This window comes from Esox lucius, chromosome 1 (assembly GCF_011004845.1).
Source record: "Esox lucius isolate fEsoLuc1 chromosome 1, fEsoLuc1.pri, whole genome shotgun sequence".
Lineage (NCBI taxonomy): Eukaryota > Metazoa > Chordata > Actinopteri > Esociformes > Esocidae > Esox > Esox lucius.
This window is the reverse complement of record NC_047569.1, coordinates 14,782,158-14,842,569: the sequence shown is the minus strand read 5'-3', so window position 1 is coordinate 14,842,569 and position 60,412 is coordinate 14,782,158. Positions and strand designations below refer to the sequence as shown.

Genomic DNA, 60,412 nt, shown 5'->3' with positions numbered 1-60,412 from the left:
ACATTGAGAAATGGAGATGGAGTGAATCATTGTTGAAAATATACTTTATATTTTGAAAATGAAATAATGAATCATTATGATATAATTATTGGTAATTTGCTGGTGTACATTAGTTTGAGATGAGCTCTGTGTGTAAAATTCAGTAACACAAAATGTTCCACCTCCTCCTTAGCCCCCAATGCAATCCACTGTAATACAGTGGGGAGAACAAGTATTTGATACACTACCGATTTAGCAGGTTTTCCCTCTTACAAAGCATTTAGAAGTCTGTAATTGTTATCATAGGTACTCTTCAACTGTGAGTGACGGAATCTAAAACAAAAATCCAAAAAATCACATTGTATGATTTTAAAGTAATTAATTTGCATTGTATTGCTTGACATAAGTATTTGATACATCAGAAAAGCAGAACTTAATATTTGGTACAGAAACCTTTGTTTGCAATTACAGAGATCATACGTTTCCTGTAGTTCTTGACCAGGTTTGCACACACTGCAGCAGGGATTTTGGCCCACTCCTCCATACAGACCTTCTCCAGATCCTTCAGGTTTCGGGGCTGTCGCTGGGCAATACAGACTTTCAGCTCCCTCCAAAGATTTTCTATTGGGTTCAGGTCTGGAGACTGGCTAGGCCACTACAGGATCTTGAGATGCTTCTTACAGAGCCACTCCTTAGTTGCCCTGGCTGTGTGTTTCGGGTTGTTGTCATGCTGGAAGACCCAGCCATGACCCATCTTCAATGCTCTTACTTGTTGGCCAAGAGGATGTTTCCACCTCCATGCTTCACGGTTGGGATGGTGTTCTTGGGGTTGTACTCATCCTTCTTCTTCCTCCAAACACGGCGAGTGGAGTTTAGACCAAAAAGCTAAATTTTTGTCTCATCAGACCACATGACCTTCTCCCATTCCTCCTCTGGATCATCCAGATGGTCATTGGCAAACTTCAGACGGGCCTGGACATGCGCTGGCTTGAGCAGGGGGACCTTGCATGCGCTGCAGGATTTTAATCCATGACGGCGTAGAGTGTTACTAATGGTTTTCTTTGAGACTGTGGTCCCAGCTTTCTTTAGGTCATTGACCAGGTCCTGCCGTGTAGATCTGGGCAGATCCCTCACCTTCCTCATGATCATTGATGCCTCATGAGGTGAGAGACCTCTACATGCTTTGTATGTACGAAAACCTGCAAAATCAGCAGTGTATCAAATACTTGTTCTCCCCACTGTAAATTTTTCTTAAGGATATATATTGCATCATAGTGCAGAAATTATTCAACACACCGCATGTAATGTAAGAAATGCTCAGGAGAGTGCTTAGAGTCAGAATATGTGTTATGGAGGGGCACTGTGTGTTATATCCAGCAACACAATATTTTCCACACCCTCTTTAGCCCCCAGTGCAATACACAAAATAAATAATCCATCCATCCATCTTCTACCGCTTATCCGGGGCCGGGTCGCGGGGGCAGCAGTCTAAGCAGGGATGCCCAGACTTCCCTCTCCCCAGACACTTCCTCTAGCTCTTCCGGGGGGACACCGAGGCGTTCCCAGGCCAGCCGGGAGACATAGTCCCTCCAGCGTGTCCTAGGTCTTCCCCGGGGTCTCCTCCCGGTGGGATGGGACCGGAACACCTTCCCAGGAAGGCGTTCCGGAGGCATCCGAAAAAGATGCCCAAGCCACCTCAGCTGACCCCTCTCGATGTGGAGGAGCAACGGCTCTACTCTGAGCTCCTCCCGGGTGACCGAGCTTCTCACCCTATCTCTAAGGGATCGCCCAGCCACCCTGCGGAGAAAACTCATTTCGGCCGCCTGTATCCGGGATCTTGTCCTTTCGGTCATGACCCAAAGCTCATGACCATAGGTGAGAGTAGGAACGTAGATTGACTGGTAAATCGAGAGCTTCGCCTTGCGGCTCAGCTCTTTCTTCACCACGACAGACCGATACATCGACTGCATTACTGCAGAAGCTGCACCGATCCGTCTGTCAATCTCCCGTTCCATCCTTCCCTCACTCGTGAACAAGACCCCTAGATACTTAAACTCCTCCACTTGAGGCAGGCACTCTCCACCAACCTGAAGTGGGCAAGCCACCCTTTTCTGACTGAGGACCATGGCCTCGGATTTGGAGGTACTGATTTTCATCCCCACCGCTTCACACTCGGCTGCAAACCGTCCCAGTGCATGCTGAAGGTCCTGGTTAGAAGGGGCCAACACGACAACATCATCTGCAAAGAGCAGAGACGAAATCGTGTGGTCCCCAAACCTGACACCCTCCGGCCCCTGGCTGCGCCTAGAAATTCTGTCCATAAAAATTACAAACAGAACCGGTGACAAAGGGCAGCCCTGCCGGAGTCCAACATGCACTGGGAACAAGTCTGACTTACTGCCGGCAATGCGGACCAAGCTCCTGCTTCGGTTGTATAGGGATCTGACAGCCCTTAGCAAAGGACCCAGGACCCCATATTCCCCAAGCACCCTCCACAAGATGCTGCGAGGGACACAGTCGAATGCCTTCTCCAAATCCACAAAACACATGTGGATTGGTTGGGCAAACTCCCATGAACCCTCCAACACCCTGTAGAGGGTATAGAGCTGGTCCAGAATAAATAAATGTATCCCAATTATATTGAAAAAACAGATCCAAGTCTAAGCAAGGTACAACATAATATTTCTTCTGTGCCCCTTAAACTTGGAATGATCTACAGCGGTGGCGTTGTTAGGCCTGGGCGTCCGTGGCTATAGCCCTGGATCTTTTAAGAATACTCAGATCGACCAAATACATACTCTCCTGAACATTTCCTAGATTTAATTCACAGTGGCACAAAGAATAGTTTTTGGGCTATGAGGCAATATTTATTCCATATTCATTCATTCGCATTGTCTAAATGTTGACCTTGGAACATGTTTTAATACCCAATTTTTATTGAAATGACACTTAAATATGAACAAATATTATTAATGTTGGCCTCTTTTCTTTTGGTGGTTTGCATACTTTTGTGACCCAGAAGTGATTAGACAGGTTTGTCTTACTCTACACACTCTCCTGAACATTTCCTACATTGCTTTCTCTGTGGAATATTCAATAGTTTATGAGCTTTCAGGCAATATGTATTCCATATTAAGTCATTGGCATTGTCTGAATTTTGCCCTTGGAATGTGTTTTAATACCCACTTTTTATTGAAATTACTCTTAAACATGATCATATATGAATTGTTGTTAATGTTTTGAGGTACATTTTGTTAAACAATAAACTCAATTTATGTCCGTTTTGAAGTAATATGTTGGTCTCTTTTATTTTGAAAAGTTCCTGATTTTGGTGACCCGGAAGTGTTTCTTTAATGTTGCTCACAAGACGCTGATTGTTTTGAATCAACTCTGTCTTTCGTTGAAGGATATCGGCATTATAGATGGCAAAATTACGCTGGAGTCTCAGAGGAGAGTAAGAGAATACTCAGAATAGGATATAATATTCATTTGGAGCACACGGTGGGTTTTATACTGTTTTTTAAAATGAACATTTAATTAAAAAAAGAAGTTGCATAACCAATAATGTTGCACATGCGCGGATATCTGTTCTATTGCTTTTCAAGTTCTTTTACCTGTTCTAGTTCATTATTTCAAATCGAGTTAAATGTATGGTAAATGTATGATCTGAATTGAATGTGCTCATTGTATTGTTAATGTTTTTGCAGAGTTAACGGTTCGTGATTTATATTTTGACTATCGCGCGGAATTGACACTTTTACATAACTGTGTTAGTATATCGTGCAGGCAATTGCAGGAGAACGTGTTTTGATAAAAAAAAAAAAAAGACCAGGTCATTGGGAGTTACACCTTGCGTTAACACGCTTGTCATTTTTTCCGTTATCCGTGTTAACTGAAATGTGTATTCTACGTTTGTAGGCTTATTACATTATATGTACAGCATAAAAAGACCTCATACAACCTACATACCTAGAGTATTTATTCTGCAACTAATGTATCATTCGTGTTCATTAATTACAATCATTAAGGTGCAACATCAAAGCTAAATAATTCTGAACATGTAGTCTTAAAAGTCATGTTTCATGACTGACGTATTCAGTTAGAGCAACATCCATGTTGCTTCGTGAAACAAGTCAACTGTGTAGAGGGACCCTCTCACTGGGAACCAATGACTGAACTGGAAGCCATGTGACTCAGTTGTGTAATCCCTCAGATCTGTGCTAGCGTGTTTTGGGGATCAGCTTTGCTGCTGAGGAAACTTGAGCTAGGCCAAGGGGAAGCTTGTGTAATGTGTTCACTTAAGTATTTTTCTGTTATTATTTTTGGAAAGTTTACAGTTTGCCTACAACAGCTGCTCTATAAGCAGTGGGCATGTGTGTCTTATGTGGTTGTGTCTTATGTGGGTGTGTCTTATGTGGGTGTGTCTTATGTGGGTGGGCGTGTGTGTCTTATGTGAGCGGCGTGTGTGTCTTATGTGAGCGGGCGTGTGTGTCTTATGTGAGCGGGCGTGTGTGTCTTATGTGAGCGGGCGTGTGTGTCTTATGTGAGCGGGCGTGTGTGTCTTATGTGAGCGGGCGTGTGTGTCTTATGTGAGTGGGCGTGTGTGTCTTATGTGGGTGGGCGGCGTGTGTCTTATGTGAGTCTGTCTTATGTGGGTGGGCGTGTGTGTCTTATGTGGGTGGGCGTGTGTGTCTTATGTGGATGGGCGTGTGTGTCTTATGTGGGTGGGCGGCGTGTGTCTTATGTGAGTCTGTCTTATGTGGGTGGGCATGTGTGTCTTATGTGGGTGGGCGGCGTGTGTGTCTTATGTGGGTGGGCGGTGTGTGTCTTATGTGAGTCTGTCTTATGTGGGTGGGCATGTGTGTCTTATGTGGGTGGGCGGTGTGTGTCTTATGTGAGTCTGTCTTATGTGGGTGGGCATGTGTGTCTTATGTGGGTGGGCGGCGTGTGTGTCTTATGTGGGTGGGCGGCGTGTGTCTTATGTGAGTCTGTCTTATGTGGGTGGGCGTGTGTGTCTTATGTGAGTCTGTCTTATGTGGGTGGGCGTGTGTGTCTTATGTGGGTGGGCATGTGTGTCTTATGTGGGTGGGCGGCGTGTGTCTTATGTGAGTCTGTCTTATGTGGGTGGGCGTGTGTGTCTTATGTGGGTGGGCGGCGTGTGTCTTATGTGAGTCTGTCTTATGTGGGTGGGCATGTGTGTCTTATGTGGGTGGGCGGCGTGTGTGTCTTATGTGAGTCTGTCTTATGTGGGTGGGCGTGTGTGTCTTATGTGGGTGGGCGGCGTGTGTGTCTTATGTGAGTCTGTCTTATGTGGGTGGGCGTGTGTGTCTCATGTGAGTCTGTCTTATGTGGGCGGCGTGTGTGTCTTATGTGAGTCTGTCTTATGTGGGTGGGCGTGTGTGTCTTATGTGGGTGGGCGGCGTGTGTCTTATGTTGGTGTGTCTTATGTGGGTGGGCGTGTGTGTCTTATGTGGGTGGGCGTGTGTGTCTTATGTGGGTGGGCGTGTGTGTCTTATGTGGGTGTGTCTTATGTGGGTGGGCGTGTGTGTCTTATGTGGGTGGGCGTGTGTGTCTTATGTGGGTGGGCGGCGTGTGTCTTATGTGGGTGGGCGGCGTGGGTCTTATGTTGGTGTGTCTTATGTGGGTGGGCGTGTGTGTCTTATTTTTCCTGATCAGAGATTGGGTCATACAATGTCTGTTTTGTATTTTTTTGTCAGATTCTCTGTTTATTATTCTGAAGTTGGCTGTTTCTTCTTAAGTTGGCTGGTTTATTCACTGCTGAGATAGAGAGACAGTCCGTAATTGGCTAGTAAGGGATTAGGTTCTTGAACCTGTCTCTACTTCTAGTGGATTCAGATACATTCTTTCAACTCAACAATTTTCTTTCTCTTTCCTCTTCCAGACCACAACACTATATGAAATTTAAATTAGCCTGACTTTCCTGTCCCAATGTCTGAAGCCAGTGCCAAGCAGTACTTCACTGTAGAGGGGAGCGAGATGGATCGGGAGAGGAACCTATTCCAGATAGAAGAGAACGGTGGTTCCCCATGTGAACCAGTGTCCCAACTGCACTGCATGTCTGGTTTCGGGGAAGACGGTGGGGCTGAAGTAGAACCTGAGCTGGGATTGGCTTCTGAGGGGAGTGACAGCAGCCAAGACCAACCAGCCTCTCCCAGCCTGCCCCATGATGACAGGAAGCGACCACACCCAGCGCTGCACGAGGATGTCGAGATGACTGGCTGTGGGTCTGGGAGCGGGACAGAATCCCACGGAAATGAGTCCCATGGCAACGAGTCCCATGGAAACGTGTCGCTGGGTAGCTTCAACGGCAACAGCTGCTCTGCCAAAGATTCTGCCCTGCTGGAGTCATCTGGGAGCAACAAGAGGTGAGTCCTCACTGTCCCAATGCATTGTGGTTACCAGTGTCTTCCAACCATATCCACAGTGGAAAGACGCTGGCAGAGTTTCTAAACATTATATTATTATTATTATTATTCAGAACGGGTATTGTGTATCTGTGTTTGGGAGATGTTGAGAATGAATGGTGAGTCTTTGGGGAAGAGTGGGAATGGTTTCTTTTAATTCAGTTATATTTCCTTTTATAATAACCATTTTAACAATTCACAAAATGTATCAAGATATAAAAAGGATGAAGAAGTCAATCCCTTTACTCAGGAAGATTGGGTACTATCTTTTTCCGCCTTTCACACACTGCTTGATTTCTGTATGATTTTGTGTGTATTGTTTGTAAATTCAATATTTCATTATTCAATAAATAGCCAGTTGAGGGAGTCACTGAGGTTTTGGTTCCAGAGCTGCTGATTCTTGTTTAAATAATTAAGTGATGCGCAGACCAGTTGATCGGACAACTCACAAATGCACACAACATTTAAAATTAGGACAGTCAATATCTTTAGCATTTTAATGGAAGTGTTTAAATGAAAGCCAATATGATTATTAATCACTCATATATGCGTTGGCCTATTTGCGACCCGGTAGCAAGTTTGCTTCAGAGCATTTGTTGCTAAAATTTTGGCAATCTTCTCAATGTCTGGTTTGACATAGCCCGCTAGGTTTCTAATCCAGCATTCTGGAATAGCCTTGTGGTCATGGGCAACATCCCACAGGGGCCTAACACTGGTCCAGATGCATTGTCCTTTTAATCATCTGTTCAGTACTGCTGGACTAAGTAAAAAGCTTGACCAAGCTTTACAAGCATGTGTCCCTGTGTTGGTTGTAACATTCACATTCGTCATGCCAGCCAATGTGTGGCGGATAGAACAAGGAATGCTCTGCCTTTGCTTCGTCAATAGCATTTGTGGAGATGGTCTTAGTGTCTATGCTAGAACTGTCTGCTGTCTCATCTCTATTCTCCACAGGATTAATTAAAAGATATTGTGCTGTTCTGCAGTACATGGTTCTGCAGTTGCATGGCCACCACCCTCTCCAATGTTTTCAAGAGGAATGGAAGATAGGTGATGGGATGGTAGTTGTTCATGATGTCCGGGGAAGTATTTGTTTTTTTAAGGATGACCAGTACCAGATGATGCGAACGACCAACGAGGCATGTATATAAAACACTTCAGACAAGTATTTAGGTGCAAGGCCATGTAGTGCTTTAAAAATCAATAGGGCAATTTAGTAATGAATTCTAAAATTCACAGGCAGCCTTTAAAATAAAGTCTTTAAAACAGGTGTTATTTGTTCTGTCTTTCTGGTATTGGTAAGAACACGTGCAGCTGCATTTAAAATTAATTGCCGTTTGCCAAAAGTTTTTGGGTACGGTCAGACAGTAGAGAGTTGCAATAGTCGGGTCTGCTGGTAATCAATCAGTCAATCAGATTTATTTATAAAACCCTTTCTACATCAGCAGTTGTCACAAAGCGCTTTCACAAAACACTGACAATATTATGATAATCAGAGATTAATTTTGAGAGATTATTTCTTAAGCCTTCTTAATTGCCTTTTTATATATTTTCTTTGAAAATGTCAAGGTGGACTTGTAATATTGAGTTTCTCCATGTTCGTTCAGACCTTCTACAGTTTGTTTTTAATTTTTAATTTAATTTCATCCCTAAGAAGATTTCAGTTTTTTAATTAACCCCATTTTCAATGGAGCCACAGCATCAATTGTTGTGCTGATTCTTGTGAAAGGGTTGTTTGCCAGGTCATCAGAGGATGGATGGTAGAAAAGGCAAAGGGTATTAACAATGTGGTTTTTAAAATTCTCTGCTATTTCAGTGGAAACTGTATGTTCTGCAGTGCTTTGTATGGTGGGGGTCAGAGAAGTAAATAATATACAAAAGTGGTTGGACAAAGCTACTCCAACAACAGACAATATTTCAATGTATATAGATTGAATTTAAAAGCTCTACAAGCTATCCCTTTGGTGGCTGTCCAGTTATCAACATGTAAATTAAAATCACCTGCTATATTAACATTCTCATAATTTGTATGAATAATAGAAAAACATTTTGAAAAATCTGATTTAAAAAAGTTGGGTTTGACCGTGGAGGTCTATAAGGTGTCACAACAAGTATAAGTGGCTGACATTTTAATAATACAGCCTGGTGTTCAAAAGAGCTAAAATCACCAACAGATATACACTCACCTAAAGGATTATTAAGAACACCATACTAATACTGTGTTTGACCCCCTTTCGCCTTCAGAACTGCCTTAATTCTACGTGGCATTGATTCAACAAGGTGCTGAAAGCATTCTTTAGAAATGTTGGCCCATATTGATAGGATAGCATCTTGCAGTTGTGTCATGTTCAAGAAACCAATTTGAAATGATTCGAGCTTTGTGACATGGTGCATTATCCTGCTGGAAGTAGCCATCAGAGGATGGGTACATGGTGGTCATAAAGGGATGGACATGGTCAGAAACAATGCTCAGGTAGGCCGTGGCATTTGAACGATGCCCAATTGGCACTAAGGGGCCTAAAGGGTGCCAAGAAAACATCCCCCACACCATTACACCACCACCACCAGCCTGCACAGTGGTAACAAGGCATGATGGATCCATGTTCTCATTCTGTTTACGCCAAATTCTGACTCTACCATCTGAATGTCTCAACAGAAATCGAGACTCATCAGACCAGGCAACATTCTTCCAGTCTTCAACTGTCCAATTTTGGTGAGCTCGTGCAAATTGTAGCCTCTTTTTCCTATTTGTAGTGGAGATGAGTGGTACCCGGTGGGGTCTTGTGCTGTTGTAGCCCATCCGCCTCAAGGTTGTGCATGTTGTGGCTTCACAAATGCTTTGCTGCATACCTCGGTTGTAACGAGTGGTTATTTCAGTCAAAGTTGCTCTTCTATCAGCTTGAATCAGTCGGCCCATTCTCCTCTGACCTCTAGCATCAACAAGGCATTTTCGCCCACAGGACTGCCGCATACTGGATGTTTTTCCCTTTTCACACCATTTTTTGTAAACCCTAGAAATGGTTGTGCGTGAAAATCCCAGTAACTGAGCAGATTGTGAAATACTCAGACCGGCCCGTCTGGCACCAACAACTTTCTTTCTCATTCTGACATTCAGTTTGGAGTTCAGGAGATTGTCTTGACCAGGACCACACCCCTAAATGCATTGTAGCAACTGCCATGTGATTGGTTGATTAGATAATTGCATTAATGAGAAATTGAACAGGTCTTCCTAATAATCCTTTAGGTGAGTGTATAGTTGCCATTTAAGGTACTTACTCCTCTTTATCCTTATTGACTGAAAGAAGGTATAGCTAAGAGGAGTGGCTTTAGGGTGACTGTTGACTCTAGCCATGTTTCAGTTAGAAACAGACAGTCTAGATTGTTATCTAAAATAAAATCATTGAAAATAAATGATTTATTGTTCAGTGATCTGATGTTCATTAGTCCTAGCTGTATTTTCACAGCTACATAGTCTTTGAGGATTTTGTCTTAAAACATTTAATCTGATGGGCACATGATTACTCACATTTGCTCCTTGTTGTCTATATTTTCATTGTTGCTGGGGCTTGTAGGCTATGGATTTAATGGTTTGCTACAAGTTTCTTTGCTATTATCCCATGGCACATTCAGTCAGTTTTTATATCAGCTGGCAATGTTTTCTGACAATAGGTTTGCATCTTGTGCGATTTGGGTGCAGACCATCTCTATTAAAGAATGCAGGTTTTTCCCAAAACAGGTCAAAATTGTCGCAAAAACAAATACCTTCCTGGGTGCAATGCGCCTTTAACCATGTGTTAAAGTTTTAAATCCTACTAAAGTGATCCAGACCCCTCAGGGATGAGGTCAAAAACCCTTGGGGATGAGGCCAAAGATGATTATCTTTTTTCTAGTGTTTTTCACAGTTTTTAGTAGTGTTTTGTAGTCATCCTGTAGCATTGTTGACTGTCTGCACTGACGTTACAGCTGGCAGTTTTATCTACATGGATATAATATAGTGAAGATAGTTCTATAAGAAACAAGACAGTGGGTTTTGGTGGTCTATAAGTAGTTAAGATAGTTTAACAGCAATGAAGTGAGATGAGGTGTACTAACAGATTTCATTTTGAGCTTGTCGTGGAACAGTATAGCAACTACACCCCTTTACCCGTAGAGAGAGGTTGGCTAAGTAACCGGGCGTATTGCTTGAATGAGATGATTGAACTCGTTATGATGTTGCTAAGTTTCCGTGACAAACATTATGTCCAACCTTTTGTCTGTGATAAACTTATGTAAGAGTAGTGCTTTGTTAGAGAGACCAGCTATTGAGCAGTGCAAATTGAAAACATTTGCTGAGACTCTTTGACAGACGATTTCATAAGATATATTATGTTAGGTGAGGTAATGTTAGAGTAATAATCCAGAAAAAAACAATAGTGAGAGGCCGTGTTTTGAACACTGGTCCTTTCACTCCACAGATTGGTGCTCTACCCACGGCTCCAAATGGGAACTTGCTAACAGAGGCGGCGAGTATTGGTATTATAATGTCAATATGTTTCAAGGGATTTTATTTGTAACCCTAACCCACTCCTTAACCCAAACCTTAACGCCAGTTCTGTGATACCTAACCTTAACCCCAGTGCTGTGATACCTAACCTTAACCCCAGTGCTGTGATATGTAACCTTACCCTGACCTTAACCCCAGTGCTGTGATACCAAACATTAACCAAGCTGTAATGTTAAAATGCATTTATTACATATTGTAGTGACCTTGGTAAGGCCACTACTCATCCCCTGAAATCCAGTGGGTAGTGCGAAATCCTTCAGAGATGAACGTTGCCGGTTAAAAACACGGCTTGTTTATTTAGTGCAAATTTGTGATGAATAATACATTTTTGTACTGTTCGTAAAATATGATACAAACACCAGACAAGCGTATCATATTATACATTTTATTAGCATTCATAACATATTATACGTTGTAGTAGTGATTGTAACATATGTTACATTTTAGCAAATTCGTAATATATTATACGTTATTGTAGCGCATTGTATTGTAATGTAACCTAATGTAACATAACATACGAAATCAGTGCCATGGATTTACTTAAAATATTCTAGATAGTCCCATGAAACCATGTTGCAACATCTTAGTCTGCGTAGAATGTCGCTGTGAGCAAACAGGTCTGGTGGGGCCCAGTAATGTGGCGAATGCCGTAGTAGTAGCTTGGTTACAGAGCATTTCATTGCTATGGTAGAACTAGCGGCCAGAAGCAGCAAAGAGCCACTCCAGCATCTACGGGAGACATCAGTCTACACACCATTCTGGAACTTTTTTTCTTTCATTTGACGTGTATTCTTCACATCAGTAATTTTATTTCTCCTGTAGTAACAGTATGTATACTTCGTTGGCCCATTTCCATCCCATTCCTTGTGACATATTTCTCATCCTTGTCGGCTTCTCGTTGCAGTTCAAACACTCACAGCCCCTCACCTCCAAGCAGCTCTATTGCCTTCAGCCTGGTGAGCTCAGAGCAGGACAACCCATCTACCAGCGGCTGCAGGTTAGTACTGTCAGGTTATCTCTTCAACCCTACTCTAAACGCAAGCCCCAAACACTACCCCTGTAACAACTCTCATGCATTGTTAAAAGCCTTGAGTTCAAATTAAACACTCTCCTTAATGTGCATCGCACCTAAACTCTGTCTTCAGGTTGCATTGCAGCCCTCCTGCAAGATGTCACATACAAAATGGGGAGTGTTGTGGAAAAACAGGTCCCATCTTTCCAAAAAACTTATGAATCCAATTAAACTTTAATGAATGTCACAAAAGCCCGGCCCATCTGCAGATACACCCATTGTTTAAGAATAATGAATGTCCACATAAGAATAATGAATGTCCATTGCTTGGTTATGTATCAGAAGTACCAGTACTGAGTCAATGTGCAGGGGTACCAGGTAATCAGGGTTAATATAAAAATAGGTCAGAGTTGGGTGACTAGACATTAGGAAAGATGAAAAGTAGCTGTCCTCATGTCTCTATGTCCTCATGTCTCTATGTCTTCATGTGTTTCTGTCTTCATGTGTCTCTGTCCTCATGTGTCCTCATGTGTCTGTGTCTTCGTGCGCCTGTCTTCGTGCGCCTGTCTTCGTGCGCCTGTCTTCGTGCGTCTGTCTTCGTGCGTCTGTCTTCGTGCGTCTGTCCTCGTGTTTCTGTGTCTTCATGCGCCCTGCAGTAGCGAACAGTCGGCCAAAGCCAAGACACAGAAAGAACTCTGCAAAACATTGAAGGAGTTGAAGATGCACCCGCCGTCAGACAAGAGGTGCAAGGGCAAGGCCAGCACACTCCACACACTGACGTATGCCCTGCGCTGCGTCAAACAGGTCCAAGGTGAGGCGCCCACCCATCACTGTTCAGTTGTGTTAACATTCACTCACAGTCCCCCTAACCCACAAGCCCACCAGCACACTTCTACGGACACCCATCAGAGAGGAAGTATCCATTTGAGTTGATGATATTGAAGAGTACAGTTATTGTGAGACAATGTAAAAGGCATTATCTACATTAACTGTACATTACATTAGTTTATTCAGCAGACTTATCTATTGTGACTTACAGGAGCAATTAGGTTTTAAGTTACTTGCTCAGGGTCACAGGGATAGATTTGTCACCTTTTTTACTTGTGTGTATGTGCGTGTGCGTGCGCGTGTGTGAGCAGCCAGTGAAGAGTACTACCGGATGTTGATGATCAAAGACCGTCAGCCACCAGGCCTGGAAATGTCCTCATACACTGTAGAAGAGATCAGCAGCATCACTTCAGAGTACACCAACAAGAACACAGTGGGTACCTCCTCACTAATGTTAATGGAAACAACAACTAGCGCATCAAACTGCCAAAACTAACAAACTAGTTCAAAAATAAAAAACATAGTTCTGAGATATTTTACTAATCAGATCCCAGAACAGTTTTATTTTGGATTATTTTACAACACAAGATGGTCCTCACCTTAATGGAACCTAAAGTGTTTAGTATAAATATCTGGTGTAAATTCTTTTGAAGGAGAGTGCAATCACATATTTTATTTTGTTATATTCTGCTCCATAATAATCTATGTGAGGTTTTCATTGATAGCAACTTCTCTCAGGGCAATGTGCCTTGTTGTTGGCCCAGTCTGAATTGACACCTACCTGTTCTGGTTCTATAGTAGGGTTAAAAAAAAAAAAAGATTTGTTTTAAAATAGAATTTTCAAACATGTTATATTAAATGATGTTGCCCTATAGACAACATGCATAGTATAATATTTCATTTTTATATGAATAAATTCATAGCTTGCAAAGCTCCTCAAGTGTCATTAGTTTTCATTATAACTGTTTTATGTCCCTCTGTCAACCTTGCACTTCTTGAAAGGTTTCAATTCACCCTCCTTTTAAGGCCCTAGTTATTTCATTTCTTTGACAAAATTATTTGCCATGATTGTTATTTATTGTATCTTTCTTTATACTTTTCCCCCAAAATGTTCCTCTCCCAATATGGGGACATCCAATTTACTCATTGCTGCAACCCCCAGTCGGTTCAGGAGAGTGAGAAGATCAAGACGTTTTCCAATGCCATACTTCTTCTCATCACGCTACTCGCTTAACAAGAAGTATTCGCCTGAACCTACTCACTCTCCAACCTAAAATCATGATAGAGCTTACAAAGAGACACTAGAATGTCACGAGATGTGCCCTCATCCAAGATGGCGCTGAGCAAGTTAGCACGTCCTCTGCCGGACCCTAGGGCACTGTTAGTATGCTGCGACCAGAATTTGAACATCTGGCCGAGATAACACAGAGCCACTGCAAAGCAGTGTCTTAGAGATTATTATTATTTAATTTGATTAGTGCTTCATTGGTGTCTTTGCATTTCAGGATGAGCCCTGTAATGTAAACTGAATTCCACTTTTGATGTGGTGAATTTATTTTGTTTTTGAACATAAACATTGAACATAGAGTATGATAGTACAGAAAGTGCATACAAACAGAAGAGTCATATTCAAGGCGGAGACCATTTTGTTTGTACATGTTATCGCCAATAGTAACTTTTTTACAGTAGTGTGAACACAATGTTTAACCAGAAGGTTTTTTGCTCTGCCCAACAGGACATGTTTGCCGTGACTGTGTCTCTCATCACGGGGAGGATTGTTTACATCTCGGACCAGGCGACGACCATCTTGCACTGCCATCGGGATCGCTTCAGCAATGCGAAGTTCGTAGAGTTCCTGACCCCCCAGGATGTCAGTGTGTTCTACAGCTTCACAGCGCCCTACCGCCTGCCCTCTTGGAGCATGTGCACTGGATCTGGTACTTACAACAGCCAACAACAGCCTACTGGATGTCCCTGACCTGTAGAGACACAAGGCTGGCAGATGTATTTCTTTCCTGCCAAGCATGGCCTGATACAAGCTGTTTATATAGTACACATGCCCACGCACGCATACGCATATGCATATTATCACGTCCGGTAAAACATTGATGAACAGTAGGTGGGCTGCTGGAAATTGACTCTGCCAATCTCTCTTTCTCAGAATCGTCTCCCTCAGAGTGCATGCAGGAGAAATCATTCTTCTGCCGCATCAGGTGAGCTAATCAGTGGTTTCCTGCTCTTACTGTCTGACCCACAGGCGGTGGAGTGGTCAAGCGAAAGGGTGGGTGTACTCTGGACGTCTATCACCCCTTAGTAGTGAGTGACTGTACTGGGGATCTCTTCGCTATGTAAACGTTATTCTTTTCACATGGAGGTATCGTTAGCAGGTAGGGGAATCGTTAGCAGGTAGGGGAATCGTTAGCAGGTAGGGGAATCGTTAGCAGGTAGGGGAATCGTTAGCAGGTAGGGGAATCGTTAGCAGGTAGGGGAATCGTTAGCAGGTAGGGGAATCATTGGAATATGCACCTACATAAACAGAATGGTGCTTCCGAAACAGTTGAGGACAGACACCTTAAGATATAGACACCCGAAGACACAGACCCATGAAGACACAGTCTCTGTAGGGTTTTGAGAGATGCATACTAAATCAGTTCTGTTGCGATGCTCAATAATGTGTCGTTCCCCTGTTGTGACTGTGCGGTGTGTGTTGTATAGCGGTGGAAAGGAGAGAGAGGGGAGCCTGCAGTACTACCCGTTCCGTATGACCCCCTACCTGATGAAGGTCCAGGGCGCTGAGCTGTCTGAGGAACAATTCTGCTGCCTCCTACTGGCTGAAAGGGTACACTCTGGCTACGATGGTAAGACGCAGATATTGCATGGAGTCTCCAATACTTACTCTCATAAACATCCATTCAGCCCTTTCCCCCTTCACGCCCTTACAGATTAGGCCCGGGTTCAAATAATGTTTAAAAAATGACTTTCGTGTACAGTTTGAAATTAAGTGTTACGATTTTTGTTTGAAAAGAGAGTTTTATATTTTAACGTTTTTGGAAAACACTGAAAAAGGCTGACTGCGATGCATTTCCATCTACTAAACCCAGACATTAAACAATCATCTATAACATAAGTATTTAAAAATACTTTTGAAATGCAATTTGATTGACAATTTGGCTTTTACCAATGACCATTAAAATACTCAAACAAAAATACATTTATGTGATGTGCACTTGAATGTAATTCCAGATACCCAGAGAGACGTGTATGAGAACCCTGATCTGACCCTCAATGCAACCAGTCTTTTCTTTTTCTGATCTCTGAACGGTTTGTCTCCCAACAGCCCCTAGGATCCCTTCTGACAAACGCATCTTTACCACGACACACACTCCCAGCTGTCTGTTTCAGGAGGTGGACGAGAGGTGAGCGTCATAACACTTACGCACGCACGCACACCTGTGTGTGTGTGTGTGTGTGTGTGCGCGCTTGCGTGTACGTGTGTGTGTGTGCGTGCGACCATGTAACTATAACATCTGGCGTCTCCCTCAGGGCTGTTCCATTGTTGGGATACCTCCCCCAGGATTTAAAGGGAACCCCGGTTCTGTTGCACCTGCATCCCAGTGACCGGCCTCTCATGTTGGCTGTCCACCGCAAGAGTGAGACTCTTTGATTCAGACTGATCTGGCTGGTTGATTGGTATTACTTTCAAAACAGATATACTACACTATGACCAACGTAAGTCTAGATAACTGTAGGTCAATATGTAGTCATTTGTAAATACATGAGCAGCACATTTCAGAGGAGAACTGGAGTCTGTTCCATTTCAGCTCTTCAGTACAGTTGAAATTGAAATCAACCCCAAACCTGCCAAAGGAGCCAAAAACATACAATGACAGAAATGCTTTTACTCTCTCTGTCTCTCTCTCTCTGTCTGTCTCTCTGTCTCTGTCAATCTGTCTTACAGTTCTTCAGAGCGTAGGCCAGCCGTTTGACCACTCAATACGCTTCTGTGCACGAAACGGAGAATACATCACAATAGATACCAGCTGGTCCAGTTTCGTCAACCCCTGGAGCCGAAAGGTCTCCTTCGTTATCGGCAGGCACAAAGTCCGCATGTGAGTCACAAACACACCAAGAAATGGTTGCAACAAAAAAAAAAAAAATCCTTATGCTAAAGCTAATTGGCCTTATTGCCTATGTTGTTTCAGGGGTCCGGTAAATGAAGACGTGTTTGCAGTTCCTGCCTTTACAAATGAGAAGCTTGTGGACCCTGACACCCGGGAGATCACAGAGCAGATCCACAGAACGTTGCTGCAGGTGAACGCCCCCACACACACCATATAGTCCACATCATCACCCACGATGCCGCCGTCCTCTGTGTGTCTCTACAACAACCGTCTCCTTTCCTGCAGCCGGTCCACAACATGGGCTCCAGTGGTTACGGTAGCCATGGCAGCAATGCTTCCCATGAGCCTCTGCGCAGTGTGGCGTCGCCGAGCGAGAGCAACAGCAACGGAAATGTGGCTGAAGAGTCGGGGAAATCCAAGCCGGTGAGCTGAGCGTTTCGCTGATCTTCTCCTTTTCGGATTCAGCGTTGGAGAACATTGTTTATTTTTATTTATGAATTGTCTTAGCTGGGTTGCTCGATCTCCCTTAACTGAAACCCTCTCTGTTCCAGAGGACATTCCAGGAGATCTGTAAAGGGGTCCACATGTTAAAGAATCAGGAGCAGCAGGTCTACCAGCTCCCTTCTTCCAAACTTGAATCGACGAGGACCACTGAGAGTGAGTCTGTGGGAGAAAAGTGTCCTTTTTTGAGTGTGTGTGTATATTCACAAGACATTGAGATTGCGTTCGTTAACAGACGTGTGTTTGTGTGTCTCCAGCAGGAGCTCAGCAGCAGGAGAGTCTAGCAGTGCGTGTGAAGGAGTCTGCTGTACCTCCTCTGTCGGTCAAGGACAGCGCAGCTCCTGGTGATGTCATAGAGGAGCTCATCTGTAAAGACCAGACTGTCTATTCATATCAGCAGATCAGCTGTCTGGACGGTGTCGTCCGATATCTGGAGAGCTGTAACGTTCCAATCACGGTAAAGAGGAGATACCAGTTGTCCTCCAACACCACATCGTCCAACTCCGATGAGGACAAGAAGGGCTCTGAGAGGAGCTTGCAAGTCTCACAAGGTAAAACCAGTCACACGGCTGATGCCATGTAGACACTCTGATGCTTGAATTCATGAGGCTAATGGAAGTGTCCCCTCATCCTCCAGATCCAGGTCTGCCTACGAAGGCTCTTAAGAAGCGTCCCTCTGGCGCCGCCCCGGTGGTGGGAGGGCACATGTCACCACTGGCACCGCCCAACAAAGCAGACAGTGTGGTGTCCATCACCAGCCAGTGTAGCTACAGCAGCACCATTGTCCACGTAGGAGACAAGAAACCCCAGCCAGATTCTGGTGAGCATGCACACACACACACACACATTTACATATATATATATACACACACAAACACACACACTGGCATGTTAACTAAGGATGTAGTAGTAAACCGTCATAACGCTTGGCTTATGGATCGTTATGCTATTAGCTTAATTCTGATTGGCATCTCCAGAGATCACTGAGGACGTAGCTGAGAGTCCCGCCCCCCCAATGCTGCCTGTCTGCGTGGTCTCCCCGCCCAGCCAAGAGAAGGAAGCTTATAAGAGGCTGGGTCTGACCAAGCATGTACTGGCAGCACACACCCAGAAGGAAGAGCAAGCCTTTCTCACCCGCTGCAAGGACCTCAAAAATGCTAGAACCTTCCAGAAACACTGCAGCAACTATCTGCACAGACAGAGAGTTTCGTCAAACACTCTCGGTCAGTCCCAGTCAGTCCCATTCATGAAATGTCTTCAACTGGCTTTATGAAAGCATGAGGTGGACTGCAGGATATACTGTTTCACTTGACTGATTTTGTGTGTTCTTCTTTTAGATGTGGCAGATACCCTGGGCGTTACTGAACAGAACGTGGCCCGGCCTGAAATCTCCACCGCTGCAGCCAAGAAGGGCAGCCGCAACAAGAAGTCCAAGAAGCCCCGCATGAAGCGGCCCGATTCGTCAGACAGCGCTGTCTCTCACCGCATGCCCCTCCCTCCCCTGCAGGGACTAAACCAGACTTCCTGGTCCCCCTCTGAAGCCTCCCAGTCCCAGGCCTTTCCTATACCCTACCCAGCCATAGTGCCAGGGTACCCCCTTCCAGTTTACCCTGCTGGCCCTGCCACCCCTGATCAGCCCACTTGCCCTGACCCCTCCCTCTCCGCTGGCTTTGGGGAGGGCCAGAGCAGCTTGGCTCCGCCCACTGCGGCGCCATACCCTGCCTCCCTCATGACCCCTGTGGTGGCTTTGGTTGTACCCAACTACCTGTTCCCTCAGATTGGACCCATTGGTCAAATTGCTACAGCACCCGGACCTTCCTTCTTCCCTGAGCAGCCTGCCTACCAACCCCAAACCAGCTACCCTGCCCAGCAGCCCTTTCAAACAGCCTACACCTCCCAGCAGCCATTCTCAAGAACGCCTTCTCAGACAACCTTCAACCCGCAGCAGGCCTTCCAAGTCCCCCAGCCTTCCTATGCTACCCAGCAGCCCTCCCAAACCACCTACACTACCCAGCAGCCCTCCCAAACCACCTACACTACCCAGCAGCCCTCCCAAACCACCTACACTACCCAGCAGCCCTCCCAAGCCACCTACACTACCCAGCAGCCCTCCCAAACCACCTACACTACCCAGCAGCCCTCCCAAGCCACCTACACTACCCAGCAGCCCTCCCAAGCCACCTACACTACCCAGCAGCCCTCCCAAACCACCTACACTACCCAGCAGCCCTCCCAAACCACCTACACTACCCAGCAGCCTTTCCCAGCACAGATGGCTTACACTGCCCAACCGGTCTTTCCCTCCCAGCCCTCGTTCCCGGTGCAAGCTCAGTTTGTGCCCCAGGTTTCCTACCCCACACAGGCCTTCCCCTTTGGCCTTCCTTCTGAGTCCCCCAAGTCTCCGGCCCCAAGTCCAGCGTCTCACTGCTCCACCCCTGCCTCCACGGCCCGGGAACCGGCTTCATCCCCGCCGCTGTTTGAGTCACGCTGCAGCTCCCCCCTGCAACTCAACCTGCTGCAGTTGGATGACAGCCGCTCTGCAGTCGGGCAGGACAGCGTGGCGCCCCCTAGTGGAGCTCCAGGGAGCAGTACAGCGGCAGATAAGAGTCTAGCTGCTCAGTCTGAGGAGGACCTACTGCAGGTGAAACAGCTGTTCTACAAGAGGATGGTTAATATCCTGTTTGGTGCACCTGTTAGTTTATGTGAAAGCTCTTCTTCGCCTCTATCTCTGACCTCTACTGGTTGGTGTTGGACCGTAGGTGGAGCGTCCAGGTGATGCGCACAGTGACGGTCACTCCTCATCCAGTGACTTACTGGACATGGTTCTGCATGATGAGACCGACTCCACCTTCGGTTCTGGCTCCGGATCTGGGTGTAAATCTGGATCCGGGTCCAATGACACAGGGACATCCAGTGGTGCTTCTGGCAGCAGGAATGGTCAGTTCAAACAGCTGTCTAAATCTATACCTCACCTTTCCAAACAAACACAACTGTCTAAATCTATACCTCACCTTTCCAAACAAACACAACTGTCTAAATCTATACCTCACCTTTCCAAACAAACACAACTGTCTAAATCTATACCTCACCTTTCCAAACAAACACAACTGTCTAAATCTATACCTCACCTTTCCAAACAAACACAACTGTCTAAATCTATACCTCACCTTTCCAAACAAACACAACTGTCTAAATCTATACCTCACCTTTCCAAACAAACACAACTGTCTAAATCTATACCTCACCTTTCCAAACAAACACAACTGTCTAAATCTATACCTCACCTTTCCAAACAAACACAACTGTCTAAATCTATACCTCACCTTTCCAAACAAACACAACTGTCTGAATCTATTCCACACACATAGCCCCATAATGATCAAGCAAGAACAGGTTTTAAATTTGTTTTGCAATTGTTTCCACTGAAAAAAACACCCCCACAGCATTATGCTGCCACCAATGACAGTAACTTCCTTTTGACCACTGACCAATACCTCATATTCCTGATTTACAAAATGGTACATAAACATTTTATTCTGTGATATTTAACACTCTATGGATTATTATAAGGTGAATTGCCATAATAAAAACATTGATAAAATGGTAGAAGACCGTTTTTAAAACAATTCTTAGTTTTTTAAACACCAATGTTGATTATGCCAAAGTGATGTGCTGTGCCTGGCTTCACTAATTATAAGCAAAAGCAAAGAAGTGCTGTTCTGTGTTTAGTTTTCCCAGGAGAATTTGTTGGTACAATGCTAATTCCCAAACTGTTTTAGCCAGTTATATGCAAAACACTGACATCTCTCAAAATATTCTCCTGGGTGAAATGCAGCTTTAAGTGTTCTTGGCAGAGTTGTACCAATTTGTTCAGGTTTGCTTCTGGATTACAGTTTTCAAGTGGTGCCACAGTGTCTCAGTGGGACTGAGATCATGATTGGACCATTATAGCACATTGACCTGTTTGTTCTTTGGCCATTCCAATATTGCTTTAGCCTTGTGATTGGAATGATTTCCTCCCAAGCTTTAGTTTTTTAGCAGACTGAAGCAGGTTGCATTGCAGTATTTCCCTGCATTGCTGCATCCATTCTTCCTTCAGTTTTTAGTAGATTCCCAGTCCCTGCTGGTGAGAAGCATCCCCACAGAATCTTCCAGGTTTATGCCAAGCTCTTGATATGATTGATCAGTGCACCTTTATTTCACTTCCAGCCACTGAACTCGGAAGCTCCGACTGCACTGTTGGTGTTATTTGTGCACTGGTTTTGAGGCATTTTCTTGACAGAGACTTTTCTTGACAGAGCCTGTTTGATGCAGCTTTCACTTCATGCTTATTTGTTTCAGCTGTGCTTACTGGGATATCCGAAACACTAGGATGACCCTTTTCCTAATATATGCATTTAATTTACATTGTCTTTCAGTCTTCATTTTCCTTCAGATTCCTAGCCTGACCAATGACCATTCAACTTGTTTTTTCCAGAGAAAGTGACAACTTTTATTGTTCACAGTTTGAGGCCAAAGCCAGGGTAATTGTTTCCTCACTAGGGCAATTAATTTTTTCTGTGTAAACTGGAAGTTTCCACAACGAAGAGATTGAATATTTATACAGTCAACATATATCATGCAAATATTTCCAGTTATGAAACCTTACCCAGACAAAACATTGGTGCTGTAACTGTTTGTCACTGGTGTTACCAGCAGAAACAGTCACACCAAGGAAGATAACACCAGAGACAAATCTTCAGACAAGATGGCATATCTAGTAGTTCTAATCACACTTCTTAATCATGTGATTTGATCAATTATTTGAAAAGCATTTTCTTTATTCTTACTATAAACTAAATGAAACCAGTGACAAATCTTAAGTGCTTGCAGGAAATTACTAAATGAAACATTAAATGTATAACATGATGAAAGAGCACACACTCAACTTGCCTTTTGAAAACAGCCCGGCCTCCAATGAACCCAACAAAAATTTGAAAATGATATTGCATTGACATGAAATTGAGGGGCAGCTGTTCTCTGTAAACTATTTCTATCGAGGGAATATTTGTACATTTTATAATTATCATATTTCCATTTTTATTATCATGTTTAAAAATGTAGTAAATATAATATTTTAACTTAATGTCACAAAATCACAATTCCTGACCTGAGGGTCAAGCCAATTTCAGGGTCATGACAATGTTTTAAATTATTATTTTTTTTTATGTCTTGCAATACAACTTTTAAAATGAAACAGTCATATAAACAAATAGTTTTGTTTTTTTCATTATCTGACTCTTAAGTGTTGTTCATGGTGGTCAATGCCGTGTATGTAAATCCTCCATTTTTATCACCATTCAAAACAAACACAACAGTCTAAATCAATACCCCGCCTTTCCAAAGAAACAGTATCAGTGTCTCAAACTGTCAACCACACATGATCAAATATCTGTGTTAAGGCTCATATGGCTTTGTATTCCTTCTCTTTAGGGGGCTATAACACCAGCAGGTACTTCGGCAGTGTGGACTCATTGGAGAAGGTCCCAAAAGCCACAGTTGTGGGTAAGACCAGAGTGAGGGATGAGACTAAGCCCGGCCAGAACCAGGGGGATGGGGAACACTTAGGGTATGTTCCCCAGGAACCCTTCTGGATGCCAGTGGCCAACGCCAGTGATGACAACATCATGATGAACTATGAGGTGCCCTCACGGTAAGTGTTTGAAAGGACCACCTATCAATTGCTGGAGGGAATATTTTTCACACTGTTAAAGAGTGTCTGCTACATACACAGTTCTCAAACCTCTCCTTGTATTAGATGTATTCCAGAGATAGTACATCTGAATTAACATGTCCACTAGCTCTTGACTTCTTCATTTTATTGTGCTAATTCAGGGCTAAAACTAAATTCTGAGATGTCTGGAGGCCAATGAGCTAAATGTATAAATACAGTAGTTTGCTAGCATCTTAAAACATACCGAAAGTTGAGTTTTTAATCCATTACGGCCATCTCTGTCTCCTGCTGTGTACAGGGATATCCAGAACGTGTTGAGACAAGACAAGGAGAGGCTGAGACAGATGCAGAAGTGTCAGCCACATTTCTCCTCTGTCCAGCGTAGGGAGCTTGTAGAGGTACATCCCTGGATGAAGAGAGGGATCCTGCCCAAGACCATCAACGTCAAGGTACTTCAGACATCTTGCTTTATTCACACACATTTGCCTCTCACTCAAACGTGCATTCACCTCGCACTGAAACGCTCATTCGCCTCTCACGGTAACGCCCATTCGCCTCTCACGGTAACGCCCATTCGCCTCTCACGGTAACGCCCATTCGCCTCTCACGGAAACGCCCATTCGCCTCTCACGGAAACGCCCATTCGCCTCTCACGGAAACGCGCATTCGCCTCTCACGGAAACGCGCATTCGCCTCTCACTGAAACGCCCATTCGCCTCTCACGGAAACGCCCATTCGCCTCTCACGGAAACGCCCATTCGCCTCTCACGGAAACGCCCATTCGCCTCTCACGGAAACGCCCATTCGCCTCTCACGGAAACGCGCATTCGCCTCTCACTGAAACGCCCATTCGCCTCTCACTGAAACGCCCATTCGCCTCTCACGGAAACGCCCATTCGCCTCTCACGGAAACGCCCATTCGCCTCTCACGGAAACGCCCATTCGCCTCTCACGGAAACGCCCATTCGCCTCTCACGGAAACGCCCTTTCGCCTCTCACGGAAACGCCCATTCGCCTCTCACGGAAACGCGCATTCGCCTCTCACGGAAACGCGCATTCGCCTCTCACGGAAACGCGCATTCGCCTTGCATTGAACCGCACATTTGCTTCACACTGAAATGCACATTCGCGCTCGGACACACACACAGATGTCTGTGATTTAATGTGGTTCACTAGGGTATTAACGTGAGACACGTGTTTGTATTTCATTAGGAGTGTTTGTACTGTGAGGATGCAGCTTCTGCCGCCATAGAAGAGGACCATCCTAACATGGAGGAAGAGGAGAGTGTCTTGCCCCTCCCACATTGAACCAGACCACCACTAAGAACAGATAATACTTGCTGCCCTGCCACAGACCGTCACCCTTCACAGAGAACACGCCATCTCTAAATAGGATCCATAGGGACAGATCCTATATGACCAAGTGTGTGTCACCATGTCCACCACAGTCTACCTAACGTGATCGGCTGACAACTTCATTTTAAGTTGTACCGCTGTCCAGCACCACATGGTCATGTTCTCACTGCCGTCTGCCAGCACCCATCAGACAACAACAACAGTGATAATCAAGTTCATGTCCAAAACATCTCTCTGATCCATTTGCCTTAAATGTTACCCATATTCCTAATAAGTGTGTGTGTGTGTGTGTGTGTGTGTGTGTGTGTGTATACACACACACTGATGAGCCTTACACAAGGGTGGCCATAGATTAGAGGCCTGGGTTGATTGGATGACTTTTACAAAGGCCAAATTGTTACGGCCAGACAACTGGGTCATCTCTGAGACGGCATGACTTGTGGGGTGCTCCCGGCCAGCAGTAGTGAGTACCTCCTGACAGTGGTCTGAGGAGGGACAAACCACACACACTGGCGACAGGGTGTTGGGCACCCAAGGCTCATCGATGCATGAGGGCAATGATGGCTATCCCGTCTGGTCCAGACTGACAGGTCTACTGAGGCGCAAGTCACAGAACATGTTAATGACGGTTATGGGAGGAATGTGTGACAACACGCAGTGCATCACACCCTCCAGGATATGGGGCTGTGCAGCCGCAGACCGGTCAGAGTGCCCATGATGACTTCTGCCCCCGTCAAACGCACCTACAATGGGCACACAAGCGTTGGAACTGGACCTCGAAGTAGTGGAAGAAGGTTGTCTGGTCACATGAGTCCTGTTTTGTTTTCCGTCACATGTATGGAATTGTTCGTGAATGGTTTGAGCAACATGAGGATGGCTTCATGGTGTTGCCCTGGCATCCAAATTCCCCAGATCTCAGTCCAATTGAGCATCTGTGGGATGTGCTGGACCAACATGTCTGATCCACAGCGCCTCCACCTCGCAACTTACAGGACTTGAAGGATCTGCTGCTAACGTCTTGGTGCCAGATACCACAGGACACATTCAGAAGCCTTGTAGAGTCCATGCCTCGGTGGGTCGGCGCTGTTTGGCAGCACACAGAGGAACAACGGCGTATTAAGCAGGTGGTCATAATGTTTTGGCCCCTCTGTGTATGTATATACATGTACTACAGATGTTTTCTTATTTCATAGGTAATTCCTCATAAGTGCTCAAAGTTAAACTTGACATTTTGTTTGTCAGTGAATGTATTGTCGAATAGACAGTGTTGTGCTTCAGTGTCTTCATGTGGCACCCATCCGACATTATGTGAACTTTGCTTAGACAGTCGACTGTTTTGTTTGTTTGTAGGAATGGATGCCATTTTAAAAAAGGGGTTCCTCATTTTATAAAAATAAGGCTGCACAAACCATAGCTATGGAGACTGGGTCAGATCGATGCTTTATCTATTGGATTAAGTGTTTTCATTGTTTTAGTAATCATCAAGCAAATATGGAAACGTGCTTTTAACCCAACCTTTCCAAAATTGCAGATGTACAGAGCGCTGGCACATTAGGTGCCTTGGGTGCAGAATGTGTAATAGCCTTGTTCAAGAGCAGAATTACACTATTATTTAGTTCCTTGATGACCGTGATTTGCTCTTTAAACCTTTCGGTTCATGGCCCGATACTAGGAGCTCAGCAACCTGATGCCCATGAAAAGGTAACACCAGCATAAACCGCAGGAGCAGCGCTGCTCTGCATGCATACAGTACAGTGGGGAATCATCAGGGTTTTCAGTGCCTTCAGAGAAGGCCTAATGAGTGATACAAATATTTTCTTTTAATGTATTATGTATTATCATTTTGTATGATTTAATTACTTTTTATTGATTTAATCTTTTTTTGTCTTCATTTTAATGATCTTCCTTCTTCAGCTTGTAATGAAGGGAGAAGGGTTTATACCAAAGCCAAAGTAATATCAATTTGAATTATTCTTTGATGGTCTTTGGGTAGACAAAATCTAGCTACGCCTTCAGGATTTGGACAGAAGACACTTCAACTCGATGTGAATATCTGCCTTTTACAGAATGAACTTTCAGCAAGAAATTACGGTTAAAATTCTCATCGTCTGGCAGGTGTCACAATTATTTTGCAGCTCACTTGCTGTTAGCGGTCTATGAAAATAGTATGTGACCATGCAAGACTCAGTGTTTCATGCAAACTTGTGTGTTGAACTTTGTAACATATGTTTGCAATCAAAATCCGTAGCTGTACATTTTGATTTGGAAATGTGTTTTGTATTGACGTAATTGGGGCTTACTGGCTTATTACAACAAATTAATATAATGGAATGCTTTTTTTCTATGAGCCTTGTGGGTCTATGTGCCTAGAGCCTTGTGGGTAAAGTGTGCCTAGAGCCTTGTGGGTAAAGTGTGCCTAGAGCCTTGTGGGTAAAGTGTGCCTAGAGCCTTGTGGGTAAAGTGTGCCTAGAGCCTTGTGGGTAAAGTGTGCCTAGAGCCTTGTGGGTGAAGTGTGCCTAGAGCCTTGTGGGAATATGGCCATTGTCACTTCAGGACTCGAGTTGTCACATAATGTGTCCATGACTGTTGTGGTTGTTAGTGCGTGTGTACCATACCTTGATTGGTGCGCTCTGTGCGTGTTGCAAGTTGTCACATTATTCTCAGCTGGCAGGATAGTGTTATCTGGTTGTCCTAAGCACAAAACAAAGTAGGCTATGTGAGTGAAGTTGAACAGCCTGTACTCCATCATTCAATGAGCACTACTCCGGATGTGCAATGTTCATTTCCCCACTCATCTAAAAATCTTAGGTGTCTATCTAAAAAAAAAAAAGCCCTCAGCCTTTCAGATGCATGCTATCCTACTGTGCTGGTTCTCTGGTTCAGGCTTCTCATTCATTTAGGATGTACTCAAAAAGCATTGATTGTCTTGCATTAGAGCTATATTATATGACCATTGTATGAAGTAAATGAGTGATGATGGGATTCTATGATTTTTCGTGATTATTCGGTGCGATACAATGTTTTGGGGTAGATTTTCTCCCACAGAAGTCCGAGGTCCAAAAGCCCCTGTTCACCTCTGGTACAGTATGTAGTAAACAGGGAACCATGCAGCTGACTGAAACAGGAAATGATCATGGCATTTGAATGTATAGGAGTTATGTATGGTGTTATTTTTTTAATTTTTATTTTCATTTCTTTCATAATTTGTTTGTCTCTTAAAAGTTTTATTTGCTTTCTATGGTCATTTCTGTCTTGTATGTTGCCACTGTGTAAATGTTAAGAGCTTGAAGTTGAGTGTCATTGGGATCTACCTCTAGAGAGCCAGGTCAAGTTATTGTAAAGAATCACCAGAATGGATGTTCAAACATTCAGCAACAGAGAGGGGTAAGTTAATTCAGTTATTCCAGGAAGTACAGAATTTTTATAGGACCTCAGGATTGTGGTGGAAAGGTGCCTGCCCTGTAGGGAAAATGTCATACCTCTTTGGTATGTCACTAAGAATATATGGACGGAGAGACTAACTAATTTATGTGTAATGCATTTGAGTTTAATGCATTATAAAAATGTAGAGATCTGTGTAGGCTGTAACTGGGAGCTATGAGCTGTTATGAATGCTCATAGCTTGCCTTACAATGCAATGCTATACTGTGTATTACATATTTTGTCTAATGCATTTAAAGCTTTTGTGCATTTATTGAGTATGTTAGTTGACATCGTAGTAAGTCTGACATTGAAAGAATGTACTAAATGCATTTTTGCCATATTATTCACAGGTGGTTCAGAGAAGTGTCTTTATTTATAAATACCAGCACTTTAAAACTGAAGTCTATGATGTGTAGTTGTCTAATTGCCAATTTGAAACCCTGTGATATTTTAGCATAGTTGTGTACTTTTTTGTAGGTGAGAAATGTTGATAATGTTCTAATAAAAGCCAGAAAAAAAAATTGAACTCATTGGTCTCACATCTAGGGCTACTGCAGTAATGTTATCACCACATTTGGTATTAGACTGCAATGATGTAGAATCTTTAATGCAGGAAATCTGCATGTCAGTAGGTCCAATTTCTTCTTATTGGCTGATCCCTCCTGATTATTTCATGGACATAACTATAGGCTAACAGAGAAGGCAGTCAATTAAGTTGGAAGGCCCAACCAGTTGACTACATTGCAATGGTGGAAACCGTCACTTCTACAGAGCCTTTGGATAATAGAGGCCTCTATAATGCTCTACGTTCACTGCATTTAAATGGTATCAAGCTGTTTTTCATTAAATTGTGTGACTTGTTCAAAACAATCAAGTCATTTATAATTGTTTATGGCCGCTCGGGATATCGACTTCTATATCAGTTTTATGAGGGTTGTCCTGCTTAATGTCCACAAGCTGGCTCTCCGTCAGATACTTGAACCTGGGCACGAGGTAAGTTATGCGTGAAAGCATTCAAAAAAGACTGCTGGGAAAGTTAAAAGAATTTGTCAGAGCGGATAAGGAATACGCTGAAGCTGTCTGTTGTAAGATCAGTTGATCGACGGTTCTTTCAGAGTCAACGACTGTTGAGAAAAGAGACGCATCCAAGGATGGCGAAGTCCCATGGGGACCCTTTTAGCACCATATGCTCTCATCCACCGTTAGAATTTCCCATGCCAACTGGCACCACCACTAACCTTTAACCCAGGAATTAAACATTGTCACGAAAGGGCAGCTGGCGCGGTAGAATGCAATGGAATTGTTCCTTTGTCGTTGACGGGACCTTGAATTGTGTAATGTAGTCGACATGTCATGTGTCTACTTAGATCAATGTTGATGATGCGCCATAAGAATAAATATGGGGGAAGGGTCATGCGTCCCTCTATTCTGCACCTAAGCTGCCTAATTTAATTTACACTGCATTTCGACCTGAGTTCACCAAGAGGTAGCCTATAACGTTTTGGCAAACGACTGAGAAAAATGGCTCGTGTAACAGATTTTTAAAACCCTCCGGTTTTTTTTAGGTGTTATGACTAAGCTTATGCTATAACATTTCTCTCACTCCTGAATATCCTTTGACAGATGCAAAGAGAAATCAAGCAGCTATAGCCCACCGAGTCTCGGTATCCTACATCTCGCCTTGGCTTTGTCGCCATTCTGTCAAGTACCTCCCAACTCAAATTACTTTGATCGTACTAGGAATGCATGACCCGCAGTTCACACCTCGTCCAATTTGTGGCTCAGGTGTGAACAGCTATAAAATGCCCTACGGCTGCGCCACGCTAATTGTAGTGGTTTGCCAGTCCTTTAAAAACAGAATGCTATCTAATAATAAGACTTTGGAAGAAAAATGAAATGAACATCCGTAATGGGTCTATTTCAGGAACCGTTACTGAAGAAATAGCATAGTACCTGTAGTTATAAAGTAACATAGCCATTTCGCTCTGCTAAATTATGTATAAATACCACAGTAATTATGATTAAAGGTCAAGTAGAGTTATTGCTTTGGATAGCTGTGCATAATATAGTTCATTGCTATATTCCATTGAAGGCGTTTGGAACGTAATCACGCTGGACTGTACTTTATTTACTATTATTAAACTATTTCGTATTATAATTTGGGCATAGAAACCCTACAGCAGTGTGACTTATAAAAAGGTTATTGAAGTAACCGTGGTGGTGGCGGTAGTTTATACGACGGTGTACAAACCGTCAGGATGTAACATTGCTCTGTGGAATATGGCCACTGTTATGCCCAACGTGTTACCAGTGACACTTGGTTGCGACTAGGTAATCAGTGGTGCGACTTTTGTCATAACCGCTTTCCACTGGGCGGGTGGAACCTTTCATCTGGCCTACGAACAGGAAGAACGTGTGTCTTTGTACTTTGGGAGAGGACGCAGGTGGAGAGATCATAGAAAGTTAGCTGTACTACGTACGACGGAGAGGCTCATTTCAAATAAACCCACATTGTAGTTTATGCGCAGTTCTGTATAAAAAGACTGACAATGAGTCTACAACCAGGTCGACCCCCTCACAGGCTATCACTTTTCAGAATTAGAATTGTTCGGGCAGAGTACGAATAGTCTAATGTAGCTTCTGAAATGTAAAACAATGTCAACAAGGGTGGTTGACCGGTAGGCTAAAAAAAATTCGGTTTCATACCGATTTATACTAATTTGACTTTAAGAAAATGTACTGCTTCAATGTTGAAATGCGGGTTGCCTTCTTTAGCGATTCTGTTTTATTGAAAGGATGTAGAATATTAGTGTCAGGGTATTTCTTCATGGCAAAGGAACCTGAACAGAAAGAGGGCTCCATATGTTGTTATTTCATTTTGCTGTTTCTTATAATTGCTGTAATTTAGGCAGTTGAGCCACAGTGGCCTTTTGATGATATGCAGCGTCTCTACCAAACCGTTTACATTTAATGCTGATTAGTCATGTCACTAGCCAGCGTTAAAGTACCTTTCTTTATTGATGCATTCATATATGAAATACATTAATGAAATAAGAAAACAAGCAACTTCTGCGCATGAACACACACAACAATGACTAACATTTTCATTAAATTATTTTATTAATCAAATTGACATTTTTTGACAAAACATTCTACACATTGTTACAGCGTCACGTTGTTGGGGAGTGTAAGTTATTCTCTTTCAGGAAATTACAGGACAACTAAACTACACGCTCAGGGGTCTTTTTTCAGAAATAATATTCAGTGGGAGAAAAAATAGATTTAAAAGAGCTTTTTCTTATGCAAATCGTCTCGAGATATTTACAAAAACAAACTTGAGATGTTCTCCATTGCGCAGTAGAGAGGACATTTCCGGTGTCACATGCGCTTACCAAGGTAACCCATAGAATGTCACAACCTGGGGCAGGTAGACTCCAAACTATTCTAATAAATCCCAAAGGCAGTGCAGTTGATTATAGTATGGGCCACTACCAGGGCCTCCACATTGATTTGGAGTACGCGATAGTGGGCATGTTTCGGGCCTCTTGATTCTCCAGTGCGTCGGTTGAGCTTTGGTTGTGCTCGCTGTCTGTCTCGTCCAGGTCAGAGCACAGGTCCTCGCAAGAGGTGGTGGAGGGGGCGGGGGAGAGAGCGGAGGAGGAACCGCTGGATATACTCCTGCCACCGGGGGAGGCTAGGGCCGCGCACAGCGCCTCGCCGGAAGGCCAAGTGCTGCCGTTGTTGCTGGAAGTGTCCGACATTAAATCCAAAAGCATGTCCTGGAAGTGGTCCTCGTTCAAGGGCATACACTCTAGCAGATGATTAAGTAGCTCCGCCGCAACCGTGGCGTCAATTCCGGGACAGTTGGACACAAACATATGTACCTCATGCATGCACTGGATGTAGCCTGCTGCAAACCTCTCACTGGCCTCCCGGTTCATAGTGTCTGTCTCTGTAGAATGAAATAAATTAGGCTTCGTTTCCTTGCACTCCCTCTAAGAAGGATAAACAACTGATATAGGCTTTGGGCCAAAATGCTAATTGATTTCAGAGGGGGGTAATTTTGTACAATTGTGCGCAGTTTACCTTGGGTACGATTCTTGAGAATGTGCTCCACTTTTTTCACCGTCATCTCCAGAACCTCTGCGTTCTCCATCTTTAACTGCAGCTGAGGGTTAACGAAGTAATAACAAAAAAAGATTAGTAGGCCTATTATAATAGAAGCTCCGGACAAGCCAATAAGTGCAGCCGCTCCAGGTGAGGCAACAGCGGTGAAGGTGCGCCACTCACGTCGGTGTCAGCGAGCAAGGTCCGGAGCTCTTGCAAACTCTCATTGATACGAGCACGCCTCTTCTTCTCCACCAAAGGTTTTCTTGCCTGCAACAACGACACATAGGTATGTTAGTGCGTTGTAACAATGTAATTACTAAGGTAGGCTGAAATGTGGAATAGAACCAGCGACGCTACATCCATAGTTGCCCCGTAGTTTACCTTTCGGTCCCCTTTATTAATCCCGTAGTAGTCATCCTCATCCATGCCAAGTCCGTTCTTGCTGGGTCGAGCCGAGGGGGCCATGTTGGTTTGAGCCCGAGCCGTGCAGTCAGAGATCCCCGTTTGTATTCCACTGCTATTTTCCCTGTCCTGTAAAGAGGGCAGCTGGCAAACGAAAGCGGTCAGAGAAAATCTATACACGACAGGCGAGACACTCCGTGTTAATTGTGCGGCTTTTTTACGAGACTTATTGCTTGTGTTATAGAGAGGTTGTGGGTATTTATAAGGGCTCATTTGCATATGAATATGAGTTTGGCTGCACCAGCCAGGGGACCACAGAGCACACACCACAATAGCCAATCAGAGCCCACTCTTTTGTCTTCGGCCAGCCCTGGTTACGCGGCGAGGATCACTAGTGGTCACAATAAATCATATTCTGGGTTGCGAACCCGGCGACAGTGTTTTTTTCTTGTTGATTATCCTTGTGTTGTTCAATTAGACTACTATGTAAAAAACATAAATGCAGTACAGGTGCATTGAATGGTAATAACAGCGTACAAAACTTCCAACTTTCTAATAGCATGCATGGTTGCCTCCCTCTTTGATGCCAGGGTTTTTGACCATTGTCTTCTTTTTATGTTATCTATAACTGCACAGTATATTTGGTGAAATGAAACTGAATTTGAGAAAAAAGCTTCAAAACAAAAGATGTATCCATTCAATGGGTCAAAGCTGCAAAGGGGACTATTTGCCGCATAACACGGAGAGATGTTTTACAGATTGCATATCTATGAAATGTTATATTTAGAGAGGCATTGCTTGGTAAGCGGGTCCTAACTAATGGGTTATTTATCTGGTCATTCAGATCTTGACAATCTGCTCAGATGGGTGTTTTTTAGCATTTATAATTTTCTTGCCCTACCCAGTCTCATTTGATGCGTTTCTCTGTTCAAGGCTCTGAAGTTTTGCCCAGCGCGGGTTCTCGGATGTAACGCGATGCCTTCAGTTGGCAGCTGCTGAAGGCGACCTCATGGCCTAAACTGAATCAGCCGGGGAATTAAGAGCCCTTCCCAAAGAAAGCGACAGGTGTTGGCCCGCGCCTCATTTGTTCTCTCCGTTGTTTGGTGACTTCTGATTTGGGGCAACGGAACTCTCGAAGGCTGCATTCCCTTAAAACGCGCAGATGAAATTGGTTCTGAAAATCTGGGACTTCAACTAATCTTAACATTTTCATTTAGGAGTCATGCATGTTTGAATTGGCTCCTCCCTTACAGTTATGCAACCACGTTGAATTAAAAGCTTCAGGCTTTTGCTCAAGAAAAATTGGCTTATGAGGTTGTCCAAAAATGTACTAATATCTATTAGCCACATTTTGTCGTCTGGGTGTACGAGGCATACTGGTTTAATTTTACGGACAAATGCTTATTTGTTTACGTCTGCTGCAAGTGCTCAACCTTTTGGCCTCATTGCATGTGATGTGTAGACTATGTGTACAGCGCATTGTAATGCAAATGACCAATAAACAATAGAACGTTTGGGTTTATTCGAACATGAACAAGGTGTCCTAGATTATCCAGGTAACAATATAGTAGTGAGTTTTACGCGCGAGGTTTCCGCTAAAGCAATATAAGGCACCAGTAAAATATCTAAATGAAAGCCATGTCCCGGGGCTTTGAAGTGAAGGGGCCTGGCACCTCGCAGTCCCCGTCCTCCCCGCCCCCTCGCCCCCACGCTCCGCTCCAGATCTTCCGTCTGGACTGGGTAGAGAGCAGCTGTCTCGGACAGCTTTTGTTCGAGAACCCGCAGAAGGACCGGGTGCCCCTCTTCTCTCCTTTCTCGTCCCTCTCCCCGCGGCTTCATTAGCTCTGGGGCAAATTCGTATAGGTCAATGTGTTTACAGGAGGAGAGAGACTGTAGGGCAGCCTTTATACTACATCAACCTTGTCACTTTTTGAATTCAGTTATTTCTGGAAAATAAATCTGGTAATGCAGATAGCTCAAATTGTCCCTGGTTGGTTTACACTGAAGTGCAGTACAAATGCATGGGAGATGGATATCTTGAGATATCCTGTAAGATGGTTATAAATTAATATTGCTGGTATTCACCATTCAACCCACCCCAGACTGTTGTAGACTATCCACTTGCTTCAAGAAGAACCCAACTCAACCTATTCGTTTTCATTCCACCATACAGATACACAGATATGGTGCAAATGTTTTGGGGAAATACTCTACAACTACTTGTGTTTATATTGTGTTCAATAGTTATTATTTTAGTCTGTTTTTTAACACTTTTAACATTGTTTTATTTGTTGACCCGGAACCTGAATGTATTAATTTCAATGTGTAACTTGCCTCACCTATGCAAACAACCTTTAAAACATAATTTTGGTCTAAGGTAACATGTCTTTATAAATGTTGCCCTGTTGCACTCACACTTGTCATCATCTGTTAATGCTTTGGTGGCTCATTTAGCCACCACAACAAATCTAGGGAGAATATAATTTCCATCGTGACCCGCTTGGCAACAGCAAACCTGACAAAGAGGAACACATACAGTGGATATAAAAAGTCTACACACCCCTGTTAAAATGCCAGGTTTTTGTGATGTAAAAGAATGAGACAAAGTCAAATAATGTCAGAACTTTTTCCACTTTTAATGTGACCTATAATGTGAACAATTCAATTGAAAAACAAACTGAAATCTTCGAGGGGGAAAAATGTAGTAGGATTTTCCTGAAATTGTATAAGTTGCATCTCATAGCAAAATCCATGGTCCGCAGAGAGCTTCCAAAGCATTAGAGGGATCTCATTGTTGAAAAATATTAGTCAGGAGATGGCTACAAAATAATTTCCGAAGCATCAGATATACCATAGAACACAGTGAAGACATTCATCATCAAGTGAAGAAAATATGGCACAATAAATTTATGAAAAGATTAAAACAGATCTGGGACGCTTCCAAAAGGCCTACAGCAACATTAAAGAAACGGCAGAAATTTCTGGCAAATACTGTGCTACATATGAATGGGCTATGGGGTAGGGTGGCAAGACAGAAGCCTTTTCTTACAAAGAAAAACATCAAAACCCGGCTGAAGTTTGCAAAAACAAACATCAAGTCCCCCAAAAGCACATGGGAAAATGTGTCTGATGAAACCAAGGTTAAACCTTTGACCATAATACCAAAAGGTATGTTTGGCGCAAAAACAACACTGCACATCACACAAAGAGCACAATACCGACAGTGAAGCATGGTGGTGACAGCATCATGCTTTTGGGCTGTTTTTCTTCAGCTAGAACAGGGGCCTTAGTCAGGGTGGGGGGAAATATGAACAGTTCCAAATACCAGACAATTTTAACATAAAACCTTCAGGCATCCATTAGAAAGCTAAAGATGAAGAGCAGTGGGGTTGTTAGGCCTTTTATGAATAGGATCTAAAATTGACAAAAAAATTATAAAAAAATATAATTCAGATCGCGCATTATGAAATTGTAGACGCGTAGGCCGCTAGCGTGTAGTTTTTCCGCTGGTACATTCAAAACCCTGTACTTTCTGTCCCGGGCGGGGCGGGGGGGGCTAAGCCCCAAATTTATTGTGATCCTAGCAACGCCTCTGATGAAGAGGAAGTTCACCTTTGGGACAACGACCCAAAGCACACATCTAAATCTACAAAAGCATGGCTTCACCAGAAGAAGATTAACGTTTTGGAATGGCCCAGCCAGAGCCTAGACCTGAATCCAATTGAACATCTGTAGAGTGATCTGAAGAGGACTGTGCGCAGGAGATGTCCTCTCAATCTGACAGATTTGGAGAGCTTTTGCAAAGAAGAGTGGGCAAATATTGCCACGTCAAGATGTGCCATGCTAATAGACTCCTACCCAAAAAGACTGGTTATTGTGAGTTTTTAATTTTTCCCCCTCAAAGATTTCAGTTTGTTTTTCAATTGAATTGTTCACGTTATAGGTCACATTAAAGGTGGAAAAAGTTCTGACATGATTTATCTTTGTCTCATTCTTTTACATCACAAGAACCTGGCATTTTAACAGGGGTTTTTGGACATTTTATATCCACTGTACATATGTGCAAATGCTGATCATTGACTAGTTCACAACTCAACACCACTGTTCCTCCAAACTTACCATCAAGCTTTGGAAACTGGGTCTGGACACTGGGTCTGTGTAATTGAATAAAGGACATTCTGAAGGGGAGACTAGTGAAGAGTGGCCACAAAATCTCCCTTTGTTAACGCTTAAGACTGAACCCCCTCAGAGGTGTGTCCACAAATGGTTGTTAGGGTGGCCCGGTACAGCATTGAGATTATTCAGTACACCTACTCATTGAGGATATCAGAAGTGGTACCTGACAATGACACACAGCATTATCAACGACCACATATCCCAGCCAAAAACTATTTGTCCACTGTACCTTCAGACAGAAAGGGTTTATTGGAGGTCACCTGATCGATGCAGTGGTCACTGCCTTGCAGTCCAGCTGCGTCACTGTTGGAATCCTGGTTGGGTAATACCAACAGTGTCTGGGTTTGAAATGCTGGGTGTTGGACAGGGCTGCCTTGTTTCAAAATGCTACAGTGACTCGTGTCAGGACATGGAATGGGTTTATCTCTAATCCATGCAAGGCAATACCCTGCTGGTTAGGCAAAGAGGGTGATACCATCCAAAACGGCTTAACCAGATGTGCATCAGAGGAAAATATATCCTTAATTTCTATGTTATTTACATCTGCATTGCACTGTCTTGAAGGAAACCGGCAAAGGAAGCATTTAATTGAAGGGACTGTACCTTGTGTATCTGGTTCATTTGACAATTAAAACTGGACTCTTGAACTAACCTATGTAATACCCTGTCATCTAATTGAAGAGTGTCAGACCAAAACACTATATACAGTATATACATACAGGCCAAAGGTTTGGACACACCTTCTCATTCAATGCGTTTCCTTTATTTTCATGACTATTTACATTGTAGATTCTCACTGAAGGCATCAAAACTATGAATGAACACATGTGGAATTATGTACTTAACAAAAAAGTGTGAAATAACTGAAAACATGTCTTATATTCTAGTTTCTTCAAAGTAGCCACCCTTTGCTCTGATTACTGTTTTGCACACTCTTGGCATTCTCTTGATGAGCTTCAAGAGGTAGTCATCTGAAATGGTTTTCCAACAGTCTTGAAGGAGTTCCCAGAGATGCTTAGCACTTGTTGGCCCTTTTGCCTTCACTCTGCGGTCCAGCTCACCCCAAACCATCTCGATTGGGTTAAGGTCATAAATGATGGTCCAACTAAACACAATCCGGATGGGATGGCATGTCGCTGCAGGATGCTGTGGTAGCCATGCTGGTCCAGTATGCCTTCAATTTTGAATAAATCCCCAACAGTGTCACCAGCAAAGCACCCCAACACCATCACACCTCCTCCTCCATGCTTCATGGTGGGAACCATGCATGTAGAATCCATTCGTTCACCTTTTCTGCGTCGCACAAAGACACGGCGGTGTGAACCAATGATCTCAAATTTGGACTCATCAGACCAAAGCACAGATTTCCACTGGTCTAATGTCCATTACTTGTGTTTCTTGGCCCAAAAATCTCTTCTGCTTGTTGCCTCTCCTTAGCAGTGGTTTCCTAGTAGCTACTTGACCACGAAGGCCTGATTCACGCAGTCTCCTCTTAATAGTTGTTTTAGAGATGTGTCTGCTGCTAGAACTCTGTGTGTCATTCAACTGGTCTCTAATCTGAGCTGCTGTTAACCTGCAATTTCTGAGGCTGGTGACTCAGATGAACTTATCCTCAGCAGCAGAGGTGACTGTTGGTCTTCCTTTCCTGGGGCGGTCCTCATGTGAGCCAGTTTCGTAGTAACGCTTGCACTTGGGGACACATTCAAAGTTTTCGCAATTTTCCGGACTGACTGACCTTCATTTGTTAAAGAAATGATGGCCACTCATTTCTCTTTACTCAGCTGATTGGTTCTTGCCATAATATGAATTATAACAGTTGTCCAATAGGGCTGTCGGCTGTGTATCAACCTGACTTCTGCACAACACAACTGATGATCCCAACCCCATTAATAGGGGAAAACAATCCAATAATTAACCCTGACAAGGCACACCTGTGAAGTGAAAACCATTTCAGGTGACTACCTCATGAAGCTCATTGAGAGAACACCAAGGGTTTGCAACACTATCAAAAAAGCAAAGGGTGGCTACTTTGAGGAATCTAAAATATAATAAAGTTTTCCAGTTATTTCACACTTTTTTGTTAAGTACGTAATTGTATTATGTGTTCATTCATAGTTTTGATGAATGAAAATAAAGAAAACGCATTAAATGAGAAGGTGTGTCCAAACCTTTGGCCTCTACTGTATACATAAAAATATTGGGAAGATAGCTTTAGTTTTTTTAAAGAACAAATGCTAGATGTATTAGTTTTTCAAGAAGTCATGTTTTTAATGGCATGCAGCTAGATGTTTCTATTTATTGAACATTGTGACTTTTTACAGCAGGATTATTTCAAATCTTATCGAATTATTAGACCAATATTTAAAATCACAGCAGCTAGTGTATGTCACTCCAGTTCCAAACGTCTTGCATTTTAAAATGATGGTGGCCATTGTTCTTTGTGTCCTTCAATGCTGCAGAAATATTTTGGTACCCTTCCCTAGATCTGTGCATAGACATTCTCCTCTCTCTGACCTAATGGCTTGGTTGTTGCTCTGACCATGCACTGTCAACTGTGGGACCTTATATAGAGAGCTGTGCCTCTTTTTAAAAAAACATTTATGTCACACATCAAGCCTCTATTACAAATAATATGTAGTAAGAAACAGAAATGTGTTACAGCTTTTTGCAACAAAACTATTTCTCTACTTGATGTCTAAATTACCTGATTCCACATCATATCTTGATGCACCAATATAACTGGACCAGGAAATTACAGAAAACCATTTGCCTGCAGTATAGTTGTTCACATACCAGCAGGTGTGTAATAATGTGTAAAAGCTAGTGTGCAATTAATTAATATAGCCTTACAGTCCCAGATAAAGAGAGTCTGTATCAGTGTTTATTTCATCAACTCAAATAGTTCAGGAAAACATTCGTTAAATATCTATTTTTCAGTGCAGTTGACAAGACGATAACTGACTAATAGAAACAGAAAAAACGAAACGAAAAGTAGGCCTACATTTCATTATACTCGACCCAAACGAGAGCGCATCATCCAAATAAACACGAACAGGCAAAGACAGTGGTGTGGTTGCCCTGGAGATGTGGTTTTACCCTAATTTGTTAACCTATTCAAAACGTTTTTTTAATCTTCTGTTCTCTTACTCGTTCTTACATTTCAAACTGATTTATCATCCATGTCAATTAAACTACTCGAACAATAACGCGTGTGCCACTGGCTAATTGCTTTCAGGAAATTCCACGCATATCCATAGTGTGCACAACGTTGCTTTAAACATTTTAATACATATAGTAGGAAATATAAACATTGTAAGGGAAACATAATTATATGTTCCATTATCCTTATTTAATAATAATTAGACGAAATCATATTTCAAATTATATAAATTTGAAAAATAAATCATCATTAAATTATATTAAAAAAATACTTAAACTTAAAGATATTATGGTCGAAATGGCTAAGACGAGACTAAATCAAAAAAGTGTGCCAAAATTAATGCTGGTGTGTGTGTGTGTGTTTGTTGATAACAAAAATGATAAAATATGTGAAGAAATCCTATGCACATTTTGTTTTATTAATATTGGTTAATAACATTCAACAACCAGATAAGAAATAAGAAAGCTGTGATAGACAAGAGCTAAAAAGCCAAATGGTGTATCTTAAATAAATAAAAACGTTAATACAATAAATATAATAAAAATATTAATAACAGCCTTCTACAATGCAGGCTACAGAAAGTAGACTTCTGAGAGGAAGTATTGAAAGGTCTCTATTTATACCATAGCACACCTAGATCTGGAACACAACCGCCCCGCAATCCATACAATGTCTTCTGGGTAGCATATCTATAAGATACATAACAGAGGAGGGTCTAACATGGAGATGAAGAACACACCCAGTCTTATAGAGGGCCAGTACAGTTCACCAGGGCCTCCACATCTCCAGCATGCCCAGGTTGGGGCTGAGGATGTGTGGGCTCTCGGGCAGGAGCAGGGACCTCTCCTGGGGCCCCTCCCTCTGGCCTTGCGTCCCAGACCTAGAGGCGCCTCGAGGGGGTGTAGTTGGGTCTCCCGGCCCCTGGCTAGGTAGGGACGCTTCAGGCCTCAGGTTAGGGTTAGCCAGAGAGGACTGCTCTTCGCTGGAGCGCGGCAGGGACTTGAGCAGATGGTTGAGCAGACGGGAGCCCAGTGTTTTGTCCATCCACTCGCAAGTGAGCAGCATGTTGTGGACCTCGTGCATACACTGAATGTAGCCTGTGCTGTACTTCTGCTGAGCCTCCAGGCCCAACGTGGGGTCTGCTGCAGTGGGGAGGAGACACTTGGTCAAACGTGGGACAGTAATATTGTCTTTTGATGGCAGGATTTATTGCACCCAGACTGGCCAGCTATTACCCCTATATCTCGATTGAATTAGTATAGTCCATGCAGTGATTTATAATTCTGGGACACATGTTGTTGCCAGTGCTTATACCTGATTCTACTGTTCAAAGGTTTGATGTGTTAGGTGAATCAGGTGAGTCTGGCAAAAACAAACGTTTGTACTCTTTGGGTTTTAATTTAAATAAGACTATATGAGTGTTCTTTTAATCAGACTTCGTTATACTGTTATGTATCAAATAGTCCCACCCGTCTTTCCAACACACAATACTGCCCTCAGCTGTTAACATACTGTACTTCAAGTAGGTACAACTTAACTCCTGTGGCACTCGTGTGGCACGTGTTTTCAAGCATGTCACTTGAGCGAATAACCTACTTACCACTGAATTTATGATTCTCAATATTCTGCAGGTGTTTCACTGTCATCTCTAGAATGTCAGCCTTTTCAAGTTTCGATTGCTGTTGAGGGAAATGGAAAGTTAGAGTCAGATAATAGCCTCAGCCTACAGTCTTCTGTCTTCATATATATAATTGAGAGATGATAAAAATAAAAATGCAATAGTTACACACTCACATCAAGTCTGAATGCCCCGACCACCGTTTCTTTTAGCTGATCCAGGCAGTTATTTATCCTCTCACGTCTTTTCCTTTCAATAAGCGGCTTCCGCAGCTATGGTTGGAAAGTGATAGTTAATGGAGACCAGATATAGACACAACAACCTGTCCTAGAGAATCACTAAAGTGACCATAACCGATGAAATACACCTGATGATCTTTAGGTGTATCTATCCACGGGGGAAAAGGCAATACCTTTCTCTCCTCCTTGGCACTCGAGTGTTTCCCCACGTTGTGCGCCATAGCGCTGGCTGTCATCTCTCCTTTAGCCTACGTTAGCTGTAGTTGTGTTCGGAGAAGGCTATAACAGCTTTCCTTTCCCGCCTGAGTCTCGTTCGTCTTAAAGGCCATCCGCGCCGTGCGCCCCTCTTATTTATAGGGCAAAATTAGCATGTGAATGTATGAGCTCTTTGGCTAAGGTATTTTCCCACACACGGGGTCTCTCCCAGCGGCCCGCTCCCATCAGTCAAGGATGACAGGTCACTGCCTCTTTTCAATAGCCGAGCTACCCGCCCTGGAAAGAAACACAAGCGACAGATGTCCAGCCTGAAACCATGCACCCCCCGCTCCCACCGAAAACCTCTCGTTTCCTCTCTCCCCTCAACTAACTCTCCCCCTCGCTTCTCTCATTGCGCTCACGTGACGTAAAGCGCGCGGGTCCCCTTAGGACCGTCATTCCCAGGGACGAACAAGAGTGTGCAATTACCGTGGTTACACCAGGGACCCCTCAGCCATTCACTGAACTGAGACAGCATTACCTGAGAAAAGACAAAACAATCCCCTGAAGTCTTGCAGAAAATATAGCCTATAGCTACCTCGGCTAGTGGGGAATAGCCATTGTTATTCATCTGTATCGTTAATACAGACTGTTCCATCAAAGTGGTGATAATTTGGAAAAGTTTCGTAGGTTTTGCAGTGGTCTCTATGTCTTAAGCGAAGAGTAGCTGGGAGTTGTTCTGCCTCTGATAAATTATGACATAAAACTTCTACTACGACTGTGAGTTTATGTTTTGGCTATTGTAGACCACCCTAATTCTCAGTCTAGGCGATATTTGATCGTTTGCTAGGCAATCTAATTATAATGCTATATACTATAATGGCATGAGGTATTTTCTAAATTTCTGTTGGCATGTAAGCTATATTAATTCAATGTGAAAGAGGTGTAGGTCTATTTCAAATGTTCACCACTAATATTTGAGCATGGGTGTTCCGTAGCAGGGGGCTTTTTTAACTCCAATTAAAATTCTACATATGTTCGGATGCTCTTTGGGTTTTCTAATCTCACCTAGGACGTGCAACTTCAATATAGGCCTTTTTCTATTGCTGATAGTTTAACGAATATAAAACCAAAATGTTCCGTAAATAATTTACAAATGTCATACACCAAAAGTCAGGTAAGACCATGCGTTTTCAAAACTGTAAACATGCTGTCAACGTATTCCATCTCAATGAGAGAGAGCAGATGTCAGTGACCACGTGGACAGATGTCCCTTCCTCGCACCAGCCCTTGGCTAGGATTCATTGCGGGGGCTCATGTGTTTGACTTGAGCCACGCGACTTCCAGGCGAATGCTCGAACGTGGGAAACTCAGCAGAACAATGGGCAAAAGCTATTCACTCGAACCTATTCACCATGAAGAGAGTAATAACCCTGCAGAGGGAGAAGTGGACGGTTCAGCCCGAAAGTAGACTCCCTCCCTCAATAAGCTCGGAGCAGTGTTGAAGGTTGCTAAAAAGGGGTGTTAGGACAGGTGTGCTCTGACCGCTGGTTTCCAGGCAGGTGTGTGACCATCACAATAAGAGCAATTATCTGTGGGCAATCCATCCAGGATTTTTGCTAGGGCCTACTTCCTAGTTCCCATTGTAATAACAGCACAATAAAAATAACACATGGTGTTATTTGTGAATTCAGGTATTCATATCAGGCATTATTAACATAAACACTAGCATTAGTGTTTATAATTATTATGAAAAAAAGAATTGTTCTAGTTATACTATTGTAGTAGCATGCCTAGAATTGTAGTTGTATGCCTAACAATTGTTGAATTTGCAAAACATGAATAGCCTATCTAGAATCACGGATATGGCTGTTATAGGAATACAACGTTACATCACTTCATGTAGTAGGCTATGGATGGTAATTATGTTTTTTGGATGGATTGATTACTGCGTGCTGAAAGGGCCGCTGCGGGTGACAGGAGGAAATGTGTGCGTCACCGAAACTTTGAATGGAGTCCACTTTCTAAACCACTTATGTTCAGACTATTAACAGTTGGGTGGCCTTCTTAAGAGACTGGTGGCTAATGAATACCCTCTCAGTCGGTGTTTGGGGGGGGGGGTCTCTTTTGAAACCCCAGAAATCGACATTCGGGGAGGGGTAGACCATACAAAGAGTAACTGGACATCTGGCCACGCGACCCTCAAGCAATCAGGCGCCGCTCTTCAACGTCTTTCGGAGGGCCTGTGGGCCACACGTATAAATAGACCCGACCGCACGTTCGTGCTCTTACGGAGCAGTGACATCTCACTACAAGAAAAGCTGTTAGCCTACCAATAGTTTTGAAATGAAGATCCAGAATAAACTGTAACCATATGGCCTGTTTTAACCTATAGGTACTGCACCTATTCAATACTGGTGTCAATTCGATGAGGCTCTATTGGGATTTAGACAAGGTGTGGCAATGGTCAAAAAGCAAACAGCCTATGAGATGAAATCATTGAGGCATCACATGGAGTTAAATGCAGAGAATGCAAACTAAAAGGCCGTAATCAATGAGAGGGAATGACATCGCGACAATTGTGCCCATTCTGCCAGCTCACGCCAAGCAAAGTAGGCTACGCAACACAATAACTTAAGTTAGACCAGTGTGTCCGCGACAAATCCGATAGGTGATTTTGTAAAGAACAGTTCAATAATTCTTAAACCAATTTAAGCATGGACATGGCGTGATGACAGTGGGCATTGCGATAATATAAATTGATTATGATCATAATGTGACCTGTAATTCCCTTAGGCCTGTCATGTAATGCAGCGTGGTCTGGATGTTTTGCGTAACAATGACATTTGATCGAATGTCCAGAAAGAACGTTGTGTACCCAGTTTGTATATTATATTTCGATCAAGTGAAATTCGCTTCAGGTAAAAAAATCCGAGATTTTATGGTGTCGGTGAGTAGCCTTAACCTAGGTTAAATTCTGAATATATAATTTGCTGTCAAAATAGGATCGAACATGTTCTATTGTCTGTTGGTATCTGGTATCCTGTTAACAGCGCTTGCTAAAATTGGCCCTGAGCCTAAACGTCTTGCAATTGTTTTTGATGGCCCCTCCCCCGAAATTTTGTTTTTATTTAAAAAAAAAAATTCAACAAAGTCTAAAATCTAACAATTCTAACAATACATGATGCATTGTGTAAAATGAAACGAAAAATAAAAATACTGTGTGTGTGTGTGTTGAAGAGAAACATTGATGAGTAAAATATGTAAATGTTTGTGAATGTAATACGAGGCAGACTGAATTGAAAGGAACTTCCTTCCAGTGATGCAGACAGATGATGTTAGCGAGAAAGGGCCCGACAGGCCAGAATGCAATCCTTGTCGACCTATGGTAAGAAGGCCTATAGCTAAGTTAAGATCAGTGTTATAGGCCTAAAAAGTTAGATTTACACATGGAGCGCCTATGTCTGTCTTATGGCATCTGTGAGAACCATGGCAAAAACATTAAGGCAACATCCATTTTGAATTTGTAAATTTTGTTCTTCATAAGTATAATTAATTGATTTATTCCTCTTGATGGACCCGGTTTGATGACCCAGGTCAGTAAAGTGATCCTCCCTTTATACTTAACCCATTGGAACCCACCCAGTTGACTACATCAAAATGGTGAATCCTCCTAATGGCAATGTCAATGTCATAAATTTTCTCTGAGTTAGTAACAATCTCTGTTATTCCTCTGAGGCAGAGTCAGAAGTACCGATCATCTTCAGTAACTGCTGCCCTCCAGACCACTGCATTTTCCCTCCCAGTTAACGTATCTCCTCCATATATCCAGACCACTGGGTCTCCACACCCATCTCTGCCCCACCGCTTGCCCCCACTCAAGGTTTCACTGCCCACCCCGGCATGGCCACAGACCAGCATTCTGGCTCCCATCTCCACCCAGATGGACAGAGGACAGACAGGCAACTCCGACAAGATGGGAACCTTTAGACAGGTATGGAGAACTGTTAAGAGTCAGGCAATCTCTCTAATACAGAAGTATATATTTCCCAATTCCCACAAAATAAAAGTTAGGGTGTGTGATGATATTGTAAAACAATGCAGATTTACACAAATAATTTCTTTTTGGATGTCAATTTGCAGAACACATCCTTTCTTATAATTATTTGAATTATGTTTCACTCTCCTGACATTTTGCTCTGTAAAAATCACCACTTGTGGGGGATACTAGTTCCCTACAGAAAACTGTAGACTGTAAATCTGTAATATTATATCTGTGCTAAAAATATGTTTGTTATAAATTTCACAGGTTCTGATTACTAATGGAGTTCAGACAGAAGAAACCAACTGGACTGCTAACAATGAGGTAGAGGAGATTATCATCCTGCCAGATGAGGAAAGATTTCAGGTGAAACAAGAGAAGGAAGACTTAAAGCTAGAGGAGATCAAAGAACAGGAGAATGACACAGAGGATGGGAAGACAAGCAGCGAGTGCCTCAAGACGAGGTGAGTCATCGGGATACTTAAATACTGATGGGAGAATAAATTAGGAGACAGGAAAGAGGACAAAGACATAGAAAAGTATGTGTTACCATAGAGAACGATAAAGGAAGCATATCTTTGATTTCCCATTTTACTGTATGTTCACACAAGAGCAGCTCTTTTCAGGTATTTGCCAATTAACTACATTGAATAGTGGAAGCCCACAACGACAGTGTCCATGCTAAAATGGCACTTTGGCTATTAGTGGCCTCTATTCTTCTTTATAGTTGTGACTCAATGGTCTGAAGCTTTGCAATAGTGTCCAATTGGTCACATTAACAAGTCCGTGGTTACTGTTTCCTTCACAGGTTTATCAGGTGGCTGAGGAGGATGTGCTGCTGTGCCTGCTTCCCTGAAATCTGCAGCTGAAATCTCCTTCCCACTGCAGCCCCCAAGAGCTCACACACATACACACCAAAGTCTAACTCAGCTATATAAACTGGGGGAAATTCTGTCTTTACCTGACTCCAAAACTCGAAACTCTGAAACCTTACCTTAAATGTAAATGTAAATCAAGCCTTTACTTCTAACTAAGCTGAATTCTAACAATTAAAATTTTCAACAGTAAACCCAATGCAAAAGCCAAAACAATTGCCTTTTTTAAATACAGCGAAGGAACATTTCCCCATTAGTCACATTTCCCTGATTTAACTAAATTTTAGAGATACACTTTGTTCTCAATTATATAGTAAACCCTTTTCAGGAGTACACACACACAGATGCATCCACACACACCTCAGAGGTTTTTCAGCCCTCTACCTGGTGCCCTCTTGTGGTTGACAGTGTGCAATCTTTGCTAACTGGTACTGTTCCTCATTTCCTAAAACTTCCTGCTTTCACACCCATCCTGGACAAACAAGGAACCCAGAAAACCTTAACCACTATCAGTCTATTTTCAACCTTCCAGTTCTGGACAACATCCTGGAGTGGGCAGTTGTCACCCAATTAGTGCTACATGACCAACCATGACCTATATGAACCTCTCCAATTAAGGTTCTGGGCTAAGCATTACACAGAGACTGTTTTAATAGAATACATCAATTACCTTCTCACTGCCATGGCCGTCCATTTTAACATATTCATCCTCCTCGACCTCTGCTGCCAATTACGACCAACGTGGTGTTGGTCTTGCATATTACCAAATTTGGCTGACTGGAAGCAGTACTGTATGTGCCCCATAGAGACTACAAATCCCTTTACAGCAAGGTGTGCCTCAAGGTTAATTTTATTAATTTGCATGCCTTTCATGGGCCAGATCATCCTCTATAGTTCCCAACGGCTGACCCAAATATACAGTACCTGTAAAATGTTTGGACACCAATTCAAGTAAATGGGAACCTTTGAATTTGAGTTTGTTTTTCTGCTTTATCTGCGCATCCTCCGAAGTCAGAAATGTTGGTATCTCCGTCACGCCCCACATAAAGTCAATGATCACATCACCATTTTTCCCTATATGTTACTTTTTTCAACTCCAGTCGAGACATGAAGACATGCCTTTGCAACATCAAAACTAGACTACTGCAGTGAAGTTACATTTTGGGTGTCCTGCAAAGCCCTGGGCTGGACCAGAATGTAAAAAAAAAACTACTGATTCTGGACCACTCACCATTGCAAACTGTGGAACCCCCTGCTTATAGCGTTCTGTAACTCTGACAGCACAATCATTGAAAAAATAAACACCATTTGTTCAGTCTGCCCTTCCCCCTAAACTCACTTCAATGTCACATTTTGTTTCAATTTTAAATTATATTGTAGTTTGTTGATATTTTTAAGATGCTTTAAATCCCATGTATTTTTTGAAAACAAGTCAAAAATAACAAGTAACACACAGGTTGTATGGATAACGAGGATGTATTTACATATAATTATATTAAATATATTTTCATAATTAATGGAAAAAGTTCATAAAGGTTAGATAACACATTATTGCTAATCAGTCACCAAAACAACTGCTCGGTGTTGTCCGCGTGGATTCACCTTTGGTCTGGAGGCAGTGATTTCATGATAAAAGAGCGTCTACTTATGGACACGCTATGACCCATGTGCCGTTGCTATAGCATTTCATCAGCAATAGAGGGCAGTAGACGTCATTTCTAACCAGTCGCGTTCGTACCGATTAGTACACAGAAAGAAATAGGAAACGTAACAAGCCATACAACATTTTGAACAAGGGAAGGCGACATATCAGGAAAACAAAGGAGTTTGCAGTCCGACGGGACATACATATTTTCCAACTGCAGTTCAGACACACTGGTGGAGAGTGAAAATATTGACTTGGTAAGGTTTGATTATATAGATTTTATTTTCTGCCACAATTAGTTAGCCTGCCTTGATACATATGCCAGGTTTAGCTAGTAACGGAGGCCTGTCAAATCTTTTAAGCGTAGTGAGCTATTAGTATGTTTTAGACTGGTTAGCTTGTCGGTAACTAACTAGCTCACGTTGACGTTGGTTAGTTATCAAACGTTTCTAGCATAACTAGACATGACAAGATACAAAGCCCTTGAAAAAAATGTAAACTAACAATAACTAGCTACTGTAGTGAACTAGCATTTGCATGATCGCAACGTCGACTTCAACCAGGAAGCCACAGTAAACACTAGCTAACTATCTACACTGTAACTAGTTACACAACAGTACTGTCCAAGGTTTTGTAATATGGGCTAGACTAACGTACTGCAGCTGAATAGTTAACAAGCAACATTGCTGATACAACTAGCAGTAAACTTGTGTAGCTAGCCACTGCTGTGAGGCCTCCTTTGCATGTATATTTAGGCCTCCCGTATGGACCTCACACAATGTAAGCTAACGTTACCTAGTAGTTGGAAGGCTAATGGTGCTGGTGGTACTGTGTATCACGACTTGTTTGGTGACATATCGAATCTGCCTCGCCACGCTAGCTAACTCAATCAGGCTAACTAACGCGAGATAACAAGCATGTATATTTATGTAGCCCAAAATAGCCTGTCTAACATGAACTGATCTTGTACGCCCAGTTTTGAGGCTCAGTGCATGGCGTGGAAAACGAGGGGCGGTGTTCTGATTCGCGCAAGCTGCTGCTAGTTAAGGAGACCGTTATTATGCATCGTTGACTGTGGTTGTTCGTATTTGGCTGAATAACTACCTTTGTCGTTGCTAACCGTCTTCCAACTAGTTAGCTAGTTTAACGTTGACAGCATTAACTAATCTTTCCGATTTAGTTATCCACTGAGTTAGCTGCTACTGGCTAGCATGCGCAAGTTGGTTGATATAATAATGCGATACCACCACTTACACAGGCAGTCTTTCCAAACTGAGTGTTAACCGTAGTAGTCAGCTATGCAAACTACAAAGATACATCTATTAATATTATTTTCACAGTATTTAAGTACGTAGCATGTCAACAAACATGCTTCACCTCTTTTCAACTTGACGTTTTGTCTTCTGAACTAGCTACGTCATTCTGATGTTAACGGGAATTATTGGTGTAATGAATGCTGCCTACACAAACCGTGTGAAAGGATTGACCAACATGAACTCCCGGTGAAATTGAACGATGCCCTGAGATAAACATTACCGAATTAGCAAGTAAAACTCATCAGCCTGCTTGGATCATAGTTCACATTGGGTTTTTGATGTCTTAAGTTTCTATTTCAGTTTAACTATTTCCAGGTTGTTAATAAATATGACACCATTATTTTCTACAGTCTCTATGAATGAGACTGTAGTGTAAAGAATAAAAAGTAATCAAGTTGCAGCCTTTGTGTTTGAATAGTGAGAGCAAATTGTGTGGGCATATACCAATCATAAACTAATTGTAATGCTAGAACGCGGATAGGCCAGCAAATTTTATTTAAATCTCTTGATTGATCAGGGCCTGGCCATATCGACTGTTACATTTGTTATGTTAAAATCATAACATTGCAGCCCTAGATTGCTTTTCTGGTTCGCATAATTGGTGGCCAATTAGAACCTAAATAGCGACTTTCAATGCATGCTGCTCCAGACCAGCTCTCACCCTTTCCTTTACAGCGCCTGTTAAATTGACATAGAATCTTAGTGTTCAGATGATGTTAGTTCAGTATTGTCCTAATCACCAACCAATATGTTCACCCCAATAATGGCCAATAACTATTGGACAATTCTGAATATTTATTTTGCTTTATTGAACTAGTCTTGCATTCCACCTGCTGCTTTTCCACCAGCAACATCTTTTACGCATCAAATATCACCTTTAAATTGTGTGGAAGGCCATTTTGTTTGCCTATTGGTCTTTGGATGGCACTTATGTTGTTCTGGCGGTTATCTTTTCCTCAGATTTTTTTCTGAACCCATAAATGGTATATAAACTCTAACTCCAACCTGCTGAGCAATGGTGTATGCAACTGTTCGTTCTTTATCGGCGGCTGATCAATAATGTCCTATTGAAAAATGCCCGTTGTGCCAAGCAGAGGTGGGGTGGCACTTGGATGCGCACTGGAAGGGAATTTCTTTGTTTGCCTCTTAAATACATTTTTGTTATGTCAAAACAATGTCTGATTAGCCTGTGTACTTTCTGAAAAAAATTCCCATATTTCTCTTTGGAATGCAACCTATAGCAAATCTTCTATTCCCATGGTGTGGTCACTTACAAAACTGTGTTTTAGGATGAGCGTGTTAACTTCAATGGGTGATCATGCTTACAATGAAGTCATTTAAGAGGCTGTTATTCAGCAGCTAGCATTAGGGAGTGCATACACTGCATTCGTTTATATATTTTGTTCCTGTGCTGGCTTGTGTTAATCCAACCAATTGCTTTGGCTTTGCAAGCACCCTACTCTGAGCTACACCCCATCATAAAACTGGGGGCAGTGCATCATTTGACATGTTCACTTGTTTCAAGTAGGTTTTATTGAAGATGGCTTGCCTCTCTGAACCTACAATAAAGAGCCTGCTAGCCTCTGACCTGCAGCAGCAATCTTTTCCTGTTACATTTGTTAGGCTAAAATTGTTAGGGCAAAGCAGTTAATGCAATATTTATGTAATCATGTATTTGTACTGTACTTGTCTACATGTTGTCTGTTAAGTTTGGAATTATGTTGTGACTTCTGTTTTTTGTGTGGATTGTCTCACATGACAAAAGGAGAGCCTGGGTGAAAATGTTTGAAAACCACTCCTCTATGGTATTTGTAAAACGGTCTGTTTGTGATACAAGCTCTGGTTTTTACTCAGTTTTGCTTTGGCCACCAATACAGGAAAAGTCAACAACATTATTTGGGTCTGCGTTAACAGCATTTTAGAATGGTTCGACTTTGACTGGGTAGTTCTAGCCCATGGCATGTGAGCAGGCTCGTTCTTGCTTTAGTGATTGGATTGGATGGCTGGTTGTATTCTTGGCCCCAGTGCTGGGATCTAATTCTAACTGTGGATCTCATGCCAAGACCGGGCAGAGTCTGGAACAGACTGCGTCAGAGTTTGTGTTCAGAGGTCAGAGGAAGATCCCACCAGCTGGAAACTGGTTGCCAAAGCGGACTGGCAGGTACTCCACCTCATTCTCCACTAAGCTTGTGGTGTGTACCTTAACTGGTCTTCAGTAAACATGATAACATTCATTTTCTACTGGAATGTAGGCTAGTGTTTTCCCTAAGTACATGGGGTTGCCAGTTAGACCTCCCCTTTGGCATTTAGACAGGATTGTGGCCAAACAAGCTCTATTTTGGTGGCCTCTGTTACATCCAAATTCCTTGATTTCTCCTGAAATACATTGTGAAATTATTGAATTAAGTTTTACCTCCCATATTAGCAAAAATAAGTTCTAGTATTTCATAGAAAGGCTAATCTTCAAGATAAAAATAGCTGAAAATGTATCAATTTACTGTTTCTTGTTTTTGAATATCGTCTCAGTGATCAAACTGGCCATCTTTAGATTACATTTATTTAATTTAAGTCTGATATTAATTGCCTCATTAAATGTTTTTGTTTCACTGCAGATCCTCACTGTGTATCCTCACTGCAGAACAATAAATACCGTGGTGCATCTCCGTTCCATGCACATTTTAACAGTAGGGCAATGTCAGCTAAAAAAATTGCTAATTTAGAAAGGTAAGAAGAAAGGTAACCTATTTTATTGTGCATTTCAGGCTTGAACATAATTCTAGCCTACTTTTTTGCCTGGTGATTTGCACTTTTCATTGTTCTGGGGTTATTTTTAAGCGTTTTAAACAAAGAGCCTTTCAGGAGCCAAATGAGCTCGGTCTTTCACGTGAACAGAGCCAGAAGAGCCGGCTCACTGAATAGACTTGGAATGCCCTTCACAACTAGTGCCAAGGATTTGTGCATATTTTATGTAATTAAAAAAACAAAGGAGCCAATCGCAAAGCTATTTTATCTCATCTGCAGGTGTGTAACTGGAAAAAGGCAATGCATAAAAAGCACATTTCTGCACATTGTCTCTGCACACTGTCTATGTAGTTAGATAAACCAGTTCCAGGACCAATTTTAATTAATTAGATGCGTTTAGCAAGCTGCCTAGCCAGTTCAAAAGGCTAATCAGTCCAGTATAGTACAATAAGCTATTCCTGTGTATGAATGCCATTGGGAGAAGGGATAGATGGGTAATTTGACGCACAGTTTGTTGAAACATTCCCAATAATGGTAGGATGTGTGCATGTGTAGTTGATGTAAATCTGTGCTATGTTTCCTCAACTTTTGGGAGCGTGTGTGCGTGTGGTCTAAATATACTCATGGGGACCAAATATCCCCATGAGTATAGTAAAACCAGATATTTTATTTTTTTATATACTCAAGGGGACATTTTGCCCGTTACCTGAAAACAAAAGGATTTTCTGTATTACTGAATGCACTAGGTATTAGTGGTGGGTATGGGCAAGTGCCAAGTGATAGAATATCATAATACACGTTACAATTCAATACATCACGATATCACAACTGAATCACGATACTTACTGAAATGCTAAAGAAAACCTCAAATAATATTAGGCTATATACTTGCAATGGACAATATTTAGCTAATCCCCATGGGCGACCCCTAATAAAAAAGAACTCAATTTGAAATGACTTAGAACTTCTGAATGTAACCCTTTAGACCCCAATAGAATTCTAGAACGCTGTTGTTGGTTACTGAAAATTCCATAGAATAAATTCAATTTTCTCACACATTTCAAACAAACAATAATTGCAATTACATGTTAACTTTGTTTTAAAGAGCACATACTCTTCTTTAATTTGACCATATATTAATGTAATTTGTAATATATTTTTTCTCCCATTAACAGTCAATAGAAATAATGAGTTTGCATAAAACAATATATTGCCACGAGATTGAGCCAGAAGTCAAATTAGGTCCGTACAGCTAATATTATGTTGATAAAGTAAGCACAAGGCAAATCAAGATAAACAAGTTTTTATAAATGATATGGGGAAGTATGTTGCGTACATCTTTTGGCAGATGCAGGACATCATCGCGCACGTCGTCAGCGAAGCACAACATTACTGCTTCTTGGCTAGCTAGTGAAAGTTAGAGCTTGTTGTACAAGCAAAACATTTACGGGCAGACAACTTTATTTTAGTCTGACAGACGAAACAAACCGGACAACTAGTTACCTAGTTAGCAATGGGATTTTCCATATTTGAATGAAATCGGAAGAAATGCGAGAAAACAACCAATTAGTCAGCTGGCTACACATCTATACAACGCTTTTTATTACAAGACTGAGCAAGCAACCATCACAGCCCCACCGCTGATGTGCTTGTTTATCAAGTTATCAAGACAGGGTTGCTGTTGCCATCTTAAAGAGATGTCCATACTTTATGCTGTGAAATGTTGGTAAACACAACTTATAGCCACAGTTTATTTCTTACTCACTTCGACATCATTATCGCTTTAAAGGACGTTTCTAACCTCATATCATCAAACAACGCAGAAACAATCTCTTCTAACGTCATGGCCGCTTTGGCGCGAGCCTTTTGAGTAAGACAATTTAATAAAACAAAAAAGTTAAATGACACCATACCCTTTTCTAGTTTTATTATACGACATCCATAGGAATACGGTAACATACTTTTTTATCAGGTAGATTTTGTGATATTATATATATATATATATATATATATATATATATACAGCTATTTATTGTTAAAGAAACACGTCCGTTCAGCGACCGCTACAGTAACTTAAAAGACGATTATCGACTTGATGATAAATAAACATTGATTCTAGAGATCAGAATATCGATACAATATTGTGATTATTATTATTTTTTCATTAAATCATTGTATTGGCACAGCACTTCTAGGTGTGATTGGTTTCCTTAGTAAAATGTTATGTAAGTACCCTGTGATCTTTTTCCTTATTTCTAAGTAAGGATTAGCCTTCTTCATCTGTTTTTAATAGCTAAGAAGCATAAATTAGTGAGCAAATGAACATCACTGATGCAATTTGGTACACTCCATTGGCGAGCTTCTCACTTCAGCATCACTGGTAAATTAACTGATCAAATAATGACAAAAATGTATGATGAACGGTGATTTGTACATCGACTTTCAGCTGAATTTCTTTTAATCCTCCTGAATGAATCCACAAGGCAGCAAGTCCAGACATGAGCTTTCTTTCCTAGGAAAATCCAAATGAACTTTTTGCTTTACATGTCTTGATATGATGCCCACAAATGCTTCATGATTTACAGATAGAAAAGCGAATTTACTTCAGGCAATGTAACTAGTCAACACAGTGTTCCGTCATGCCAGAAAACAATAGTTTGGCTGAAAGGATTTGATATGCTGCCATTTACATTACGTTGGACATGGCACCGGAGGCCAAGGACCATGATGCGTTCTACTTCTCTCACGTAGAGCCTAATATTCCAGTGCAACCAACCACAGAGCGCACAGGTAGCGGGAGGCGGGACAGCAGTCGAACGAACAGTGATTCGCAACCAGTACCATGTAGCTGTACATTCATCGCCTGTCAATAGATCTCTTCCTCAAAAAAACTATAAATAAAACAACAGGACAAATTACTTAAGGAAATAGGTTTCATAAAAATAACTGGAAGGTATTGATTGCCAATTCAGGTGAACGAACAATCGGCCTGAAATAAATTTAAAGCAGTTGGCTGATACTGATTATTAAATGTTTACCTATAAATGGCCAACACCAATTGCTGGCTGACATCATTGTATCCCTACATTTTTATCATAATACATTTACATGTTACTATGTTGCCAGGCACTGAAATAGAAGCAGGTTCTATTTAAGAAGCTCAACAAACTGCAAGTCCAACCCTTCTGTTCATTGGTCTAGACAAGCATTCTAACCCACATTGGTAGTTGACAGATGAACAGGAAGCTATTATTCGAATATAGTTACTAAGAACGAACCGTGGGTTAATCCTCGGAGTAGTGAAGGGTTTTTGTGCGATATATTTTTGTGTATCCTGTGAAGGTCCACTACAAGAAAGGACTGTGCATGTCAAGAAAAAAACAACAACCCAATATTTATCACCAAGTCACATTTTTGCACAAGAGCAAGCGATCTCATTTTCCATGAATGTTTCATGCTGCGTTCCTCTTGGTCAGTAAATTGATTGACTTATTATTTGGCCCGTGTCACAATCACGTCTGGTGGAGACTGACAAATTCAATTTGCACACCGCTGGTTTAGTCATGTGCTAAGTGCGTTTTGTTTTCTGTAACTGAACAGGTTGACAGGTCTTGTAAAGGTCCCTCTGGAGTCGGGTAGGGCACTGGACATTCTACCTCTCTAATCATTGACTAACACTGACCAATCAGTCATGTCCCAAGTCACTTCACTATAGGGTGCAGTCAGTCAGTCAATACTGTGCATAGTCCCAAAGTTAACAGAACTGCTGCAGTAAGCCGACCATGTCAACCGTCATTGTTGGAATAGGCCTAACACCTGTCTCACCATGCTTGCTATAGAATACTAATGGGAAAGTGAAAATAAAAAATTCTTTTTAGCTTGGTTTTCTATAACCGATTCTGTTAGTGGTGTGATTCATAGTATCGGTTTGAGTCAATGGGTTAATTTCTGTCTATGGTTTATGATGAATTGTGAGTCACATTGGCAGGTAATAAGTCATTATGGGTGAGTCTGTCTGTTCGGTCTTGTTAGTTTGGCGAACTCTGCCCTGTATTATATTCCCTATGTAAACTCATAACCCAGGGGGTTCATGGGAGAGCGCTGATAGGGCCTTACTGATGATTGGCTCCTCAGTGACATTTCTGTGAAGGCAGTATTAACATCTCTGGTCTGACCATTCAGTTTTTGTCTAGCAATCCCTCTTCCATCAATTATCCTGTTCAGTTGTTTTATCTTTTCACCCTTTTATCTGTGGATAGGTGGACTGGTCGCTCTCGGTAACTCGCCACCATGCCGTTTCCATTTGGCAAGTCCCACAAGTCGCCGGCGGACATCGTCAAGAACCTGAAAGACAGCATGACTGTGTTAGAGAAACATGACATCTCTGACAAGAAAGCTGAGAAGGTAGACAACCTATATATATATATAATTTTTTTTTTATGTCACCAGTCTGAATGACCAAACTAAGTGGGAGAATGCCCCAGACTTCTGAAACAGGAACATTCTGTACAAATTTGGTGGGAGGAAATTAAGTGTATCATAGAGCAATTTCAGGACAACATTTGGTGTGTGTGGGCACGGTCATGGAACTCTGTATAGACTGTGACAGGCAGAGACGGCTAACTAATGTTACGTAGAGAGCTAATTTGTGTGCTTGTCCAGGCCACAGAGGAAGTGTCTAAGAGCCTAGTGGCGATGAAGGAGATTCTGTACGGTACCAATGAGAAGGAGCCCCAGACTGAGGCGGTCGCCCAGCTGGCCCAGGAGCTCTACAACAGCGGTCTGCTCAGCACCCTCATTGCCGACCTGCAGCTTATCGACTTTGAGGTGAGACACAGAATGTTGTCCGTTTGTCAGCCTCTGCTCGGAGAGGGATTTCCATGTATCTCTGGGGTGGAGTGAAATGGCGTTGTGTCTCTAACTTGCACATTTTCTGACTCACCATGCCTGGCAAGTGCTTTGTAGTAGTTGGTATGTTTTTGTCATCCTGAGTCATAGTGTGGTGGTGTGAATCTCGTCTTCCTCTTTGGCATGCTCCACATCCTTCTGTCAGTCAGCTGGCCTTTCTTTTATGGGGAGGCTTCATTTAAATGTTTTTGTATTGTTTTAAATGCCATAGTACCCCAGTAAGGATCATATGAATATCTGTTTCTCACCATGACATGTCTGCGAACATTGTGTTTAGAATTGAATAAGTGCCAAGTAAGACTGCATCACCACTTGAAATAATGGGAGTTTACAAGTCTTTTTTAATAAATTTTTTAAATATTTTTTTGTGGAGATTTCTTTGTGAAATTCAGGTGTATCTATAACCTTGTTTCATTGGGGTGTGCGTCCTCTGAGAGCGTCTGTTTTGTCATGTCACCTGTCTGAATAACTAGGGTAAAAAGGATGTGGCTCAGATCTTCAACAACATCCTGAGGCGTCAGATTGGGACACGGACGCCTACTGTGGAGTACCTCTGCACCCAGCAGAACATCCTCTTCATGCTTCTCAAAGGGTGAGCCCGGGTGTGACAAACCTGCACTGCATCCTGCCCTGTCCGGAGTGACAACTAAAGAGATGGGATGATCACAGGCCTTGACAGACACTGCAGACATCGACTGTGTCCTCTTTCATATTTCCATGTCATGTACGTGGCTGGCTGTGATGCATGGAGTGTTCACTGTTCATACCTGAATGCCTCGTTCCTGTGTTAATGTTCCCGGCAGATACGAGTCTCCTGAGATTGCCCTGAACTGTGGCATCATGCTGAGGGAGTGCATCAGGCACGAGCCGCTGGCCAAGATCACCCTGTGGTCAGAACCGTTTTACGATTTCTTCAGATACGTGGAGATGTCCACCTTTGACATTGCCTCAGACGCATTTGCCACTTTTAAAGTGAGTCCTCAGAACGGCTGCTGTTCTTCCTAAGGCCTGCATATGACTGGGGGTTTCTTGGGACCTAGGTAGATGGTGTGTTGTTTGTTTGTTTAGTTTCATTGGTGTAAGTGTCTGTATTCCCTTTCCAGGACTTGCTAACGAGACACAAGATCCTGAGTGCGGAGTTCCTGGAGCAGCATTATGACAGGGTAGGTCCATCTTCTGAGAAAATAACGTTTGAAAAAGTACCTCACGAAGTCTTATGGAGCTTTTCGGGGATATGCGAAAATGTGTTTCTGCTAATACTATCCAGAAAACCCTGATGAATCAAGTTAGCTGAAACACATTCAGCGTTCTTTAAACAAAACCTGAATTAACACACACAATATGCTTAAGTGAATTTGCAAATACTCACGAGTGCTTGCATTGCCACTGAAAACTCCTTTATGCTACTACTGATTACAAAGCTCACTGTGTAGGAATGTAACTATTTTTACTTGTCACAAGTTTGCAACTAAGGGAGACCGTTGCAGATACAATCTGAAATGGCAGCTTGACAATCCCTCTGGCATTGTCTTTTTCTCCTCCCCTCCAGTTCTTCAGTGAATACGAGAAGCTACTCCACTCAGAGAACTATGTGACTAAAAGGCAATCCCTCAAGGTGAGTATCTGGTCCTGTTCCTGGTGTGTTAAACAACTTTCTTGAAGTATACGTGGTGTAGAATAGGCTTCTGATAGTCATTTTCATGTCTTAAGTCCTAGTAAAAGTCCGTTCTGAGACCGCTCCAATTTTGCCTGTGTACCTACATTGTCCAGCAGACACACAGCAATTATCACCAATGATCACACTACTGAATCTCTGCATGCATTTAAAGATGGAAGCAAACTGACGGTCAATGATTGTATATTTTTGTTCTCAATATTTCATTGGCTTTTAAGGTTATATTTAAGGTTTACTATGGCCACGTGGTAACACATTGAAACTGGCAAGCTTTTCCCAAACACAGTTTTCAAAAAGTGACCTAATCCTGTCTCATACGTTTTGTTTTTGACTTTGACATCATCCGTGTCAAAGTGTATTTGTATTTCATGTAACACAATATAATGTGTGAAAGTCTAAGGGAGTTGAATACTTTTGAGAGCCACTGTGTTTCTCTATTCATTTTATTTACCGTTCCCATCATAGCCTTTACTAATTGGTCACGTATCACAAGCTGTAAGCTAATTGCATGTTGTTTTTCACTCAAACAATCTAGTTGCTGGGAGAACTGCTTCTTGATCGACACAATTTCACCATTATGACGAAATACATCAGCAAGCCTGAGAACCTCAAATTAATGATGAATCTTCTTCGAGACAAAAGCCGCAACATCCAGTTTGAGGCTTTCCATGTCTTCAAGGTAAAAAGAAAACAAGTCTTCAGTAGGAAGGTCATTTTTCAGTACTATGGATTGTAACTGTTTCTTGTCTCCCTTACTTGGTAGGTGTTTGTGGCCAACCCCAACAAGACACAACCGATCTTGGACATTCTTCTGAAGAACCAGACCAAACTCATCGAGTTCCTGTCCAAGTTCCAGAATGATAGGACGGAGGATGAACAGTTCAACGATGAAAAGACATACCTGGTCAAACAGATCAGAGACCTGAAGAGGCCGGCCCCACAGGAGGGCTGAGGGGAGAGGTTCTAGACAACGTCTGGATAATGGACTCCGCAGCGGCTGCTGTTCCGGTTATCATTTTTTTAAGTCAGAAGTCTCAAGCTCATTCTGCTGTTAATGCAATGGACATTAGATCATTATTTTTTGATTATTTTTTTTTTTTTTAAGTTGAAAATAATAGATGATGCTGCTTTCTTGCGCATTAATACATGTGGATGGTAACATAACAGAGTGAAGGTCATTTAAACAAACTGTAACAATGAAATGACATTTGTGCTCTATGCAGACTTCCTGGCGCACGCACACACACACACACACACACACACACACACACACACACACACAGAATGCTAGAATATTAGCATAAACCTTACGATGAAAAGGTACTAGCAAAGTGAACATTGTCGTGTTGGTTGAATGCCTTGTTGAAATGTGAGCTATATGGCTGTACTTGGGGCTCAACACTGGGTG

General features: G+C 42.5%; 4 protein-coding genes across 8 annotated transcripts; 2 read left to right on the top strand and 2 right to left on the bottom strand.

Annotated features, from left to right (window-relative positions):
• Window positions 1–3,361: 3,361 nt before the first annotated feature.
• On the top strand, window positions 3,362–25,451 carry LOC105029130 (period circadian protein homolog 2). Of its 5 annotated transcripts, none has more exons than XM_034292895.1 (23): window positions 3,362–3,480; window positions 5,882–6,365; window positions 9,061–9,117; window positions 11,852–11,944; window positions 12,616–12,770; window positions 13,099–13,220; window positions 14,523–14,724; window positions 14,949–15,000; window positions 15,503–15,645; window positions 16,125–16,203; window positions 16,331–16,437; window positions 16,746–16,896; window positions 16,990–17,098; window positions 17,194–17,331; window positions 17,460–17,565; window positions 17,670–17,960; window positions 18,047–18,229; window positions 18,387–18,632; window positions 18,747–20,050; window positions 20,169–20,346; window positions 22,882–23,101; window positions 23,421–23,571; window positions 24,335–25,451. In XM_034292895.1, exons 2-23 carry the CDS (start codon window positions 5,929–5,931, stop codon window positions 24,428–24,430), a joined length of 4,620 nt encoding a protein of 1,539 aa, XP_034148786.1. In that variant the 5' UTR covers window positions 3,362–3,480; window positions 5,882–5,928; the 3' UTR covers window positions 24,431–25,451. The 5 variants fall into 5 exon arrangements, with proteins under 5 accessions (XP_034148786.1, XP_028976994.2, XP_034148782.1 ...); XM_029121161.2 differs by having other exon boundaries at window positions 17,667–17,960; window positions 18,053–18,229; XM_034292891.1 differs by having other exon boundaries at window positions 17,667–17,960.
• A 5,571-nt stretch (window positions 25,452–31,022) lies between these two features.
• On the bottom strand, window positions 31,023–32,685 carry her13 (hairy-related 13). Its single transcript, XM_010902300.3, has 4 exons — window positions 32,393–32,685; window positions 32,192–32,278; window positions 31,988–32,069; window positions 31,023–31,853 (listed from the first exon to the last, which is right to left on the bottom strand). The coding sequence occupies exons 1-4, from the start codon at window positions 32,474–32,476 to the stop codon at window positions 31,390–31,392; spliced, it is 717 nt and encodes a 238-aa protein (XP_010900602.1). The 5' UTR covers window positions 32,477–32,685; the 3' UTR covers window positions 31,023–31,389.
• Window positions 32,686–40,292: 7,607 nt separating this feature from the next.
• Window positions 40,293–42,139, bottom strand: her8.2 (hairy-related 8.2). Its single transcript, XM_010902302.3, has 4 exons — window positions 41,780–42,139; window positions 41,544–41,639; window positions 41,350–41,428; window positions 40,293–40,891 (listed from the first exon to the last, which is right to left on the bottom strand). Exons 1-4 carry the CDS (start codon window positions 41,840–41,842, stop codon window positions 40,515–40,517), a joined length of 615 nt encoding a protein of 204 aa, XP_010900604.1. The 5' UTR covers window positions 41,843–42,139; the 3' UTR covers window positions 40,293–40,514.
• A 6,291-nt stretch (window positions 42,140–48,430) lies between these two features.
• cab39 (calcium binding protein 39) lies at window positions 48,431–60,020 on the top strand. The gene is made up of 9 exons (XM_010902301.5): window positions 48,431–48,620; window positions 56,681–56,825; window positions 57,084–57,248; window positions 57,803–57,921; window positions 58,133–58,301; window positions 58,433–58,492; window positions 58,879–58,944; window positions 59,540–59,683; window positions 59,768–60,020. Exons 2-9 carry the CDS (start codon window positions 56,712–56,714, stop codon window positions 59,954–59,956), a joined length of 1,026 nt encoding a protein of 341 aa, XP_010900603.1. The 5' UTR covers window positions 48,431–48,620; window positions 56,681–56,711; the 3' UTR covers window positions 59,957–60,020.
• The last annotated feature ends 392 nt before the right edge of the window (window positions 60,021–60,412 follow it).

Excerpts from the sequence above, each read along its gene's own strand:
- LOC105029130 (XM_034292891.1), top strand. The coding sequence starts at position 5,929 with ATGTCTGAAGCCAGTGCCAAGCAGTACTTCACTGTAGAGGGGAGCGAG. Across the intron at positions 18,230-18,386 it reads GAAACCCCAGCCAGATTCTG|AGATCACTGAGGACGTAGCT; the intron begins GTGAGCATGCAC and ends TGGCATCTCCAG. Across the intron at positions 18,633-18,746 it reads AGTTTCGTCAAACACTCTCG|ATGTGGCAGATACCCTGGGC; the intron begins GTCAGTCCCAGT and ends TTCTTCTTTTAG.
- her13 (XM_010902300.3), bottom strand. The coding sequence starts at position 32,476 with ATGGCCCCCTCGGCTCGACCCAGCAAGAACGGACTTGGCATGGATGAG. Across the intron at positions 32,279-32,392 it reads TTAATAAAGGGGACCGAAAG|GCAAGAAAACCTTTGGTGGA; the intron begins GTAAACTACGGG and ends TCGTTGTTGCAG. Across the intron at positions 32,070-32,191 it reads CCTTGCTCGCTGACACCGAC|CTGCAGTTAAAGATGGAGAA; the intron begins GTGAGTGGCGCA and ends GTTAACCCTCAG.
- her8.2 (XM_010902302.3), bottom strand. The coding sequence starts at position 41,842 with ATGACAGCCAGCGCTATGGCGCACAACGTGGGGAAACACTCGAGTGCC. Across the intron at positions 41,640-41,779 it reads GTGCCAAGGAGGAGAGAAAG|CTGCGGAAGCCGCTTATTGA; the intron begins GTATTGCCTTTT and ends TTCCAACCATAG. Across the intron at positions 40,892-41,349 it reads TGAGAATCATAAATTCAGTG|CAGACCCCACGTTGGGCCTG; the intron begins GTAAGTAGGTTA and ends TCCCCACTGCAG.
- cab39 (XM_010902301.5), top strand. The coding sequence starts at position 56,712 with ATGCCGTTTCCATTTGGCAAGTCCCACAAGTCGCCGGCGGACATCGTC. Across the intron at positions 57,922-58,132 it reads CTCTTCATGCTTCTCAAAGG|ATACGAGTCTCCTGAGATTG; the intron begins GTGAGCCCGGGT and ends TGTTCCCGGCAG. Across the intron at positions 58,945-59,539 it reads CTAAAAGGCAATCCCTCAAG|TTGCTGGGAGAACTGCTTCT; the intron begins GTGAGTATCTGG and ends CAAACAATCTAG.